The sequence below is a fragment of the Hylobates moloch genome, unplaced genomic scaffold, assembly GCF_009828535.3.
Source record: "Hylobates moloch isolate HMO894 unplaced genomic scaffold, HMol_V3 SCAFFOLD_11, whole genome shotgun sequence".
Taxonomy (NCBI): domain Eukaryota; kingdom Metazoa; phylum Chordata; class Mammalia; order Primates; family Hylobatidae; genus Hylobates; species Hylobates moloch.
The window spans coordinates 103272930-103345018 of record NW_026652286.1 but is presented as its reverse complement, the minus strand read 5'-3'; positions in this window follow the sequence as shown (position 1 = coordinate 103345018).

The window sequence follows — 72089 nt, the reverse complement described above, 5'->3', positions numbered from 1 at the left end:
ATGACTGCTTGATATAAACACTGTAAAGATAATCCTTATGTTAAGAGGCAGGTTTAACTGGATGGTACCTAAGTTCTTTATAGATTTATATTCTCAACCTTATGGACTAATGGAGAGGTGTCTCTTCTTACTCATAAAGCAGTTCCTAGAGTAGGAAGCAACATTTTCAAAATGGCAGCCCTAGGAAAACAAAGTTTCTTGGGATCATAAGTTGGTGTAGGGTGGACAGAGAGAGAGAAAGACTGACGCAGAGTCAGATGGCTTAGTTAGAGTTCACCCCGCTATTGGGATGGGTCGTGCAAAGCCCATCCTGACTACCAATAGGAGAGAGAAGAGGATACACTGGTGGGGGTTGGGGGGGAGGAAATCACAAGGCATGCAGATGGAATGCAGTTCCCAAGAGTTTGGGGAGTTTTGATGGCCTGGAAAGGGACTTTGTGAGAAAACATCCTCCAATAAAATGAAAAGACAAACCTCATGGGAGAATTTATTGCTCATAAACCAAAGCCTGGGAACCTAACCATGGAAAGTAGGGATCAGCCGGGCATGGTGGCTCACCCCTGTAATCCCAGCACTTTGGGAGGCCAAGGCGGGCAGATCACGAGGTCAGGAGTTCGAGATCACCCTGGCCAACATAGTGAAATCCCGTCTCTACTAAAAATACAAAAAATGAGCCAGGCATGATGACGGGCGCCTGTAATCCCAGCTACTTGGGAGGCTGAGGCAGGAGAATCCCTTGAGCCCAGGAGGCAGAGGTTGCAGTCAGCCAAGATCACACCATTGCACTCCAGCCTGGGTGACAGAGTGAGACTCCATCTCAAAAAAAAAAAAAAAAAAGAAAGAAAGTAGGGATCAACCTAAACGCCCCTCAGACCTGCTACCCCAAGTCATTGGGCATAGTCATGCCTTTGAATGACAGACAGAGAGATGGAGTGATCCCCCTAAAACACCCTTCAGCTCCACCTCTATAAGGACTCCCTTTTTACCTTACCTTCTCTGTTTATTTTTTCTGTGCCCAGCGACAACATAAGAACTCAGGAGTTGACCACCGTAGAAAACCAAGACTCTGAGGACAGCCATTGCAGCTTGCCGATTAAGAACAACACAGAAGATGGAGTCTGAACCCTGTGCCTGGGCTTTGCACAACCCATCCCAATAGCTGGGTCAACTTAACTAAGCCATCTGACTCACCAAAAGCCATCTGACTCACCTCCTGCAAAACCACAATATGGTTCAAGAATTAGTCCTACCTCCATTTACAATAAACCACTCCTGCTTTTTTTCTTTTTTTTCTTTTTTTTTTTTTTTGACAAAGTCTCACTCTATCACCCAGGCTAGAATGCTGCTTCAGCCTCAACCTCCAAGGTTCAACATCTCAGCCTCCTGAGGAGCTGGGACTACAGGCATGTGCGACCATGCCCAGGTAATTTTTGTAATTTTTGTAGAGACAGGGTTTCACCACGTTACTCAGGCTGGTCTCAAAACTCCTGGGCTCAAGCCATCAGCCCACCTCCACCTCCCAAAGTGCAAGGATTACAGGCATGAGCCACCACACCCAGCCCACTCCCTACTCTTACCCTACTTCTTACTCTGTAGTTTTGGGAGACACACACACAACATGCTCAATTCATGAATTCACGTCTTTGAATCATAAAACAACAGGCAGTAATGTATAGTATCTAAAGGAGTGCCGGGAACACGGCCTGGGTTTGAAATCCGTCTCTGTCATCTGCTAACTGTTGTCCTTGAGCAAGTTACTTAACTTTTCTGTGCCTCTGTCTCATCACCTATAAAAGGAAAATAATACCATACTATCTATAAGACTGTTATGAAAATTAAATTATATAATATCAACATAACACTTGACATATGGAAAGTACTACAAATGCATTAGCTAGGCTGGACACCGTGACTCACACCTCTACTCCCAGCGCTTTGAGAGGTCGAGGCAGGAGGATTACTTGAGGCCCAAAGTTTGAGACCAGCCTGGACAACATAATGAGACCCTGTCTCTACAAAAAATAAAAATTAAAAAAATTAACCAGGCATGGTGGCATGTACCTGTAGTATCAGCTACTTGGGATGCTGAGGTGGGAGGATTGCTTGAGCCCAGGAGTTGGAGGCTGCAGTGAGCTATGATCATGCCATTGCACTCCAGCCTGAGCAACAGAGTCTTATACAGCCTGTCTCCAAAAAAAAAAAAGAAAATAAATAATTTTTAAAATGTTAACTACTATCACATCATTTAGAATTTGAGAAACAAAAAGCACATAAACTAAAACTGCACATGATACATTATTGCAGACCGAGATGGTTCATCTCTTCTTTAGTTAAATTAAAGGCTTTTGGCTGGATGTCGTGGTTCACACCTGTGAACCCCCCAGCACTTTGGGAGACCAAGGTGGGAGGATTGCTTGAGCCCAGGAATTCCAGACGAGCCTGAGCAACATAGACAGAGTCCCAACTCTACAAAAATTTTAAAGTTAGCCAGGCATAATGGTGCATGTCTGTGGTTGCAGCTACTTGGGAGGCTGAGGTGGGAGGATCACTTGGGTCTGGGAGGTCGAGGCTGCAGTGAGCCATGATCATGGCTCTGCACTCCAGGCTGGGCGACAAAGGAAGACTCTGTGTCAACAAAAAGGAACAGACCAAGTTAAAAGCTTTTCTTTTGTGCCATTTTTCTGGCCTTGTGTAAGCCTTAGTTTTCGGCAGAGTAAAATCTCTGTATTATTATTATGACCTTCTTGATTTTTAAGATCACTTCACCTTCATTTCATATTGATTTTATTCAGTAATAATTATAAGAAAGACTTTAGCTTTAATGTTTCTTTCCCCTTATCTTCTCCATCAAGTATGTGGAAAAAGAAAAATTCAAAGGCTAGAAATGAAACTTTGAACTTCTACAGAAGTCAGGTGACATGGCTAAAGACATTTGCTAAATGACAAAGTAGGATAAAAAATAAGTCTAGTCCTTCTTACATTATTCCAATACATTTATTAAAGGCATCCTTAAAGGTATGTAAGCAATTATAAATGAATGCATGCTTCTCCCGTACACAAATTTCGTTAATGACACACGTATGAAACCGTACATAAATACGTGTGTACTGCTGACTAAGCGAGATACCTAGCTAACTCTGAACACTCCCACAAAGCACCTCACAGTAATCCCCGGCCGACTTTATCAACCACACCGCTTAGAGACAGGACTGAACCCACAGGCCTTCCCCTCCAGTAGGTCAGAACAAGTCTGCCGGTAACTGCAGCATCTGCGGCTCCAGAAATACCTCTTCCCTCTTTGGCTTAGCTCCAGACCACGCGGTAGGAGCCAAGGAAGGGGACATGCCCTAGCCTTGTACACAGCTGTGCAGACGGCCTGAGGACCTGAGGCTCAACTTTCCTGTCCAATAGAAGGACCCTGTTTCAAGTGGCAAATCTGGCTGTCCCACCTAGGATCTGTACCTTTTCTTAAGCCTTAGCTCCCCCTAAATTACCAAGGAGTCTCAGACGAGTTGTTGAGGTTTTAATCATTCATTTATTAAACAAGTCTTCACAGAGAGCTTACTAGGTTCCAGGCACTAGGTATACTCTGCGGACCAAAACTAAACCAGGTCAGAGAAGGGAGCCATCAGGAGTATGCAGAGACAGCCCTGGGTAAAATCAGGAAAAGCAGAAATAGCTTAGTTACCATTCTTCAGCCCTCCCCATGCCCCTCCTTCCTGTGGACTGTGAAGAGCTCCCTCAGGCTTCTCTTTGCTCTTTGTTTCTTTCCTCTTCAGAACCTGATTCCTGGGAAGATAACTTGATTGTTTATTCATTTACTCAACAAATACATGTTGAGCACCTACTGCATATCAGATACTGCAATAGGTGAAATATCAGTCCCTTTATAACTTCTCTTGGGGGTATTTGCATCTCAAGTCTATTTTGTTTTTTTCTAATTCTTTTTAAATTGAGCTATAATTCAATTTACCCTTAACCCTTAAATTTTACCATAACATTTACACTTTTAAAGTGTAACATTCAATGGTTTTCACTGTATTCACAAAGTTGTACAACCATCCCCGCTATCTAATTCTAGAATATTTTCCTCACTTCAAAAAAGAAGCCCTGTACCATTAGCAGGGATTTCCCAATTCCTGCTTCCCCCAACCCCTGAAAACCAAGTATTTACTCTGTCTCTATGAATTTACCTGTTCTGACCATTTCAGAGAAGTGGAATCATATAATATGTGACCTTGCGGGTCTGGCTTCCTTCATTAGCACATTTTCAAGGTTACATATGTTGTATCATGTATCAGTACTTCATCCTATGTCATGGCTGAATAATGTTTTATTATATGGTTATACTACATTTTCTTTATCCATTCATTAATTTACAAACATTTGGGTTTGTTTCACTTTTTGGCTATTATGAATAATGCTGCTAGGAACATTTACGTACACATTTTTGTGTAGATACTTGTCTTCAACTATCTTTGGTACATACCTTGGAGTGGAATTGCAGGTCATATGGTAACTGTATATTTCGCTTTTTAAGGAACTTTGCCAAACTGTTCTCCAAAGTGGCTGTACCCATTTACATCCCCATCAGGAAGATATGAGGGTTCCCATTTCTCTACACCCTCACTCACACTTATGATTGTCTGACTTTTTAGCTATCCAAGTGGAATGAAGTGATGTCTCACTGTGGCTTTGATTTACACTTCCCTAATAACTAAGGATGTTGTGCATCTTTTTTGTGCTTATTGGCTATTTGTATGTCCAATTTGAGAAGTGTCTATTCAAATCCTTTGCTCGTTTTTAATTGGGCTACTTGCCTTTTTATTATTAAGTTGTAAGAGTTCTTTTTTTATATTTTGGATACTAGATCCTTATCCAACATAAGATTTGCAAATATATGCTCCCATTCTGTGGGTCGTTTTTTCACTTTTTTGATAATGTCTTTTGAAACATGAAAGGTTGTATTTTGATGAAGTCCAATTTTTGTCTTTACTTGCTTATGCTTTTGGTGCCATATCTAAGGAACCATGGTCTAATACAAGGTCATAAAAATGTCTGTGTTTTCTCTAAGAATTTTATCGTTTTGGCTCTTACATCTAGGCCTATGATCCCTTTTGAGTCAATTTTTGTATAAAGTATAAGTTACGGATCCAAATTCATTCTTTCACATGTGGATATCACGTTGCCTCAGCACCATTTGTTGAAAAGACTATTCACTCCCCATTGATTGTCCTAGCATCCTTACTGAAAATCAACTGGCCATAAATGTAAAAGTTTCTTTCTGGACTCTGAAGTCTATTCCTTTGATCTACATATCTATTCTTATGCCAGTATCACACAGTCTTGATCAATGTACCTTTGTAGCAGGTTTTAAAGTTTAGAAGTGTCAATCCTACACCTTTGTCCTTTTTTTTCCCTTGCATTTCCATGTGAATCTTAGGAACAGCTTGTTGATTTCTGCAAAAGAGGGAAAGAAAAGGCAGCTAGAATTTTGATAGGGATTGCATTGAATCTGTAGACCGCTTTGGGGGGTATTGCCGTCTTAGCAATATTAGGCTTTCCAATTCAGGAATACAAGCTGTCTTTCCGTTTATTTAGAGTATTGTTTAATTGCAACAATTTTTTGTAGTTTTTAATGTGCAAATCTTATTTTGTTAAATTTATTCCTAAGTATGTTTTTTTCTTCTTGATGCTGTTGCAGATATAATCGTTTTCTTAATTTCATTTTGGATCATTCATTGCTAGTGTATAAAAATATAATGGATTTTTATATTTTGATCTTGCATCCGGCAACCTTGCTGAACTCAATTATGAGTTTTAATGGTTTTGGTACATACCTTATGATTATCAGTATACTAGATCACGTCATCTGCAAGTAGATTTGGTTTTACTTTTTTCTTTTTAGCATGGATACCTTTTTAAATCTTATTGCTTATTGTTCAATTGCAACATTTTATTCCTCTATGAACTAATTTCAAGCATCAAGAACATGAGCTCTATGAGAGCAGGAACTTTATTTTGTTTCCTGTTCTAGGCCTGGTATCTAGACTAGTTCCTAGCACATAACAAGTGTTCAATGAATATTTGTTGAGTGAATGAATACATGAGACAAGAAGTAGATGGGAACAGTTCAGAGCTTTTCCCCATACCCGTAATCACACTAGCAAGGTGTGGCTTATTCTACCCACTTATAATGCCTGCCCAGAGTCTGGCAATTAATTGGCGCTCAGTAAATGTTCTCTTAATGTGTAAATGAAGAAATAAATAATGTAAGACCTGGCATATGGGAGTGTGTGAGTCAAACCACGTGGTCACATTTGTTGCAGGAAGCACCATCTGTTGAACAGCTCATTTTGCCATCAATTCCATCTCAGTATGATAAATAATGTTCTCTAAGATCACAGTCACAGTAAAACTGTCACTAAGATGCCAACAATTCTACAGAGGTTGTTAAACCTTGTTGCCACAAAAACGATACCATTACATAATTATTCTTATGTACATCACTTCAATGGCAACACAGTGAGCTGGCTGGGCAAGGCAAGCGTTGGAAAACCACCTAGGCCGGCCTGCCGTGACCCAGTTGACTGGCCCTGAGTACTTTGCCTCTTCTTCTGTGACTCTCACCCAGGAAATACTTTAGGTACATCTGGAAATGCAGTGAAAATACTTGGCGTGAACACCATGTGAAAAATCAACGGAAACACCCAAGGCCCAGGCGGGACTGGGGCTCTGGTGGGAGGGGGTGAGCCTTGCTGACTTTCCTCATGCTCCTATTCACTCTCCCTTTATTTAAAGAGACCTTCATTGTTCCCATTGTCCCGTCCCACAATCCCAGGCTCTCTATGTAAGGGATACAGATTGAAATTCATACTCTCCAAATATTCATTTAATTCTATTTCACTCCAGCAATTATGATATAAATAATTGCACTGTTATTGGAAACATATTTTAAAATTTGAATGACCAAGAAGGAGATTTATGGCTATTACAGACTTGCTAATCTTCAATAAATATGTTTTTAATCAGGTTAGCATTTTATATACAATAACTGTCCAATTAACTCTGAGGTAGACTTTGTAGCCTTGATGGAAAGCGCAGCAGTTGATTCGTTTTCTCTGGGGCTCTTTAAGTTACACTTTAAGATTGGAGATTAAAACAGGGGAACTTTCCAACCTTCAGAAAATCAGACCCAAGAATAAGATTGAGTACAGCAGTGACGAGAAGGGGCCAGCAGCTTGGAGGGGAAAGTCTGGACTAAGAATCAGGAGACCAAGATCTAAGTCTGCATCTCCTAATTAGCTCTGTGGCTCTGGCCAAGCCACTTAACCTTTCTTAGCCACAGTTTCCTTGCTTGTCAAAAGGGGATAATCATACCTAGCCTGACCTGACATTTTTGTGGTGGGGAATACGATACGCAAGTGTATGAGGGAATACTGTAAAAATCACACCGTGAGGCAGCGTGGGGTCGAGGGAATCCAGCCGCAGCTCTGCACTTGGAATCTTCATGGACACATTATTTAACCCTCTCGCCCTCGGTTTCCTCATCTGTAGAATGTAAATAGTCATGATGATGATGATCATGGTCAATGCATATCTGTGAAGCTTTAATAAATTTAAATGATGTTCAGGAGGCTTCACGGTGCCTAGCACCTAGGAAGCATAAAAACTACTCTGTTACCACTTTCCATCCATTAGGAATCTACATACTTTCCATCCATTAGGAATCTACATACTTTCCTAAGATAAAATCCAAGACATGGGGAGTCTTCAGACTCACAGTCATTCTGTTTTCTGATAGAGGCGAACAGGCCTGCACCACTCATGTTTTCCTGAATTGCAAGGCCTGGTCCCCTACTTTTGTACCCATTCCATTGCGCCTCAATCAAGAGTTCCAGTGAAAATGTTTAGCTCGATAGGCTGGTGGAGAGGGCTGCCGTTAGGCTGAGGAATAAAGAAGGATGCTGTGTCTGGGCTGGTTACAGTTCTTCCTGGAGAACGGCAGTAGGGAGCTGGTGATTCCAGTCAGCAGACAATTCCATAGTAGTCAGTGTCTCCCAAGGAAGAAAGAGGCAGCCTGGGAATAACTTTCATTCCTGAGCACGTAGCTACTTACTAACTGCTTTGGATAAAATGAGACTCTTCTGGACACAAGGAGGCCCACAGATGACCAAACCCTGGAATCGTGTCTCTCCACACCTTTCAAAGTGTCTTCAAATCTCACGACAAACCTTGAGAAAAACCTGCTTGCCAAGTTCCCCAGACTGAGCAAGAAAACACAGAGCATATACACAGAAACCCAGAGCCAGGAATAGACAGACAGAGCAGGCGGTCCACACTGTATTATACTTTTAGTTCTCTTCACCAAACAGGGCCCCTGCTGCAGCCACCTACCCCTTGCTCACCCCTCAACACACACACACACACACACACACACACACGCACATTCCTCCAGGGACAAACAGAAGAGAGATTAACTACATAAACCAGGCAGGCTTGTAAAACAGCTGAAGAATTAAACACTCAAGAATGTTTTGGCCAAGCTGCTGACCCATTTTCTGCCCTGCAAAGCCCAGGGAAGAAGAAGGGGATAGAAAGAAAAATAAAGAACCAAAGGGAAACAAAACCAAATTATTAAGTTCTTTTCATTAAATAAATAAACGCCATCTGACAGGCCCTCCCCTGGAGTCCTGGGGTAACATCAGTCCTGGGAAATGACTTGAGAGAAAAAAAAAACCAACAACAAAGCCTCCTTGGTCTTGACTGGAGTGAGAGAAATCATTTAGTTCATCACCTCCACTCCACTGAGCATCCAGTGAGAACTGGAAGCCAGCTAGAGGAAGCGCAGGGAGCAGCATGTTGGTATGGAGTATAACATGCGTCTAGGAATCAGTGATGTCACGTGGGGTTCCAGCCTGGACACATCTACTTCTGGTGTGATTGCACAGACCTCAATATCCAGAGTCCAGTCTCCAGCACCTGCTGCCTCTCTCCCCCTGGAAGGACTGTGACCAACTGGGACATAGCATCTCCCCTCCATTCTCCACTCATATCTGCACCTCCCTCTGCAGCCCTTCTCACCTGATGCCATCAGGCTAAAAATGTCAGTCATCCTCTCTTCCTTCTCTCTCGTCCCCTAAAACCAATTGGTTGCCAACTCCTGTGCATTCTACTCATGCGTTCCTTCCAAATCAGATCCCCCTCCTGCAAATCCATTACCATCAAATAATGCAGGACTCCATCAGGATTTGAGTATTGATCATTTTTTCTCTCGCTACCATTCGCCTTTTATACTCCATGGCGTCTGCCACAACACCATAGATGTTATTGTATCTACTAAGGGAAAAAATTAAATCAGGTCACTTCCTGACTAAAGACCTCCCCCAACTAATGGTTGCCTTAGCAGGGGACACCTCAACCTTCACAATCTGACCCCTACCTTCCTCTGTGGCCTTACCTCCTATCCCTCCCAGTCAAGGACCCGCAGACCACGATGTGCTTCTGACGTCTATGATTCTTGGCTTGCTTTGTTCTTCTCCCTGCCTGGAACACCTTCGCTTCGTGTCGACCTGGTTGACCTCTTACTCATCTTTTAAGACCCGTGTCAAAAGAGATGTGCTCTGTGAGGTCTTCCCTGGCTCCTCAAGACAAAGTTACCTCCTTCCTCCTCGCTTTGCTCTTGTCAGGATTCTAGCACTGACTATGGGTTCATCTCTAAGTCTCTTGCACTAGCATGTGTGTTCCTCAAGTCCATTCCTCATGCATTATTCATATTTGCTTCAGCATGTGGCCTTTACAGACACTTCTTAAATGTTTTACTAAATGAATGGACAAATGGGCAGGCGCATGATAAATCAGCGAGTCAGCAACGTGGACTTGAGCAAATGACAACCCTCTGGGGGTCTCTGTTTCATTCTCCCTGCAGTGAAGGGGTTGGGTGGCTGAGCTTCCAAAGTCCCTCCCAGCTCTGATGCTATATGGTTTTATGAGATGTAGCTAAGAGATGCTGGCTGACTGGAATTTGATTGTGAGAACTGAAGCTGAGATTTGTAAATACGTAAAGCAGTCAAGAGTCTTCTGTAAACACGGTGGTTCGGGGCACTCGAGAGCGGACAGGTTTATGCAGAGGTAAGCCAGATGCTTTCATTAAGAAAGCAGCAAGGTACAGTATCCAAACATTATATTATAACCTGCAATTCGATATGCCTGCAGAAATCCAGCCCTAATCCTTAAGGAGCAGAAAATTGATGAAAGGGGCCAGGAAGAAATAGAAACTAGTTAAACACAGGTGAGAAAGTGAGCAATAGGAGTGAGTGGGGGTGAGCAACCTGGAGCTTCTCCAGCACAAAAGCCTGCCTTTCCCACCTCATCTTCTGGGATATCTCAACGCACAAACCTTCCACTTCAGCCAAGCTGTCCTCCTCGCTGCCCCAGGACTTGTGTTACACAACCCTTGTCTGGACTCCTGTTCATTCTATTTCTCCCCTGTGGCCCTCTCCACCCATATAACAAAATGCTACATGTTCTTCATGTCCACCTGACAGTCCTCCTCCTTAGCCACTCCCACCCAAAACGATCTCTTTCCTCCTTTTCTGACATCTTATATAACAGTTTGGCCATCTGGCATGGCCATCCTGGTTACTGCTGTCTATCTTCAAACAGCGTCTGACGAATAGAAGTCACTCAATAAAGGTTTTTCTGGATCAATGACTGAGTATATTAAAAGCTAAGTAAAACCTATAGAGATGAAATTCTCTACCCTCAAGGAGAACTCAATAATACAGTACAGGAATCAGGTGAATGAGGGAATAGCTATAAGAGAATATACACAGGAATACACCAAACTGTATGGCTGTTGGTTTTGGGTTTGGTTTTGGTTTGTTTTAGGGCTTAAGGGGAAGCTATCCTATGCACCTATGTCCTCTCCCTGAACATCCTATGAGTTCTTGTGTCCTCTCCCTGAACACCCTGCCAGAAAATCAATACATATGCACTTGTGTTTACAAGCAAGGCACTGTGGTGGGTATGTTGGGGGTATCTTGGTTTCTCCACGAATACCCACCACAGTGCCTTGCTCCTAAACACAAGTGCGTATTTATTGATTTTTATATACAATCAGAGTCACTTAGAAAAACTGGCCATGCGCAGCGGCTCACGCCTGTAATCCCAGCACTTTGGGAGGCCGAGGTGGGCGGATCACGAGGTCAGAAGATCGAGACCATCCTGGCTAACACGGTGAAACCCTGTCTCTACTAAAAATACAGAAAATAAGCCGGGCATAGTGGCAGGCGCCTGTAGTCCCAGCCACTCAGGAGGCTGAGGCAGGAGAATGGTGTGAACCCGGGAGGCAGAGTTTGCAGTGAGCCGAGATCACGCCACTGCACTCCAGCCTGGGGGACAGAGCAAGACTCCATCTCAAAAAAAAAAAGAAAAAAAAAAAAAAGAAAGAAAAACTGCAGAAAAAGTGAATGGAAAAACAATGTGTCTTAGGAGAGGCTTCACCTGAACTAGGACAACTTGGGAGATTGGCTAAGACAAACTGTTAGTCTGCAAGGAAAAAAAAAAGGAAGAAAGAAGCTGAGAGGAAGGAGGCAAATAGAAGAGCATGGCAAGTGGGAGGGGGAGTTGGGGAGGAGGAATAATAGTTTTAAATAAGCACTGGAGTCTAGTTAAGGATGGAAACAATTAGCATGGAGGGTGTCAGGTCACATTGTGCTAGACATGTAACGCATGTGGTTTCAGACAGAGTCATTTTTCTACGTGTAGAAGACGGTAATGGAAACCAATGTGAGTTTTGTCAGAAAACATTCATTTGGTCAGTAGAATAGGGGGAAGTCTTCAGAAGAAGCTAATCTTATTATTTTCTCCTTTTAATGTTGTAAAAGCTGATGTTGATATAGATGATATATAATAGATACAGATATATGCCCAGAAATCTTTGAGAATGAAAATGAGACTAACTGAAACAAGTAACTTAATTCCTATTGCTTGGTCCAGAAATGTTACAAAGAGAGGTAAGGAAAGTGGGAGGAAAAGAGGAAGGAGGAAAGCAGGGAGTGAGGAAGGTCTACCTTCCAGTCTGGTTGCAAGGTTCAGTGATCATGCCCTCTGTTTCTCCTAACTTCCTTCCCAAGCTCTGCTCTTCATAGGCGCCCGGCAAAGATGGTACCAATTTACCATATTGACGTCTATGAAAATCAGAATTACGTGAAGTATTAAACCTAAAGGAAGAATCTCAAAATCTTAAGAACTATCGAGTTAATGCTTTTCCTGTAATTTTCTTCACACCATGAAAAACAATATGCCTTGTTTTAATGAGATTACCTTGTCATATTTCCTGACAGATCTGGCACTAGTAGAGGTACCATATCACCAGCGTGGATTAATGCTCCCTTCCTGTAAAACGTATGAACTGTTTTTCTTTAGATTGAAAACAATACTATTCTATCTTCAACACTTGTCTGGAATATAAGGATGAGGAGTGAGGCAAACAATAGGGTCCAAGGTTTTCTTTCTGCCAAAACTTTTAAATCCAGGATGATTGATTCAAGTGAACATCAAAAGCAGACTTGAGAGGGGAAGGAAGTCAGAAAAGCTTTAGAATTATGTATGGATGAAGGAAGAGAGTAACCTTTTGCTTCAATAATGGTAGAAGTATTGTTCCTGGCCAATAGTGGATGCTTATTTTATATCTGTTAGATGGGTTGATAGATGGATGGTTGGATGGATGGATGGCTGGATGGATAGATGGATGGAGGATGGATGAATGGATGGATGGATAGATGGAGGGTGGATGGGTGGGTGAATGAGTTAGTGGGTGAATACATATGCAGGTGAGTGGATCCAATTGTTGGGTAGATGGATGGATGATTGAATGGATGTATGGGTAAATGAACGAATGATTGAATGGATGGATGGACAGATGGATGAATGAATAGATGAGGGGGTAGATATGGAGAAATGGATACTCTGATGGATAATCTGTGGAAATTATACCTTTATGTTCTAATGGGGTCACCTTCCTAAATCACTTCCCAACCAACTGTCATAGGGATAAATCCTGAAGAAATTATTTCAAATAATTGCTTACTCTACAAGACAAGGAAGTATAGCACTTCAACTGTTTTTAGATTTTTTTAATGGGATGTATATCAAGTGCCATAAAATGTTTATTACCTTTGACCCAGTAATCCCACTTTTAAGAATTTATTCTAATTTTTTTATCATAAGAAAAAAAGAAGCTGTTTGCATAATGATGGTTTTGAAGCACAATCTATGAAATTTAACAATTATTGCAACCTATAAATATTAAAGTAATTTATTTCAATTTGACAGACTACTAAATAGTCATAAAATAACAGATACTGTGAAACATGTTTATGGTAGGAGAAATTGACATTATATGTATGTTTTTCTCAACAGGAAACATATGTAAATTCTGTAATAACAGAATATAAGTACCAATTATAGTTTTATATATATATATATATATATATAACTGCAATTACAGCTGCTATGGAGAGGTATGTTTGCATATCAAGAGGCTGGAAAGATGTTAAGATGATAGAAATTTGAAGGAAGTTTTCAACTTATAAAGTTATTTTTCAAATGGACTTGAGGTAGTTAATTTCCCTTAAGGTAAATATTTTCAAAGGAAATATAAATGAAAAATAAAAATAACTTAAAACACATTTCTAAATGATTTTTTACTGTTGCCACAACCAACCCCAAGGTGGCTTAGCATTTCTTATGGAGTCATTGAGAATAGAAAGCAGCTTGATTCTCTTCTCTCCATCTTCTCTCCTGCCTTCTCCACAACCTTACCCGGACCACACAGCAGTGCCCCGTCCCAACATTTTTCTCCCACAGCCTCCAACATTTTAGCCTAAAAAAAATACTGAGCATATTAGTTTTCTCTTGCTGTGTAACAAATTGCCACAAGCCTACCAGCATAAAGCAACAAACTTGTATTATCTGGCCTTTTCAGTGTGTCAGGGGTTCAGGTATGGCTTAACTGGGGCCTTGCTCAGGTCTCACAGGCTGTAATCAAGGCATCAGCTGGGCTGCATTCTCATCTGGAGGCTCGGCTGAGGAGGAATCCTCTTCCAAGCTCATTCAGGCTGCTGTCAGAGTTCACTTCCTTGCAGCCATGTGATAATTGTCTTCACTTGTTCCTGGCTGCCAGCCAGAGGCTACCTGTAGTGCCCTGACACATAGCTGTCTCCAGAGGTGGTCCATGGCTATTTGCTTCTTCAAGATCAGCATCACAGTCTTACTCTAGTCTGCTAAGACAAGTCTTATAGAAAGGGACAAAATCATAGGAATGACTTCTCATCACCTTTGCCATATTCTATCAGCTAGAAACAAGTCATAGGTTCCACCCACGCTAAAGGGGAGGGGAGTGTGCAAGGTATGACACTAGGGCATGACATCATGGGTCTCTCTTAGAATTCTGCCTCCAAAACTGAGTCTCCATTTTCGTAACCACAGTCTTACGTAGACCTTTACTGCCTCAAGCCACTCACATCTCTGTCTTGGTTTTACTGACAAACTTTTAAAAGAAGCCACTCTCTCCCATTCATGAAGCCACAAGTATCTTCTTTTAGGACCTTCCCTTGTCAAGTCCCTTTTCATCTCAAGGCCTTCCGCTCTGCCCCCTCCTCCTGTTCCCTCAACTCCTCTGCCCCTCTTTCCCCTGGTTAGTTATTTCCTACTTGGTCTCAGTTTCAATGTCACTTCTTCAAAGGAGACTTTTCCGATCCCCAGACTAAGATATCATGATGTAATAAATAATCCTTTAGTAATTATGGGTTTAATGCCTGTTTCATCTATTAAGAAAGAAACATCTCCATCTTGTTCCCTGTTGTATCTCTAGTGCTTTCTTAGTTCAGTGCCCAGAACACAGTAGGTGTTCAGTAGATACAGTAGACCCCCCTTATATGTGGGGGATACGTTCCAAGACCCCCAGTGGATGCCTGAAACCACAGATAGCACTGAACCCTACAAACACTATGTTTTTTCCTACACCTACATACTTATGGCAAGGTTTAACTTATACAAAATGTACAGAAAGAGATTAACAACAATACATAATAATAAAATAAAATGATCATAACAATATACTGTAATAAAAGTTATGTGAATGTGGTCTCTCTGTCTCTCTCAATACATATATCTCACTGTTCTGCTCTTCCCCTTCTTGCAATGATATGAAATGACACATGCCTACGTGATGACACCAAGTAGGAGAATGATGTAGGCATCGTGACGTAACATTGGGCTACTATCGGCCTTCTCACCATACGTCTGAAGGAGGATTATCTGCTTTGCATGATCCTGGGTCATTGAGCCATGAGGATGCTGATGATTGGATGTCAGGAACAGATGATGTTGATAGTTAAGGATCCCCAATAGTCGAAGGCAGTTTTTTTGCCAAAAGCTTCTGGAAAAACATTGTAATCAAAAGTTATCGTCTCTTTCTCTTTAACCATCAAGTGTTGCTGCAGAGGTTGCAATCCTTTGGTGATCATATAGGTGACTTTAATGCTGCATTCCATCTGAGGATTATATTCTACAATTTTGTCTTTTGATGTCTGTGCAATTTGAATCATTTCAGCCTATTTCAGTAATGTTCACACTGCTGGTTTTGCTTCAATTTCTTCTTCATCTTCCTCTTCTGCTGTAATGACTCAACAGGTTTCTTCCAATTCCTCATTTGCTAACACTTCTCAATGGCCTTCAATATGTTCTTTTTCTTCATCAAGGATATGGACAAATCTTTCTCCACCAATTTTTCTTGCTGAGTGAATGATTTTCCTAAGTTCTCCATTGGTCCTCAGAAGCCTTTATAACCATTTACAACTTCACTCCATAATTCCTCCAGCAGGCATTTACAGTTTCTGGTTTTAATTCTTCCATTGCAGCTTTGATGCAAGTTATTGCATCAGCAATAGTGAATGATTTCCAGCATCGTATTACGTCCAGATTAGGGTCTGCATCAATTGCTGATTGAATGTGATATCAGGTGGGTGTATGTGGCCTTGAAAAACCAAATGATGTCCTGGTCAAGGAACTGAAGAAGTAAGATTTCATTTGGAGGTTGAAATACAGCCTCAACATTTTCATTTTCACAGTAAATGGATTCAGGGTAGCAGGCGCATTGTCTATTATTAAAAGAACTTTAAATTCCAACTCTTCTTCCTCCAAGTATTTTTTCACTTCTAGGATGAAACATTGATGAAGCTTTCCACAAGCAAGATAACTATCACTGAAGTTTTCTCATTATGTTGCCAAAACACTGGCAAATAGTTTTCATTTTGTTTTTGAGAGCATGTGGGTTTTTGCTCCATACACTATGTCTGACTTTCTCATATGCCTTGCAATGTAGCCACAAAGCACCAGAGATAATCTGTCCTTCCATGTTCTATGCCCTGGGGCCTCCTTTGCACTTTTATGAATGTAGATTCTACTGTGCATCTTCTTCCAGAAGAGCCTAGTTTCATCACAAATAAAGATTCGCTTTGGATGGTATCCTTTCTTCCTAACCAATTGCTTCAACTCTGCCAGAAATGAGGAAGCTGCTCCTTCAATGGCAGACATAGACTCTCCTCTAACTTTTTTATTTTTCAGTCCAAACCTATTCCTGAACATGTGTAACCATCCCTTACTTGCAGAAGATGCCTTGATGTTACTCATTTTAGGGACTCCCTTGCTAAAATCTTTGTATAGGTTCGATGCTTTCTGGCACAACACATTGCTGCCAACCAGAACACGTTTCTCTTCGTGTCTTCTACCCACAAACTTAATGCCTTTTCCATCTTCACTAAGCATTTATCACACACACTGTGGCCATAGCTTTTGCAGTTTGAGGTGTGACAGCAAAATCAGCACAAATTTCCTTTTCCTTCACAATCTCACAAATAGGAGATGTATTCTTACCACAGATCTTAGTAACCTCAGCAAACAATTTGTTTTTCTTTCCTTGCTAGGTCAAGAACTTTCACCTTTTCACTTAAAGGAAGAAATTTAGGCTTCTCTTTAGCATATCCAAGTTGCCAAAATCACTACTTTTGCACGTTGGGGCCAATTATGAAGTCAAATAAGGGCGACTTGAACTCACATGCTGCAGTACCATGACAGTTGCTGTGATAATGAGATAGCTTCTAAGTGACTACCAGGTGGCGTGAAGATGCTGGACCAAGAGATGATTCACGTCCCTGGCACAATGGAGGTGGATGGTGTGAGATTTTATAGCACTACTCAGAACAGAGTGCAATTTAAAATTATGAACTGTTTATTTCTAGAACTTGTCTTCTAATATTTTTGGACCTCAGTTGACTGTAGTTAACTGAAACCATGGAAAACAAAACCACAGTTAAGAGAGGACTACTACATGTTGAATGAATTTGTAAGTGAATAAATTGTAGGCAACATTTCTGAACCTTCCACCCATGCCTCTATGTGGTAACTTCTGAGGCTACTACCCTGTTGAATCTTCTCTCTTCAATGTCTTCCTAATTGTAACATCTAGTCGTCTCTCTCAGTCTCTCACCCTCTCTCACCTGTCTGCAGCTTCTAGCCGACTACTCCCTTGAGCAAATGCTGTCCCCCTTGGCTTTGAAGCCCTAAGCTCTCCTGATTTTCTTCCTCATTCTTTTTTTTTTTTATACTTTAGGTTTTAGGGTACATGTGCACAATGTGCAGGTTTGTTATATATGTATCCATGTGCCATGTTGTTTTGCTGCACCCATTAACTCGTCATTTAACATTAGGTATATCTCCTAATGCTATCCCTCCCCCCTCCCCCCACCCCACAACAGTCCCCGGTGTGTGATGTTCCCCTTCCTGTGTCCATGAGTTCTCATTGTTCAATTCCCACCTATGAGTGATAACATGCGGTGTTTGGTTTTTTGTCCTTGCGATAGTTTACTGAGAATGATGTTTTCCAGTTTCATCCATGTCCCTACAAAGGACATGAACTCATCATTTTTTATGGCAAAACCATTCAGGACACAGGCGTGGGCAAGGACTTCATGTCTAAAACACCAAAAGCAATGGCAACAAAAGCCAAAATTGACAAATGGGATCTAATTAAACTAAAGAGCTTCTGCACAGCAAAAGAAACTACCATCAGAGTGAAGAGGCAACCTACAGAATGGGAGAAAATTTTTGCAACCTACTCATCTGACAAAGGGCTAATATCCAGAATCTACAATGAACTCAAACAAATTTACAAGAAAAAAACAAACAACCCCATCAAAAAGTGGGCGAAGGACATGAACAGACACTCCTCAAAAGAAGACATTTATGCAGCCAAAAAACACATGAAAAAATGCTCATCATCACTGGCCATCAGAGAAATGCAAATCAAAACCACAATGAGATACCATCTCACACCAGTTAGAATGGCCATCATTAAAAAGTCAGGAAACAACAGGTGCTGGAGAGGATGTGGAGAAATGGGAACACTTTTACACTGTTGGTGGGACTGTAAACTAGTTCAACCATTGTGGAAGTCAGTGTGGCCGTTCCTCAGGGATCTCGAACTAGAAATACCATTTGACCCAGCCATCCCATTACTGGGTATATACCCAAAGGACTATAAATCATGCTGCTATAAAGACACATGCACACATATGTTTATTGTGGCACTATTCACAATAGCAAAGACTTGGAACCAACCCAAATGTCCAACAACGATAGACTGGATTAAGAAAATGTGGCACATATACACCATGGAATACTATGCAGCCATAAAAAATGATGAGTTCTTCCTCATTCTAATCACTCCCTTTGTGCTGTCTTCTAAGAATGTCTTCCTCTTTTGGAATTTCTCCTTTTCTTCTGTCCAGAGGAGTCTAAAACCCATCCCCTGATCCTGGGCTCTCTTTCTAACCATACTCACATTTCTGGCTGTAGTTAAATCTTTTCAATCTAATATCTCACCCCCACCTTAAACTGAACTTGTCAAAAATTCTGTTTCTCAACATGCATGAAGAATCCTCCTTGGTTCCTTGGTCATTGCGTTACTATCCTCCAAATCACCCAGGTTCAGAGCCTCGGTCACTCTCAATTACTCCTCGCCTCTCCCTGACTTGTCTTTTGCACTCAATTTCTCCTTTCCATTCCCACTGAACTTAGCGCTTCCCAAGTGTGCTCCCAAACAAAATGATCCCCTGCCTCCACATTCTAATGTCTACTCACCAGTTACCTTTCTAGAACTCAGTTCTGAATATATCCCTCTAATACACGATAATCTTCAGTGACCATCATTTTCCTGAAAAACAGTCTCAACTTCTACATGACCGTAGGTGCCCCACACCCCGTGATCTGGCTTTCAAGTGACTTTGCAACCCTATTCTTGGGTCTCCCAATTTCTCTTCTCTGGTCTAACCAGTAGAGTCATTGTTTTCACAACTGATCACTTGTAGGTCTTTCTTCGCAGGGTTATCCAGTGCTTGTAATGCCCTTCCTCTCATTCTTGCTTGTAAAAAGAACAAAAATAAGAAATAAAAATACCTTCCTACCCCTCAATGCAAATCTGACTTCCTCCATGAAGACTTTGCAGATCCAGAGTCTGCTATTTCCTTTGCATACCAGCCACAGCCTGTACCACTCTTGGAGTGCTGAGCACAGCTTTTACAATAATACTATGGGCATGTCTAATTCCCACTACTGGATTGCACACTCCTGGGGGTATTGGTAATCTTCATTTGCTGTGTCTCCCATGCTGAGCAGAGTCCCTGGACCATAACCATGCACCATAAAAAGTTCTCATTTGGAAGGACCAAGTTTGTCCCAGTTAGAGGTTCCCTTTGCCTGGGTTCTTCAAACTGTTCCTGTTAGGTTGGAATAAATCCGGCTTGCCTCTACCAAGACTTTTTACCTCCAAAACTGCAAACAGGAAATCCATAGGGAGGAAAATCTGTGGTTAATAGAAAAGCAACCTCTCAGTCCAAACCACCAGCTGCCTTGTTAAAATTAACAAGCAGCAAAGTGAAACATGTGGCTTAGGAGCTGGGTTTCTTGTTATTATTCTACACATACACACACACTGAGAGATACACAGTATAGCCTCCCAAGGAATAAGCTGGCTTTAATGAGTAGCTGGATGGACAAATGGAAGATAAGGGGCAGGAGGAAGACTGAGGTCAGGAGCACTGAATTAGCGAATGTTCTCTGAAGTCCAAGTGATCAGGATGGATTGGGATAGTGTGACACAGTTGTTCCCAGAGGCTTTCAAAATCCCCCAAAAGTAAAATGACGCCTTACAGCAGGGGGATTCAGAGACAGCACAGCTTAAATGAAGCTCATTAGAAAAAGCCTGTTGTATCTTCCTCTTTTCTCTCCTTGATCTTTGTAACACTGAAAAATGGGGGCTCTGGATTCAGGAAGGCCTTCGGTTGTGTCCTGGGTCTTCACTTCCAGTGAGCAACTCTCTGAATCTCAGGGGCCTCTTTTTTTTTTTTTTTTTTTTTAATGGGAGTGAATAACAGTAGTCGATTCACAGAGTTCTTAGTCTTAAATGAGGTAATATAGGTAAAGCAATTTGTCACAGCATACCTAAACCTTCAATTAACCTTAGGATTTGGGTTTTGGGTTGTTTGTTTGTTTGTTTGTTTTTTAACGTGCCCACTATGTACCAAGGTTTGTGCCAAATAAAGTTTAAATTACTATATGTGTATTAACTATTGAAATTGGCTTCAAGTGCTAAAAGGGGAAAGGAAAGGTCAGCTGTGGGAAAAGAAGAAGTGAGGGTGGCTGAGTGCAACAGTATGACTGTCCGGGGCTCAGATCTGCTATAGCCCAGGGCTGTCCCATCCCTCACTCCACCTATGCTTCCTGGGAAGCCCAGTTGCCTCAGCCCCAAGGCAATCCCTGTCTCTCAAGGCAAGGTTGGCCCCAGAAAGAATTGTTGGCAAATTCCTGCGCTACAGTACTAAAAACTAAAAATAGCCATTCTTAACAGCCTGGGCCTGGGAACACTTTCCACAATGCATTCAGCAAGCAAAATTCCATTTCCCCATGATCTTTGCATAGGTCCAGATGCATTCCCCAGGATTTCTTCCTATCCTCTTCCTCACCATCCTCTGTTTTATTTCTTGTGGATACCTTTGGCTTTCAGTCAAAATCAGTGGTGTGCTAGAAATATGTAACAACCAGCTCTTGGGGTGGAGGGATGAGGCGGGAAGCCTGAGTTTGTAGCATATGCCATTTGCTGTGGTGTAAATGTCCTCACCTGTGAGTTAGAAAAAGCTCTGCTCGGTCAGGTCTCATGAGCTAGTACGAGTGGCTCTAGGTGGACACCACTGACACCCCTGCTCTCCTGGGATAGGACCTCCTGCAGTCCTGTCTCCAGAGGAGATATTTTAGTTGCCTTTGATCATTCTACTTCCTTCATTTCTTTCAGGCCATTTGAAAATGAATCATCCTTTGGAAGGTGAGTCGTCATGTCAAGGAATCTAAATTATTCTCGAAGCTAGGAGCATCCAGGGCTGCCACATAGAGCCACCCAGGCTATGCAGTGCACAACTTCAATAGGCCCATTCACATAGATATGTGCAAAATGAGGGGCTTGGGAGTGTCTTCACTGTAGTGACAAGGCCCTCCTGGGTTAAGGCAGAGCAGAAATGGTGAGGTTTCCGAATACCCCCATCCCCATACGAACTCTTGGGCTCAGCAACATCTCTAGCTGCTGAAAACTGCAAGCACTTGCTAAGCAAAATCCTCAGATATGGTGCTGCCTGAGGGCTGGAGCAGGTGGTATTTATACTCTCTTCTCCAAAGAAGCAGTTAGAGATGTACCCTGTGGGCTGCCTCCCTTCCCACCTATCGAACTAGTTCATTTCTTAATTTATCCATAAATACTTCGTGAGAATCTCCTAGGTTCAAGGCATTGGGCTGGACACTAAACAAAACAAGACATTTTGTCACAAGAAGTGACACAGACACAGCAAGTCTGATATTTCCTATTTTGTTTACAAAGATTTGTGCACATCCAGAAAGAAGCATCACTGTAGGTAAACGTACATGTGCTGACCGCTACCATGGATTGAGCATTTACTATGGGCCAGACCTCTACCAAGCATTTCCTCTATGCTACTTTATTAATGATTATGGCAACCTTATGAGGAGATATTATCAGCTCCCATTTATAGATGAGGATTTAGAGACAGGGAAAATAAAAGAACTTGTCTGAGGTCACATAGCTGGGAAGAGCAGAGGTGGGTCTGACTGCAAGGCTCTTACCGTTAACCTCTGGGCTACACCAGATCCTTAAATCTCTTAGCACTCAGCAGTGGTGGCTGATCCCTGGTTCGGTTAAGGGCCAAATCTTTCTTTGCATCCTCCAGGGGCTGCTCAGCTAACAAACTAGCCAGATGGGACCCAGAGAAAGAGACAGGCCAAGCTTCCCAAGGAGCATGTGGTCCCATACGTGGGGCAGAGCAATCTCCCAGGCCACTGCAGGGCACCCCGCCCCCTGGAGCCCACCCCAGATGCTTCCTTGGAAATTCTGACTTCAAGGTCTTAAATAGTATTGGGGCACTATTTCTGGAAGCACATATGACAACCAGAAGAGGTTCTGGTTTTTTATTCTTAATATAAGGGCCTTGTTTTTAAAATGGAAGACCCAGAGAACTCAGTGGGTCATGGAGTAGAAACAAGGTTCAAAGGTTGGAGGAAAAGGGCAAAAAAGGAAGCGAAAATGTCAATCCTAGAAAACTGTTCAGGGGTGCCAAGCCAGACCCTCCAAGATGAAGGAAAAAGATGGAATTTGGGGACAGCATACCCTCTGGAAGGTCTCAAGGGACCTTACCTGTACTAGTTCCAGAGCCAGTTAACAGCCCATCACCCCGGCCAGCCCTGGATCTTTCTCTTAATCCCAGTTTGGCCTTTTGGAGCCCTGCAGAAATCAGGCCCACCCGTCTCTCTTGCTGCATATATAGCAATCTTGGAGATGGCAGCCAGTCTCATTCCCTTAGGGAACTTCTAGAAGGGGTTTCAAAAAACAGAGAGGATCTCTTTACTTCTCCCTGAGGTCAGGAAACATGCCCCTGTCTGTGATGGGTTTAGGAAAATAATAGCACTAACTCCCCTGTGCCTTAGCTTCCAGAGCCAATCTAAAGAAATCCAGGCAAAGGATCCAGGGCCTGAAGTAAACCCACACCCAAAAAATTTTCATTAAGAAGAGTTTGCATGTCATAGCAATTGGAAAACCCAGGACATAAAAGCATTTCTTCAATGTCTGTCTGACTACATGAAGGTAACAAAGTCCCCCTTGAATTTTGGGGGGTTCAGGCTCAGATTCTGCTCCTTCATTCCTCTACTGACCTCTGAATTGCAGGTGTCCTGGAAATCCTGTCCCACTTCAAACACCAAGTGGGCCTAAGAGAGTTGATTTTCTGAGCCCAGAGAGATGAAAAATAAATGTCAGTGACTAAGAAAATGTGGCAGGTCAAGACAAAATTCAAGGGGGACAACAGCACACGTGCCACAGCATCTGACCGTTTCTGTGGTCCACAGGCCATGGCTCCCTGGATACAGTCCTCGGGGCCCTGAGCCAGCCCGAACTTGGAAGAGAGTCCTTCCTGGCAGTAGGCTGCCGTCTCTGAGCTCTGCAGTCAAAAGCCACATGGGGTCATGGCAAATCCAAGCCACTTGACCCCTACCTAGAAGGCTCAGCTCCCATCTGGGACTCAAGGAAGATGGCCACTCTCTCTAGCCAGCTCTCTAGCCAGCTCAGATCTCTGTTGCTGGCGGGTACCCAAAGAAGGTCTCAGGTTTGCAGATAAAGGACTTTGTTTGGGTCTCAGGAGTCTCTTAAAGGGTGTTCCCTCAGGTCAAATAACATAACAGATTTTTTTCAGGGAAAGGGGTGTCACCCTGAGCCCAGGGCAGCACACAGCACCCCCATTCCTATTGCCTCCCACTCCTGGGCTAGCACAGGCTGCCTTGCCCAGTCTCTGCTGGGACACCCGCCTGGCTGGGCTATCCTCCCTCTGACCCCGTGTGTCTTATTTTCTCCAAAGAGCCTTGGACAAGGAAGAGAGATGGTTAGAAATCACTTTTTTCCCAAGCTTGGAAGCTGATGAGGGTAGAGACGATAGAAGGAGGAGGAGAAGTATTTGCATCTCTTCCCTTTACCTCAATTAATCTCTAAATCCAGTTGCGAAAGATGTTCTGAGACGACGTCCCGGTTGTTCTGAGCCTCTTTCACTAGCCCTGAGCCTGAGCTCCGCCCATGAGCCCTACATCAGGAGCCAGCACAAGTCTAGAGCCATCTACTTTCTCAGTGGGAGGAGTCTGGGGACAGAGGAGTCTCTATCCCTCACAAGAGGCTTATTTGATGCTCTTAGATGATTTTTCTCACGGGAAGAACATCTTTCTCCTTTTAGCACCCAGGGGCCCCGGCCCCGGCTCTGCCCTCCCTATACTTCCGTATGCTATTCCCATTTATTTTTAATTTCATCTCAATCTTCTTTTTTTTCCCATCAACTACAATTTGAAATTCATTTTGAGATCAACCCCTGGCGCCAGAGCTAGGAATCAAGTGGTGCTGCTAGACAGTGACCTAGGGACTTGGGTCCCATCAAAGGTGGTGGCTTATTTCTTAAGCTGGTTCCCCTCTAGGATTAGCACAGAGGTGTCTAGGGCAGGCTTCCCAAGACTTTCAAACTAGAAATTTGCAGGTGAGACTGACAAGACAATATGGGTGATCCAGAACTATCACCGAGCCCCAGGAGCATTGGTAGAAAGCCTGCTCCAGCAACTACAAACCGGGTTTAAGGCATGTGAGACCAGAGTGAGCCATCTCTTGCTCTGTCATTAACTGCTTACGCAACTCAGCCACTCACCTCTTGGGATCTCAGTTTCTTCATCTGTACAGAAGAGATTGGATTGGACTAGACTATCTTTAACACCTCTTGCAGCTCTGAATTCAATGCCTCTGACCCATCCATAGGGCCTTTTCATTTATTCATTGGCCCCCATCAGAGCCCTCTGTTCCAAATGAAGAGCTACCAAGAGCAGGAGTTCCATCTTTATCATGCACTATGCAAACGTGCTACATGCAAATGTATGTTAATGCGTGCTTGCGGGATGCCTCACCCCCACAGGGAATTGCTGCACACCTGCTCACAGGGCCTGTGCTAGGCGTGTGAAGGAGGCACAGCGTGAGAGAGCGAGAATCTCTCCTTCAGGGAGCTCAATCTGTCGGGAGAGGCAGGGCCATTCCTGAGCCACTGACAGGAGACAGAGGGGCCTTGGTGCTGTAAGTGAGGGATGAGGAAAGGACAGGGAAACCAGAGAGCTCTCAGAGGAGTTTCAGGAAGGAATTAGGGCGGAAGTAGAGTGTGATCCATGGGTGTGGTTGGACATGAGGAAAGGGCCATCATGGCAGAGGCGGCAGTGTGAGCAAAGGCCCCTGTGGTGCCAGGTGTGGGGGATGGTGGATCTGAGTGAGGACTGGGGAACGACAAGAGAATGAGTGTGAAGGAGAAGGCAAGCAGAGCAGCTGAGTGCCAACCTGGGACAATAAACTGTTTCCAAGTGATAGTGATGTGGGTCTTTGTGACCCACCCTTAAGGAAGCTGCTCATTGCCTTCCTCTGCATCCCACTCCTGATAGCATCCCAAACCATCCAGGTCCCCGGGCGAAAGGGGCCCAGCTTTCCAGCCCCAGGGCAGCCAGGTCCACTCAGAGCAGGCCACAGAGCACACCTGTCTTCTCACCCAAGACACCCGGACGGTGGCAGGCTGGCAGAAATGACACTCCAGGACCCTCCTCCCGGGGAACTAATAGCCCAATAATCCCACAAGAGTCACTACTGTAGAAGAGCAAAAAGCCAGCGAAACTGAAAAACAAACAGGGATGCTCCGGCGAGAGCTGAGCTGCTCTTTGGGCCCTCAGATCTGGGGTGTGCCTGGACATCGTCTCCTGACTTACTCATTTTGGCACATCACAGAGCACACAGCATTGAGGCCCTCTACCCCACAACGATCCCCACCCACCACCTTCATGTGACAGTTCGGTTTCCTATTCAAACTACTGAGGCAGCTCCAGCGCAGACCAGAAGGAAGCCGACAACAGACGAGGCTGGTTAGAAGCGCCTTCCACCCAGTCCCGCCCCACCTGCCCTGAGCACCGCTATCTCTCTGAGTGATTAGGAAGTCAAACGGCTCCCTTCCCCATTGCTGCAAACCAGCCCACGTGGGCTGTGAGACACCCCAGATCCAGGAAGCCCCAGGGCTCAGCTGACAGCTCAATTATCGTGGAGCGTCTCCCCCCCTCCCCCGCCCTCCACCTCCTCCTCAGCCTTTTATTGCTTTTGGCAGCCGAGCAATGGGGGAGCCTAAAGTCAAACTTGTTGAAAGTGCAAGGGAGAGAAAATTGTTCTCATCTGAATAAATAGAGTCAGCTGTTGCCAGAGGGTGAAATCTCCCCAGGGTGAGTTCACCTAGACCAGGCAACCCTGTGTTGGGCTTAGATGGGCACTTGAACACAGGCCAGCGATATCTGGGTGACGCTGGAGAGAGCTGCCACGTGGATGCTGCGTGGCTTTGGAATGCCCCAGTGGGAGGTAAGAGGGCAGGGTTTAGAAGGATTGGATCAGGAAGGAACACCATAGGTCAGCACACACTGGTCCTTCCACATCAGCAAGGGACGGGGAGGGGACAGTGGGCCCCAGCCACCGCAGAACCCAGTTCACAGGTTATGTCTCTGACCCCTTAGGCATGGGGCCCATGGGTGGAGTCTCTGACTCTTGCATCTGGATCTGAGAAGAGGCCCATGCAGTGAGCTGGTGCCCAGGCTGCTTCCTGACATCCGGAGAACATAGCCAAACTGCTTTGGGACGGTCACTCCACCCTATGAAACAGTAAGCCTGCCCCAGAAACTCAGAAAGCTTTTCCATCCTGAGAGTTACACCAAAAGGGCTCAGGAAAGGGAAGCAAAGAGCAGAGGTGAAGGGAGGTGTGGGGAGTGATGGGGAATGTGTGGGAAGAAGAAGGAAGAACAGGGATGCTTGTGGTATTCCAGAAAGAGCACTAGAACCAAGTCCAGAGACCGGATTCTAGTTCCTGTTCCTTTCTAAGTGGACTGGATGGCTTCAGCCAGGCCCTAACTCTCAGGCCTAAGAGAGCAGCTGAGCTAGATGTTATCTGAGATCTTGTCAAACTTTCAACTAATATGTGGAAATCAAAAACCCGAACGATATGAAGTAACTCCAATCCTGTTCAGTGCCCTTTCCCTTGGACCCACCTCTAATATGGCCATGAAGGAAAATGACACAGCAACCACCACTTCCTGGCATCTGCTCCCAACGCAGCCTCCCTGGTCCTCTCTGCTCCAGAGACGGAGAGCAAACCCTTGTCATCTAAAGACCTAGAGATGCTGCTGCACATGCGTACTGAGATAAGCCAAATCATATGGGAAATGCTTTTCTTTCTGCTCTAGTGGAAAAGCATCCAAAGAAATGAAGTGTTGGACAGCAGTGTTTCTCCCTCCAAAAGGCAGGCAAAACCCAACAGGACAGGCCATTGACAAATGGCAACAGAAACATCCCTTGTACTGAAACATCTTCACATAAGAAGGGGCTACCTGACATGTTCTAATAGTTTTCCCATCCGAGCCAGCTTTATGCCTTGTGTTTATGTGGTGTTTGACAGTTTACAAGGTACAGCATATAGATGACTTCACTTCATCCTCGCAACCTCCAAGTAAGGGAGGTGGCATTAGCCTCCCTGTGCAGATGAGAAACCGAGGCCGAGAGATGCTGGGATGTTCTGCGTTTCCCCCATTGCACGCTGTCATCTCCCAGAAGGATCATCTTTTGGGGGTGGGGTAAAGGACAGATAAAAAAAGTGGGTAGGGTAGGGATGAGTGCAAAAGACCAGGGAAAAGGAGTCCCAGGTTCCGTTTCAGGGTACACCACATATCCCTGTTTCTCGATACCCCTCCGTCTTCCTCGACCATCTCAACATACGTCAAAAATGTCAGTGCTTCCTTGCCAGGATCTGCAGCTACAGGGTAACAAAAATAATTTCATAAAACTGCGAGGAGACACCTTAGGGATTGCCTAATCTACCCTGTCATTTTACCGTGAGGACATTGAAGCCCAGGTTGGTGAAATGAGTTGCCTGGGGTCACCCAGCTGGCAAGCAGCAGGGCCTGGATTAGAACCTGATGTCCTGACCCCAGACCACATGGGGACAAGCGAGGATGCCTGGGCCAATGGGAGGAACTGAGAAGGACCTGAGAAGCTCCAAACACAGCCTACCCCTCTGCATCGCCCCCACCCCCCCTGGAGTCGCACCCCCAGGCCCATATACTCCCCACCAAAGTTGGGGACTGAGCCAAGAAGCCTTCCTCTTGCTCATATGGAAGGACTCTGATACTCACGTCTGAGGCACTAACTCCAACTGGGAACCTCCTGCCAATCCAAACACAGCGGGCTGGTCAGAAAGCTTTGGGTTTTTTCCTGTTGTTTATTGAGCCACACTCTGGAGGCCTGAGTCCGTCTAACAGAACCACAGGGCTGGTGCAGTAGAAGAGCTTCCACCTGGGGCTGCGAGAAAGCCGCCTGCGGCCAGGGAGTTCTCTCTTAATTGCAGTCTCTTCCACTTCTCCTTTGTTCACTCAACACTCACTGGATATGCTATTTGCCAGGCCACATGCTAGGAACAAGACCCACAAACCTGTATTAAACAGAAACACCACCTTCAAAGAGTCCTCATTCTTGCGAGAAGCAAATCACATCAACTTTTTCTGGACAAACTCCATGAATCCAAGGGGATTGACTTCATTACTTGAGAAACCAAAGCAATGGAATTCCAGCCTGGCAGGTCAACTAGACCTGGAAGCTCCCACTCAGTGACCCAAGGCTATAAATTTATTAAGGACAAGAACTTGTCCTCTCCTCTTCATAACCTTCTTTCCCCCTCAGAGCCTAAGACAGTGCTTGGCACACAATAATCACACACGTTTGTTAGATGAAACAAACAGACTGCATGAATATCCCATGTCCTTCTCCACTCTCAATTTTCTCTTTCCTCTTTTTAGAAAAACCAAACATTCTTCTCTCTCGTAAGTCTCTTGGAATTGCAGTTGATCCTATCCTAAGAGCTGAGAGAGTGAGAGTGATTGATAGAGAAAGGGGGAGAGAGAGAAGAAATTCAGCCTTAGAGAGAGTTGGCGCTGTAAGTCACCCAGTTCACCTGTTTCGGCAGCTGGCTCCTCCTACAGTGAAAGTCAAGTCACCTCACCTGTTTATGATGCACTGATGTGCCCAGAAGCATGTTTTTATTATAAGGGGTGGGGGGGAAGGACATTTAAGACAACATTGCCTTTAAAAGCTTACAATCTACCTTGGATGACAGATTTGGTATGCATGAAATAATCAAAGACAAACAACACGTGACAAAGTATCTCATCAGAGGGTTCATACAGGGAAACATTTATGGAAGAGGCAGGTGTCAAAGAGATCTCAAAAAATAAATGGAGCCTAGAGCCTTATGGGGCAAGGGTGGAGGAATGAAATCAGTATCGGGGTACTCATTACATTACCACTATACTCAACAAGCTATACGCATCGCCTCGTTTAATCGGCCCCACCATCATGCGAAGTAGCTACTATTATCCCCATTTTATAGATGAGGAAACAGGCCCAATGAAATTAATTATTCATGATTACGGTTCAGATCCAGGCCTGTGTGACTCCAAAGCTCATGATATTTGCACTGCACTGTGTCCACAGAGGAGCTGAGAAGAGACTCTGGTGCTGATTATCATAAAACTATATAAAAAAGCAAAAGCCAGCCAAGTTGTGGAACGTACACAGAGCCTTAGCTGTTTCAAGCAGTCGCCTGCTCGCAGTATTTTTCAATGACTGTGAAGCCCTGCCTGTCTTATCCTCACCACCATCATCCTGAGTCTCCATATAACGAACAATAACCATGTGGGAGGTGCTGGGCTAAGTTATGGCTCCATTTCATCCTCCCAACAATCCAGGGAGTGTAAGTGTGCTATCATCCCCACATTACAGGTGAGAAAACGGGTACAAGAAAAAAACTTACCCAAATCATACAACTGTTAATTGGCAGAGCTGAGATATCAGCGTGGGCAGCCTGATCCAGGCCCCAAGGTCCCAAACACAGGGCTCATTCTTTGAGATTCTATCTGCAGGGAAGTGGGGTGTGACCTTGCAGGTGTCACAGACAGAACAAAAGACTAAATGTGCAAATAGGAAAATGATTGGTTTGATTAGGCCACTTAAGGCTCTGAAGCAGCAATCGTGGAGGGAGAGGATATCCTAAGCGGGCTGGCCTGAGATGGTTTACGGAGGGAATGGGCCTTCAGGGGCTGCCAGATGGTGGAAGGGCAAGGCCTCAGGGCTTTGGGAAGCCAGGTATGGCGGACCCTATGGACAGCAAAGGGAAAGGAGGTGCCACCTCAAGGCCATGACTCCTGCAGAGGTAGCCCTCGGCTTGATCGGGGCCTATCCCCACACCTGCCACGTACCCCAAAGGCAGCCAGAGTCCCTCCAGTTCCTCTGTCCCTAACAAGTGATGGATGCCAGATGCCGTATCCTTCATGGGAGGAAATGTATCTTGGAATATGATCTCTCGTTAGAGTACATGTTGCTGCTTTTATAGGTTGTGAGTGGAATCCCACAGACTCCTGCTTGCCTTCCCTCCCCTCACTGCTCCTCCACTCCCAGCTCGGTGTTCCTTCATAAATCACCAGCCCAACAGAGCCAAGTTCTGCTTCCCACTTTTTAAGTCTGAGGGCATTTATTCCTGCTGATAAACCAGATTTAGACAGCTTCGCAAACCCCCGACTGTGGCCAAGACTATGAAGGTGAAATATTCATTGAGCTCTGGCCTGTCAAGGAGAAGAATGTACAGAACAGGCTAAACTGGCATGGTTCCTGCACATTACTGTCCAAAGGAGAATTACTTTTGTCAAGGACTGGAGCTGTGTTTGGGGTTTGGCTAGAGATATAAATCAGGATTATTACATTGGTGCTTCCCACCAAATTCCCAGAAAGGGAAGGCAACACGGCAGGCCTTGATTTTAACCTGTGGATTCACCGTAACAAACAAGGCCCCCTGTGCAAACCCAACTGTCATTGTGGCCAGTACATAACTAGACCAGAAGCATAGAAGCAGCCACGCTCCTCACCCTCTGCACTGACTCTAGCACCCTCCAGCATCCCTCATGCCTGTTTACAGAAGTGGGCAGGCCCAGGGGTCAGGTCAGAGCCAGGCCATATTGCAGATTCTGGTATTTCTTTAGTTTTGCAAGATCCTGGCCAAATCTTCCCAGAGAGTCACTCCATCGTGTCAGACACCAGGAAATGATGCTCATTAGTGGGGTGTGCAAGATTGAAAAACATAACTGGTGTGTTTCTGGGGTGTGGGGGCAGGAGCGCGAGCAAGGCCATTAACCCCTTCTTCTCCTCAGAAGCTGCCTGCTGTGTATGAATACCCAGCAAAGCCAGGCGATGAGCACAGGGGCCTGCCCAGCACCATTCCCAGAGCAGCAGAGCAAGCACGCAGGCAGTTTCCTTCCCCAGAGTCTGAGCTCGGGGAGATTTCCCTCTCAAATGTGGCCCACTGCCCTGCGTTACTCTCGTGCACACCGAAGGCCTCCATGATTGATGGAAGGCAGGTGACCGGAGCGAGAGGAGCCAAGTGCCTCCCAATGTCACGCTATGTACCTTGGCATCCACTGCACATTCGTCGCAGTGGCATGGCCAACGTCACAGGACGATGGGAGAAATATCAAGCCCCAAATCAAGATGCATGTGGGAAAGTCCTCCTGACAGCCAACAATTGTGGGGAGACACGCAGATTCCCCGCAAGAGCACTGGCTTTACAAACGGCGGGCGTGGAGGCACACCCCGTCTGCGCCGCGTTCCAGCTATATGGCCTTTAGCAGATTCTATTTCCTCGCCTGGAAAATGGGGATATAACATCTGTGCGTCAGTGTCATTGTGAGGATTGACGGACACAACGTTATCAACATGGTCACAGCACGTGAGTGCCCATCAGTGGGTCCCCACTCTCATTATTCTCAACGATGAGCGGAGCAGAAAGGAAGACAAGCCTCTGTCCCCCTCCCCACCCCCCAGGCTAGTCTGCTTGGCTATGGCCTTGCTGACCATCACAGCATTTGATTTTACTTCCTTTTTGTAAGACTTTGATCACGTCACTCCCCAAAACATTTAACGAGTCCTCTGAAATTAACAAACAAACTCCAGGCTGAGCCTGGCCATCCTGTGCTCGTGCTCGGCAGGGAGCCCAGCTTTCCCATCTCCTGCCCCTCCTCCTCTCTGATTTCATGCTGTGGTCACCCGCTGTTGTCCCTGGATACCCCACAGGCCCTCCCACTGAGCTCCGCCCTACCGTCCACTTAGGAAATGGGAGAGGAAGGAATGTCCTTGTCTACCTCACAGAGAGTCTTTTCAATAGGAAAAGTAACAAATTACTATATGCAGACTATCAAATTCAGAGTACGAGAATTTATTATACTATATACATTGTCTGGTATGCCTTATAATTACTTTTCAGATGGTACATATGTTTTATACACTCTTCTAGATATATGATACATTTCACAATTATGTAAAATGTTTTAACAGTTTGCCTCCCACTCCAAGCCCTCAATCTACTTCCCCTGCAGCCACCACTGTGAGCAGGTTCTCGTGTATCCTTCCGATATGGTTTGCATCTGTATCCCTGCCCAAATCCCATGTCAAATTGTAATCCCCAGTGTTAGAGGTGAGACCTGATGGCAGGTAATTGGATCACGGGGGTGGCTTCTCATGAGTGGTTTAGCACCATCCCCCTAGTGCTGTTCTCCTGATAGTTCTCAGGAGATCCGGTTGTTTTAAAAATGTGTGGCACTTTCCCCCGCCCCCTTCCTCCTGCTCTGGCCATGTAAGACCTGCCTGCTTCTCTTTTGCCTTCCACCATGTCTGTAAGTTTCCTGAGGCCTCCCCAGAAGCAGAAGCTGCTATGCTTCCTGTACAGCCTGCAGAACCGTGAGCCCATTTGACCTCTTTTCTTTACAAATTTCTTAATCTCAGGTATTTCTTTATAGCAGTGTGAGAACAGATTAATACAACTTCTGAAAATTTTCTGTTCAAATATAAAAGCATACACAGCCAATTGTCACTCAAAAGAAAGTTAGCCGTACACATCATTCTTTGCCTTGTTTTATTTTTTACTCAACATGGTGTCTTGGAGATTTCATTTCATAGCAACACACAGTTACCGTATTCTTTGTAGTGGCTGCACAGTTTCCATTGCTTGGATAACTTGTAATTCTTTAACTGATGCCTACTGATGAACACTTATGTTGTTTTCAGTCTTTTGCTGCTAATAACTTTGTTATAGTGGGTATCTTGTCCTTGTATATCTGCCCATATGTATCAGTATGTTTGTAGCATAAATTCCTAGAATTTTGAATTCTGAGTGTCAAACTGCTTCCCACATTAAGTTTAATTCATTTATACTCTCAACACTAGCAGTGGATTAGCACTTTTTCTCGCCCTTGCCAACATTTGCTACCATAATACCGTGTCTCAAACTAATGTATGCAAAAGTGTTGTAAACTAAAGCTCCATCTATATGCAAAATAGCACGTTGATGGTCACCTCTTCTGTGAAGCCCTTCCTGATTGCTCACTCTCCAGCCCAAGGTGACTGTTTCCCTCCTCCCATCCGCACAGCACTAGTCTGTTCATTTCTTGCCACTTCTGTGTCCCTCCAGATACTGTAGCTCCATATGCACTGCTTCTGTCCTATCAGACAAGCTGAACTGCCTTGCTCAGTGTCTACCCGCTGCAGCTCATTGTACAGTCCTTGCACAAAATTAAGACTTGCAGGGTTAAACTCAGCTCCTACCCGGGCAGTTTCTTGGTTTCTGACTGAGCTCTGGCTGTACTGGCCAGAGGATGGTCTGAGGACACTTGCCATCACACCCTTGCAGTGTGTTATTGGTGTCTGGTTGTGTCTCCAATTTCCCTGTGCATCTCAGGACAGCAGGCCATCTCCGATGTTTTTAAATGGACCCAGGGTGTGCTTCCTGGATATGTAAGCCCCAGCAGGAGTGACATGTTTCATTGTGGGCTTGTGCTTAGCAGGTGGCGGCTTCACTCCAGGGAGGGTTTAAACAAAGAGGGTGGATGCTTTTCTTCCTTCATTTCATGATGCCCCACAGGTAATGTGGACAGACTTTTAAAGGAAGTGAGAAGCCAAGTCCTGCCCACCCCTTTGGCCCCAGCCATCAAAGGCCTGGGACTAACTGGCCCTAAACCTTCAGGAGAGTAGCTGCTATTACACCACAGTGGGCAGAGCACCAGCTCTGGAGTCTCACGGGCCGTCTTTGAGCTGCTCCTGCACGGGGCTCCTCTTCTGTAATACAGCGACACATTCCTTATTGGCTCCTGGTGAGGACGGCGATAGTAATATAAAGCTTTACAGGCTTTAGAAAAGGTTTTCCCAAACAATTTTTACTGATGAAAATTTAATGTTTTTTCTGAGACAAGGTCTCAGAGCGTTGCCTGGCTGGAGCACACTGGTGCAGTCGCGGCTCACTGCAGCCTCTGACTGCTGGGTACAAGCCATCCTCCTGCCTCAGCCTCCCGAGTAGCTGGGACCACAGGCACACGCCACCACTCCAGGATAATTTATTTTATTTTTAGGAGAGATGGAGTCTCACCATGTTGCCCAGGCTGGTCTCGAACTTCTGAGTTCAAACGATCCACCCTCCTCGGCCTCCCAAAGTGCTGGATTACATACGTGAGCCACCGCGCCCAGCCCACTGATTAAAATTTAAAAACAGAACAGAAAACACGACCACTCCCCGGCCTAGGTGGACCCCGGCCTGTCGCCTGCATGCCCCACCCGTGTCAGTCTTGCCTGGGATCTCCCCACTCCTCACCCACGCGCATCCTGCGCATGCGCGCCGCTCTCCCATCCATCCCCGGGCACCCAGGGGACCAGCCCCGCAAGGCGTCCCACAGGCGGGCACATGGCAGCCGCAGGGCCCAGCAGGGAGGCCTTCAGCTCCCGTCAGACTTGCTGACAATAAAGTCAGGGCGACTGCCAAATTGCAGCCCTCAGCAGCTCTGTCCAGGTCCAATCCACCCAGCACCCATCTTCCTGGAGCCATGGGGGCTCCTGGGGCTTTCAGGGCTGGGCCTCCGGATCCTGTCAGTGCAGACTGAGAATTCCCACAGCCCTCCTGGTCCAACCACCTCCCTAACCCCGACCCCCACCAAGTTTCCCAGTCTGGTGGCCCAGCAGCAGAAGCAATGTGGGACCCAGAGCCCAGAGCGCCATACCTTACAGATGCTGCTGCTTGCTCCAGCCCTCCCTGGCATGTCCCCACTCTCCCTTCCCCTACTCTCTCAACTCTTCACTTTTCCTCCTCTCTGTCCATACTCCCTGCTGCTCCCTCTCTTCTATGATACATTCAGTTTCTCAGTGCCTCTTCCTCCTCCTCTCTGTCTCCCATACACACTCCCTCCCACCGCCTCTCCCTTTCTCTTTCTCCACAATGTTCTACCTCTTTTCTCCTGGTCACTTTCTGAGCTTCTGAGCATTGGAAATAACTGTTCTGGAGCCAAAGCAAGACCTGGGAAACCCTCATGGGGGAAGCTCAACCTCTTGCAGAGGACTTGCCACGTCTTCAAAGGGTAGTTGGATGAATGTGTCTCACTCATCTGTCCCAGGAGACGCAGCGCACACCACCAGCAGCAGGCATCTGAGTGGCTCCTCCTTGATGGCTTTCCACCATCCCCTGCCTCCCTCTGTTCTTTCTGCACAGGGAAATGCCACATATCCTTTCTTCCTTATTCACCAGGCACACATTCTTGACCTGCAAACCCTACTCCCAATTCTCTAACTCTTATTTATTCTAGAGCATAGTGAATCAGGGAAAGTGGTGATGGTAACATGGTGCAAGGAAGGACATGTTGGCAGACCTGCCCAAGGAGGGAAATCTACATCTCCGAATAGAGTGAGTTCACCATCACTGAGTGTGTGCAGCCAGAGGGTAGAAGGCAAATTGAGTTGTCAAAGGCAAACAAGCATCAGACAGAGAGAGAAGGTGGGAGCAGGTGAGGGTTGATCTAGGTAGCCTTTTATCCATTACACTCCCCAGGCTTCAGGATCAGAAGTTGCAAGGAGCTCAGCTTGGTGTGGCTATAGACTCTCAGAGATCTTGATTTCAGATTCCCCATCATTCCTAATTAATCTGGCCCCTAGTAGAAGGGCTACTTCTAAATTAGAAATTTCCATTCCTTACCCCCTTACTTGCAAACACCTCTACTTTTTCTGGCCAATCCACCTGTCTTTACTTCTGTTAAATGCCCACTGGGCATGGGCCATGAGTACAGACAGTGCTCTGTTGTTGTTATTGGTGGTGGTGGTGTCTCTATCTATCTATCTATCTATCTATATCTATCTTCTAGCACTGTCACATCCATTATCTCTTTCTTCTCAAGAAACTGTGTAATTTGAAGGTGAGAAGCTTCCAACCCAGAAATGAGGACAAATCCCTCAGAGATGGAGCTAGAAAGTTGACTGCAAGAGATGCTCAGCTGGGCAGTTGACACAGCCTGAGTGAGGTAGGGATTGTGGAGCAGAGAGGAAGAAAATGTAGAACGAATTGCCCCCGCAGGGTGGCTGGGGGTTTTCTCCTTGGGTTGCTATATACAGATGGCCTGAGACCCCAAATAAAACTTCAGAAAGGGACTCCCTTGGCCTTTAATTAATTGGAAAATAAATCGCTCACCACCCCTCCTCGTGTGACCCCTTGCCCATCTTGCAATGCAGAGCCTCCTTGAGCAGCATTTAGTGGAAGGGCCAAGAGGAAAAGGGGCATCTGGCCGGGGCAACTCTCTCCCTTTCCATTGTCACTGGTGCTTCGTCAACACAGAGTCATGGAAGCGAGTACTCTTGGCAAGCTTAGTAACCAAGCCTCAGCAGGCTGCTATACTTCCTAACAGAGACGCAATGTTAGGCTAAAGCAAAACATCCCAATGCTGTTCACTCCTCCTGAGAGTCATCTACAGTCAGATTCTTGTGAATTAGCAGTTTCTTTGATTCCATTGGATCATAATGGACTTCTTGGGCAGTAGGGACGTCTCTGTTTTAATGGAAGAGTAAATAGAGGCAGAATTCAACCAAAAAGGCAGTATTGCTAAGGATAGGAGTACTGGCTTTAGAGTCAGATAAGTCCAAGTTCTAATCTCTTTGACTTTCCTGTGAGATGTGGGACATATTCTTCTACATCCGGAAGAGATTATGACTATGGTAATAACGATGCCAGTCTCATAGCATCGTGATGAAGATTCGATACGGTACTGCATTTAAAGCACTGACCACAGCACTTGGCACAGCCAGGCAGGTCTGTGGTCCATAAGTGATAATGCTAAAAAGGAGAGAGAAACTGTATACAAGAAAGCAAGCTCTTGTCTGCCTGTTCCTGGGACCAAAGACTGCGTAGAGTTCGAGGGTTGTAGAGGGATTCACCTGGAGTCCTAAGGGAATACGTGCAGATATTCGATAGGAACACATGCTTCTCAAGGCATATAAAGTGCAGACCATCCCTTTACCTACAGTATTAGACAATTCATAGAGACTTAAAGAGTAGTTGAAAGTAACCTCACAAGTGTTTTCAAAAATTACCCTCTGGTTTCAGGAAAATTTAAATTTCTTCTACTTCAAAAATCTTTGAAAATGTAATTGACCTCCACACCGTAAAATGAAAACACAGTTTGCAACCATGATAGTAACTAAGAAGTAATCTTGATAGATAGTAAGGGTGAAGAGAGTATTGTTCAGATATATGAACAGTCATGTGTCACCTAATGACAGGGATACGTCCTGAGAACTCCATAATTAGGAATATCATCGTTGTGCTAACACCAAGAGGTATATTAAAACAAAACTATATGGTACAGCCTACTGCAGACCTATAAGCTAGATGGTATAGCCTGTTGCTCCTAGGCTACAAACCTGTACAGCATGTTACTGTATGAATATTGTAAGCAATTATAACACAGTAATGTTACAATTATCATTGGTAATGGTAATTGCTGTAGGCAATTGTAACACAATGGCTTTCAGCTTGGCCACATGACTTGTTTTCACCAGTGGAATGTTACCAAATACGAAGTGACCAAAGGCTTAGGACATACTTATGGGATTCGCCTTCTCTCATCATCTTGAAAAGAACCATCAAGCTGTCCTGCTGGTCCCCTGAGAAAAATGAGACACACCAGGAGCAGAGGTACCTTCTCTGGGTGCTGCCTGAACCTGCTAACCCCAGGAAGGCATGAGTTAAATAAATGCTTTGCGTTTTATCAGATCTTGTGATTATTTGTTATGCACTATTACTAAAACAATAATTAAATGACTCAGAAATTGATACTACTTGCAGGGAAATTAGGTTTTGCTACAATAGAAAGCTCAACTATATGGCATTGGGCTTTGAAACAGGACAGTAGGTAGAAGCTAAAAAAAGGCCAAGGAAATTATTATAGAGGTCAGAAAAAAATATATCACCTTGTGTTATATGGTGGTGAAATATTTGGTAAAATTATACTCAGCAGTAACTTGGAAGATGTATCTAATGAACTTGTAAACTTGGACAATGTTGAAAACCTGAGTTGACTTCTTTCAGCTATATATGCTAGTATAAAAAGAGAGAGAGAGAGAGAGAGAAACTTGGGAAAGAACTGATCCATCTGAACACAGAATTCAGAAGAAATATAAATAAAACAATTCTTATCTTCAGTCTCTTCACCCAGTAAAAATTCTCAAATATAGCCTAGACCAAATTAAATTATAGCACAGACCAAATACAGGGAGTTGCCAATAAAGCATGCGGACCCCAGGAGGAAGACCAAGTTAAGGGTGTACCCTTCTGTTAGGGCCTCTAGGAGAATTAAGGTGGTGCTAGTAGAGGCTCTGATCTGGACAAAACATGTTCTAGGAATCTTAACGGCATGATTTCTCTGGAAACCATGGAAATGGACATCCCATGTCTCCAGCTGTACAAGACTGACAACCCCAACTACTGCACTCTGAACTCAGGCCACGCACACTTGCCACAGCTGTTCCAGGCTAAGGACCAAGCATACCAGGATCCTAGGTAGTCCTGTACCCAGAAGACTTGGAGCACCTTGACAAGCTACTTTGCCTTGATCACTCCCCTGCAGCCTTGCGGGGCATTGTTAGAACTTTAATGTAGACTAGGAGCCTTCGACCCGAACTTCCTTCCTTTCCTCTTACCTTCAGTGGAGGATAGACCTATAGTACAGGCTGATGGCTCTCCCAGCCCTTCCTACCTCCTTCCTCATTTTCTCTAACCCCATCTTGGCTTCTGCTTCTCAGAGAGGACTGCCAGCACAAGTGGTCCAGCAGTGGTCCAAGAAAAAAGAGGAAGTTATATAGGGATTTAAGATTTGAGCTGGCTCATCCAGCCATCCTTGCTGGCAGATGAAGCTCAGGTAGTCTCTGGTACAAGGTGGTGGCTCAAATTCCTAAAGATTTCAGCAGTGGTACCATAGGAAATGTTGCAGCTGAGGGGAATGCTGTAGGGTTTTTTTAAAATATGGAAAGATCAATACCTATAAAGACAACAGAGTTGGCTAATTATTGCTAAATTATATAAAGGCCGTTTATAAATTTATAAATTATAAAGAATGATAAAGACTGAGGGCCATTAACCAATGGTGGCTGTGTGAGAGCCACAGGGCCTCTTTGGGAGCTGTTGGTGAGGCCTTTGTCTCTGGCAGTAGATGAACAGACACAGCTTAATGGCAGGCCAAATGTCTAACTCTCAGAGTCACAGAGCTCCAGAAACATTTAAGTACTTAGCGAATATGGATTTCTTATGCAAAAGTCACAGCCCTGGTGGGTAAAACCTGGTCTCTGAATATAGTACAGGAACTTCCTGATGGAAGATGTTAATGCTGAAAGCATCCCCTCCTCCACAGACCCTCTGGGCTTGCAGAGATGGCTCACCCCTTACTAGTAAGAGCTAGCACTTTGGTGATGGAAGATGCTGCAGGGGCATCTCCCCAACAAGGCAACAGGTGCCCCCTCAGAAGCTGACCCTATTACCTTTCCTGGTTGCTTGGCCAAAACTTAGAGCATAGTCCAGTAAATCCCACGATAACTTAGCTGGGCACGCACTGTAACTACTAGGGGAGGAAAGAAACTGTACACTGAAAGACTTTCAAAAATTAGCCTCCATGTGCCAGCAGGAGCAAGGAGTGCTCCTGGGATTGCATGTTGAAGGCACTTGATGGCCAGAATGAAAGACTTAGTCAGCAAATGTTAATTGACTTCAGGACATTCTCTGATTAATGGATTTCACACTGTTGGCAAAACCTCAGGTGATGGCACAAACAGCTGCTGGGATGGCTTTTAAAACCCTGGAAAAATCATGTTCACTCATCAAGTCAGACAAGTCCGAGTTGCCCTGGCAGGCAGTAGAGGAAGGCGTGAAGAGGCTGAGAGAAGTGGTCCTGCTGGGGTGGATGGATTATGTGATGCTGGAAGACCCACCAGAGGACTGTGTTCCATAGGAGGGCCCCAAAGGCCCACTCTTTACCTGGGCCACTAATCAAAAGAAGGTTGATGGGGATGACAGTTGCCAGATTCAGCAAATAAAAATACAGGATTCCAGTTAACTTTGAATTTCAGATAAACAATATTGTTTGTATAAGTGTATTCTACGAAGATTTTGAATTATACTTTTGAAAATGCCATTGTCTATCTGCAATTCAAAGTTAAACGGCCATCTTGCATTTTATCTGGCAACCTTCATGGTGGCTTTCCTCTGCATGACTCATGGTAGGAAAGACAGGAGCAAAGCTGGGCTTGTTAATATCCACCAGAATGAAAGGGCTCCAGAGAAAGAGAGGCAACCAGAGTGCTGCTTAGACATCCAAACTGGAAGAGGGGAAGTCTTATTGCCCCTCTTTGCTGATATTATGATCTTTTATCTACCTAAACCTAAAGACTACACCAAAAAAATACCTCTTAGATTTGATAAATTCAGTACAGTTGCAGCATACAAAGTCAACATACAAAACACAGCAGTGTTTCTATACACCAATAAGGATCTCGCCAAGAAAGAAATCAAGAAGACAATCCCATTTACAATAACTACAAAAATATATAAAATGCCTAGGAATAAATTTAACAAAGGAAGTGAAAGATTTCTACAAGGAAAACTAAAAAACACTGATTAAAGAAATTGATTGTTAAAAAAAATTCCATGCTTATAGTTCAGAAGAATTAATATAGTTAAAATGGCCATATTGCCCAAAGAACTCTACAGATTCAATGCAAACGCTATCAAAATACGAAGGTCATTCTTCACAAAATTAGAAAAAAAAATTCCTAAAATTACTATAGAACCAAAAGAAATCTCAAATAGTCAGAGCAATCCTGAGCAAAAAGAACAAAGCTGGTGGCATCACATTACCTGGCTTCAAAAATATGACAAGGCTATAGTAACCAAAGCAGCATGATATCGCTATAAAATAGACACATAGATCAATGGAACAGAACAGAGACGCAGTAATAAAGCCAACTGATATTCACAGCCAACTGATCTTCAACAAAGCTGACAAGAATTTACATCGGAGAAAGGACACTCTGTTTAAAAAATGGTGCTGGGAAATTTGTTTTGTTTTTTATTTTAATTTATTTATTTATTTTGAGATGGAGTCTCACTGTCACTCAGGCTGGAGCACAGTGGTATAATCTCAGCTCACCGCAACTTCCACCTCCTGGGTTCAAGCGAGTATCCCACCTCAGCCTCCTGTGTAGCACAGACTACAGGCCCACACCACTAAGCCCAGCTAATTTTTGTATTTTTAGTAGAGATGGGGTTTTACCAGGTTGGCCAGGCTGGTCTCGAACTCCTGACCTCAAGTGATCCTCCCGCCTCTGCCTCTCAAAGTTCTGGGATTACAGGTGTAAGCCACCCCACCCAGCCAGTGCTGGGAAATTTGGATAGCCACATGCAGAAAAATGAAACTGGACCTGTGTCTCTCACCATATACAAAAATCAACTCAAAATGGATTAAAGACTTACACAGAAGACCTAAAACTATAAAAGTATTAGAAAAAAACTTAGGGAAAACTCTCCTGGACATTGGTCTAGGTAAAGAATGTATGACTAAGACTTCAAAAGCACAGGCAATAAAAACAAAAATAGACAAATGGGACTTAATTAAACTAAAAAGCTCTGCACAGCAAAATAAACAGTCAACAAAGTGAAGAGACAACCTGTTGAATAGGAGAAAATATTTGCAAACTATTCATTTTACATGTAACTAATATCCCGAATATACAAGGAACTCAAACAACTCAACAGGAAAAAAAAAAAAACAATAATCTCATTAAAAAGTAGGCAAAGGACATGAACAGACATTTCGCAAAAGAAGACATACAAATGGCCAACAGGTATATTAAAAAATGTTCAACATCACTAACCATCAGAGAAATGCAAATCACAACCATAATGAGACAGCATCTTACCCCAGTCAGAATAGCTATTATTAAAAAGACAAAAAGTAACAGATGTTGGCAAAGATGAGGAGAAAAGGGAACTCTTACACACCGCTGGTGGGAATGTAAACTAGTATAGTCACTATGAAAAATAGTATGGAGATTTCTCAAAAAAACTAAAAATAGAACCATATGATCGAGGAATTTCACTACTATTTATCCAAAGGAAGATAATATATCAAATGGATACTTGCACTCTATTGTTTATTGCACCAATATTCACAATAGGAAAGATATAGAATTGACCTCATGTACATCAACAGATGAATGGATAAAGAAAATGTGGTATATACACACAATGGAATACTATTCAGTCATTTTAAAAGAATGAAATCATGTTGTTTGCAGCAACATGGACAGGCCTGAAAGTCATTATCTTAAATGAAACAAGCCAGGCACAAAAAAACAAGTATCACGTGTTCTCACCTATATATGGAAGCTAAAAACTTTAATCACACAGAGGTAGAGCATGGACAGATAGATAACAAAGACTGGGGAAGGTGAGTGGGAGGAGAGAGGAGGATGAGGAGAAGTGGGTTAAAGGATACAAACACACAGTAAAATAGAAGAAATAAATTCAATGTGTACCAGCAAAGAAAGGTATCTAGAGTTAAAAAAAGTGTACTGTCCTTGGGTGATGAATGCCCTAAATGACTTGTCCACTATACATTATATACACGTAACAAAATTTCTCATGTACCCCACAAATTGGACAAATCAAAGAAATTTTTAAGATTACTGCCTAATATTTATAATCCAAAAAAGGCAAAATTGGAGGAGCAGGAGGCTGAAGGCAGAAGAAGTTTATCCCAATCAAAATATTATCTCTTGCTCATTTCTCAGACCTGACTGAGACCCATTGACTGGAGACATTGCTAGATTAGTAAGAGGAAACACCTTGCCCATCATGGCAAATATCTCATGATAGATACCATGTGATTCCCAGAGGCTCCTACAGCCATCTTCTCATGTGACTGTATATCAGGGAAAGGGAATAACCAGAATTTTCCAGGACAATTGAATGTAGGCTCTAAGTTGACATTGACACCCAGAGACCCACAGCATGGGAATGGTCCATGATATAGTTTGGATTTGTGCCACTCCGCAAATCTCATGTTAAATTGTAATTCTCAGTGTTGGAGAAGGAGCCTGGTGAGAGGTGATTGGACTATGGGGGTAGATTTCCCACTTGCTCTTTTCATGATAGTGAGCGAGTTCTCATGAAATCTAGTTGTTTGAAAGTGTGTAACACTGCCCCTGCAAACTTCACTTTCTTCCTTCTTCTCTGGCCATGTAAGGTGTGACTCCTTCCTCTCACCTTTGTCATGATTGTAAGTTTCCTGAGGCCTCCTCAGCCATGCTTCCTGTACAGCCTGCCGAACTGAGTCAATTAAACCTCTTTTCTTTATAAATTACCCAGTCTCCAGTAGTTCTTTATAGCAATGAGAGAACAGAGTAATACAGCCCCTCTGTTAGAACTAAGACCTCTGAAGCCAGGTAATAAGTAAGTGTGGTCCTGGCTCACAACAGCTCTACATACAGTACAGCTCATGGTGGGCGTACAGGGTCCACAGATGCACACTATCCCCAAGCATATTATTGGAATTGTCCTGCTTGCCAGCTGGAGTAACCCTGATGGGTCCCTGGGTTATGGGATAGGAGCTATCATAGTAGGAAAGGTTAATTGGTAACTTCTGAATTGTTACCCCAACTCCCTCAGCCAGTGTCACATCCCTGCGGGGGATGGCATGGCAAGTGTTACCATTAACAATAAAATGCTGGACCTGTAGTCCCTATGATATCTCCCGTTAAGCTACCAGTCTGGCCCCTGCAGAAGCCAATGAACCACGGAGAATGACTATACACAACCACAGGCCTAAGCAAGTAGGAACTCCCATTGTAGCTAATGTATCCAAAAAGATTTTATTGCTAGAGTAGATGAATAAGGTATCAGAGTATGCGACCACTGATTTTGCAAATGTGTTTTTCCCATTCCAGTTAAAAAGAGAGAATCAACCGGGGATGGTGGCGTGCACCTGTATTCCCAGCTACTTGGGAGACTGAGGCAGGAGGATTGCTTGAGCCCAGGAGTTCAAGGTTGCAGTGAGCCATGACTGCACCTGTGACTAGCCACTGCACTCCAACTGAGGCAACAGAGTGAGACTTCATCTCTTAAAAAAAAATTTAACTAATTAAAAAATAAAATTAGAAAGAGTTTGCATTTTTGTGGGCCAGAAAATGATATTCCTTTACAGATTTTCCATGAGGCGACATGAACTCTCCCTCTCCCTGCCACAATAAAATCCAAAGATATCTGACTGCCTAGATCGCTCACAGAATATGGCACTGACCCATTATATCACAAGCTCATGTTGATTGGGAAGAATGGGCTTTGGGAAAACACATGCACTCCAGAGGTAGGTTATAAACCCTAGGAAGATTCAGGGATCAGCCACTTCAGTGAAGTTTTTAGGGGTTCGGTAGTAAGAGGCATACTAGGATATGCCCTCCAGAGTAAGAGACAAATTGCTGCATCTCACATCCACTACCACAAAGATGGAAGCACAGAGCCTGGCTGGCTTCTTTGGGTTTCCTAGGCCACACAGTCCTCATCTAGAAATATTGCTCTTCTCCATATACTGGATGACATGGGAGGCTGCCAGCCTTGAGAGGGGTCCAGATTAGGAAATGTCTCTGCAGTACGTCCAGACCGTGGTGCCAAAAGTCTTGACACTCAGGCCATGTAATCTGGCAGACTCTGGGGTGCTGGTAGTGTCCATGTTGGGGAAAGATGCAGCATGGAGATTTTGATGAGCCCCAGTGGAAAATCACGATATAGGCCTCTGTGATTCTGGTGTAAGGCCATCGGAGAAGAGTTCTTGGCATATTATTGAGCCCTGGTAGAGACAGAATGCTTGACCACAGGACACCAAGTGAGCACACACGTGGAACTGCCCATTATGAGGTGAGCCGTGCTCTATCAGATATAAGCCACAAAGCTGATGAGCCAACATAAAATGGAAGGTGTATTTCTGAGATTGAGCCTGAGCACGACGGGAGGGCATGAGTAAGCTGCATGAGCAGACAACCCCAACCCAAGCCACTAAGCTTGTGGCAATTTGTTACAGCAGCAAAACTCTTCTTACTGGCGCACGGATCCTGATCGCCATGTTGTGAGGCAGCCCAGGCCATGTGGGGAGGCTATGGGTAAGGGCTGTAGCTGACAGCCCCAGCTAAACATCCATGTCAATTATGCAAGTGAGCCTTCAGGTGATTCCAGCCCCCACACTTCCAGTCTTCCAGAGGAAGCAAGCCCCAGACATTAGGGAGCAGAGACAAGCCACCCAGATGTACCCTGTCCAAATTCCCAACCCACAGAAACTAGATTACATTGCTATTGTTGTTATGAGTTACATAATATTTATTTAGCTTGGGAATGATTTTTTATACAGCAGTATATAGCTAATACATTATGATCAAAATTTTATCTTAAGTCAATAGGGTAAAAGCAGACAAGACCTTGGAAACTAGCCAAATGTCCAGGCATAAAATGGTGGCTGAATGAATTTTGATACTCCATATTATGAAACATTATGCAGCCAGTAATAGCACATTTTTGATAAATGATTCATAAGACAATTCCCATTTTAGTACTATCTTGAAAAAATAGATATGTACTGACTTTTTTAAAAGCCAAGAATGTAAAGGAGTGTTTATTTCCCTATATGCTCGCTAACCCAAATCTTTTACTTTTGCCATTTTAGTTGTTACTTCATTTTTAATTTTATTTTATATTTTTATCGCTGAGTTTTTTTTTTTTTGAGTGGATCTCCTTTCCCCAGGCGAGTGCAGTGCACAATCGGCACGTTCACGCCATTCTCCTGCCTCAGTCTCTCCGAGTAGCTGGGAGTACAGGCGCCCGCCACCACGCCCGGCTATTTTTTTGTATTTTTAGTAGAGACGGGGTTTCACCGTGGTCTCGATCTCCTGACCTCGTGATCTGCCCGCCTCGGCCTCCCAAAGTGCTGGGATTACAAGCGTGAGCCACCGCGCCCGGCGGTTAAAGACTTTTTCAAATACATATGAGCTTTTTGTGTTTCTTTTGTGAATTGACTGTCCATGATTTTTCCCATTTCTACCACAACATTCATTGCTTTTCTTACTAATACACAAAGTTTTTTCTATGTTCAAAGTATCATCCCTCTGTATATGTTGCAAATTTTTTCCAGTTTTGCCATTTGCTTTTTCATTTTGTTTCTGGTTGTTTTTCTTGCCCTTTAATTAGACTCAAACGTGAGGAACACATAGGGTTTGCTGTGTGCTATGAGGATTGTAAAGAAAGCAGAATGTCTTCACCACTGACTCACTTAGGATGTAACTGAGGGATGCCAGTCACACATACATGGATTACCAAGTGAGAAAGCCTCTAAGCCAGCATGTAACATATTCTCAAAGTCAGATTTCATGATCAAACTGATTTAGGATCTATTAGGATAAACAAAGTTCAAAACATGTCTCTATCATAGGACAGCATAGAATCTTTCATATGCTAAACTATATTATGGCTTTTCGAGGTATATGGGGGTAGGAGAGGGTAATGACTGTGTGTGCCATGTGAGGCAGGGATGGGCTTCCCAGAGGAGGTAAAGGAGGAACTGGACTGCAAAGGCCATGTAGGTTTCGGCTTCACAAAATGGGAAGATATGATAGAGAAGGAGGCAAGAGAAGGTGGAACAAGCCAGGACTAATAGATAACACTGCTCCCCAAAACCAATTAGAACAGGCCATGGGAAGACAGCACAGGGCTATTCTTTCATTTTGTCCTCACTGCCTGTCTTTCCTTACACATTCTGCCCAAATTTCTTACAGGAGAAGTGATCTGGGCCTATTTCTCTGGCCCACGTGGTCTGCATCCTGGGATCAGTCATAGCCCTTAAGCCCTGTGCCAGAGGGAGATGCCCAGACAGACACCAATCCGTGAGGGAGAAGGCCCTGCCCCCGGTGGCTCTGAGCAAGATTTCTTGAAAGCCTTAGCTTTGCACTCCCTCCCTGCCCTTCCACCCAGGTTCAGTCATTGAGTTCTCTGGCATCGATGCCTCTTAAATATTTGCAGAATGCTCTCCCACGCCCCTCAGTTGGTGTTGAGGTCAGGCCAGCAAGTTCTGCTCATTTAGGTTTTACTCATAAATCATTCTGTCCCTTCCCTTTCAATGCTTTGGTGGTTCTTCCCTCCCATGCCTGTGGAGCCTCCTCAAATCTCAGTGCTGCTTCTAGTCTCCAGGGAAGAACCTGTTCCCACCGCTGGCCTCTGAGAAACCCCGGCTGCAAAGCCCGTCCTGCGGAGCACTGATACCACTTCTCTCTGTCCAAACCAGGGCAGCACCGTGAGCTCACCAATGACCTGGCATCACTCTCTTGGCTCCAGAGAGGTCCAGCCCCAGATATAGAGAGTGGCATGGGGCCTTATCAGTAGGCATGGGGTGGAGACTCAGGACACCTGGGCTGCATTCCCAGCTCAACTTGCAGTTTGCACAAGCCACTCACTCTTTCCTGCTTGGACATGACTTCACTAACTACCCACTCCTCGGCCCTCAGGCTTCCTGTCACAGAGTCTAAATGGGTGTGGTCATCGGTGTCCAGATACAAGGCAGCCTGATGAGGAAGCTGACCTCCAGGAGGAATTCACACATGACAGTCCCAGCATCTTTATCCCCATCGTCTTTACCCCGAGGATCACATTTGTTTGAAACTGAAATTCCTTGATTCCAGAATCCTACATAGGAAATAACTATGAGATAACAGAAAGAATTAGATACCAAGTCCTAAACTCTGAACTGGTCTAACCCGGAGCTAATTCCAATAATATTTTCCGTTTAGCACACACCTACCCTCTGACAGAGACTTGCTAAACCCTCCTACTAAAACTATGCAAAGCAGATATACCTATGAAGGACAAAATCCAGAGAAACTCACTAATTTACCCAAAGTCACACAATAGAAAGTGGCAGAGAAAGGGTTCCAGGGCACAGCTCTGCAGCCCAACCATCCTGACCTCAGGGGCACGGCAGGCAGCCAGAGGATGTTTCCAATAGTTATGCATTTTGGAAGGTGAATGAGAAGCTATTCAACTCAGAGTTTGTGACTATATTTGCCTGATCTATTTTGTGGACCTCCCTTCCGGCTATTTTTATTGGTATTATTAGGACATAGACGCAAAACTCACTGAAAGAATTTTGGAACTTCCTAGATGCCCAGAATCATTCTGCTTGGTCTAGAAGCGAGAGAAGATACATCTCAATATAGCTATAGCCTGTCTATCAGTTTTTCCATATGTTTTAACCTATTTGTCACATTTGTTCAAGAGTCCAGTTGGTAAGACTAAACCTTCAAAATAAAGATAGATGATGAGTCTCAATAGCCAAGAGAAAGACAAACCATAATTGTTAAAGGAACCCAGAGATCAATGTTTCTCTGGGAGGGAGTCACTGGGAGCTGGAATGATGGCAGGGAGCACGGCTCTGCCTTTCAGCCAGGCTTAGTCCTCCAAAGCTGTGGCCTCTGGGTCTCCCTCTACCATAAGAAACCCTCAGCATCTGCCCCCCTTCCAATGGCTGATATAAGGGCTCTTCCACTCTCCTGGGGGCAGTGGCCTGAGTCTAGATCCACTGGAGCAGGCCTCAGGGCAAAGGCTGCTCATCACCCCTCAGGCCCCTGACCGTGAATGCACAAAAGAGTCCCTTTGTTGCCGTTACACTGGGACTTTTCATTCTCCCCAAGGCCCAAGAGCTGCTGTGTGCGCAGAGCCCGCCTCCTGCCTTCCCAAGACACTTTGATCCTCCTCCCATTTGAAATCTTGCTGGCTTTTCAACACCCTCCCATACAATCATGTTCTTTTCTTTTCAGTAACCAAGCTGTTCTCCTTATTTCGCCTCAGTTCTCTCCAACAACTCTGACCAAGAAGAGTTCAAGGGGGCAGATCCCAAGAAAACAACAGAATCATCACGTTCAGTTAGTTACTGGCTGGGGTGAATACGGAACGCCTTGCATAGAGTTCAAAAAACATTTGTTGGATGAAAGAATGAATAAGTGAATGAAGTGCTGAGGGGAAGTGACAGCAAAAGCCAGGGAAAAAACATAAAACAGTTTCTAAGAAATCGTATCAGGTGGTCTCCTCCATAGACAACTGGTCAACTCTGAATTTCCAGAGTTGTCTTTGACTCCCCTCTGCCATAACTATGCCATGACTCTCCTGTACCCTTCGGTTACATCTGTGTCATATTCAACCTTTTCTCTCCATTTTCTCTTCCACCACCCTAGTTAGTATATTCTCATAGCTGGTCCAATTCTGGGGCCTCTTTAACTGGTCTCTCTGCTTCTCCTTTCTATCTTGTCCATTCATGCTACATACCATCGCTCAAAACTGGACCCAAGCTCCATCCTTGTGTAGTACCACTCTGAACATGTTTCACTTCCCAGTCCAAAAAGAGTCAAAGGTCTTCAGCACTTAATGTACAAATATCTTGAATCTGATGCAAGGTCCTCTGTGATCTTTCTGTCTCTGTCATCACTTCCCTAAGGTCAGCATATGTAGTGAAAAAGGATCTGGATGAGGGGTCATAGGAAGCAGTTCTAATCCACCCTACCATGCTTAGTCATAAAACCTCGGACAAGCCAGCTGAACTTTCTGGACCTAATATTCTCAACAGTAAAATGAGGAAATTGAGCTTGAAGATCTGTGACGTCTCTCCCAATTCTGACATTCTTTTCTTTTCGAAATGGAGTCTTGCTCTGTCACCCAGGCTGGAGTGCAATGACCCAATCATGGCTCACTGCAACCTCTGCTTCCCGGGTTCAAGCAATCCTCCTGCCTCAGCCTCCCATGTAGCTGGGACCACAGGCACGCACCACCACGCCCAGCTAATTTTTTGTATTTTTAGTAGAGACAGGGTTTCACCATGTTGGCCAGCATGGTCTCGATCTCTTGACCTTGTGATCTGCCCTCCTCCGCCTCCAAAAGTGCTGGGATTACAGGCATGAGCCACCGCACCTGGCTGAAAATTAACTCTTCTACCAAAATGTCACTGGCTCACAAATATTCTTCTTAGTTTCCTACCCTTGCTCTTCTGAAGATGTCTTTTACTTATTTAGATGGACTTTCTCTCCTCTCACCCAAATCACACACATCTTTCCTGACACCCCCTGAAACCCTATCTCTCAGTAAAGCTTGTCTGAGCTATCGCAAATTAAATGTCACCTTCTTCTGCCTCAGCTCCATCACAGGCACAGTACTCATCACATGTGACTCCAATTGTTATTACTTGATGTCTATGTGCCCTGCTTGTCTAACTACATAGTCAGCTTCATGCTGTAAGGTGGGAATACCCTTGTACACAGCAGGCAACCCACACACGGGTGACGACTGGTTTCAGATGGGAAGAGCACCAGACCAGCAGTGGGACACCTGGGTCCTAGTCTCTACTGACCTTAAGCGTCTCACCTCTCTCTGCCTCTTAGCTTTCTCATCTATAAAATCAGTGCTTTGAACTAAGTTACTAGCTCATCTCTGAGGTCCCTCCCAGAGCTGTGGTTTTCTGATAAAGAATGGTTTTCTGATAAAGAATGATATCAGAATGATTTTCTGATAAAAACTTCTTGGTGTTTCTGTTTTCGTTAGATTTTTTCAAATCCTTTTTTCTTATTCTTGGGGACTGAGCAATGGAAGTTGGAACTTTCAGATAAGGAATATCAGTCTCTCTCACCCAGCCCAGGCCATCTCTGGAATGCAATTGGGAGTTCAGCTGCAATGAAGACTGTGATGTGGATTTCCAGTTCATTTCAGCTAGCTGGATTATTCTTCAGGAGCAGACTGTTTACCCAGAAAAGATGGGCTGTTTGGCATGAAAGGTTTCTCACTGTATTCTTCACCCTTAAAACCACCTACTGTTAGCCACAACTCCAATGCCAGCATCCTAAGGACAGGAGTTTAATAAAGTTTTAGAATATTTCCCTTCACAGATGGACTAGAGACCAACTCGAGATCACAGGCTCTTACATAGAAACCAGCGTTCAGTTCCTGTTGGTGTTTCTAGAAACATAATTATTTCTGTAGTTACTGGTTTCAGTTAAGGCTGGGAAGATGCCTGAGACCTTTAAAAACATTTTCATCTTAATCCAGAAAATAGAAGAAAAACAGATCATCACAATGGCAAATTTCACCTCCAGGTAGGACTGTCACAATAATATAATTATTGCCTGCAATTACCAAAGAATTAATAAACTTATCCTTATTCTCCAATTTGGCACCACATATTCACACACACACACACACACACACACACACACACAGACACACACACCATTCCTCACCACATTCCATCAGTGGCTTCATTATTATATCATTTTAGGCAAGACACCACACTGTCGAGATTTTAAAGACATTAGCAAAATGTGTCATGGGGGAAAAGGCAATAGGATGAAACAAGAATTTCTTCTCTAAATGCCTAATTCTGTGCTGAGTCATCCGCCTTTACCCTTTCCCACCCTAGGGAATAATAACAGCTATCGTTTATTGAGTGCTTAAGAGACTCCAGTCTGAGAGACTGGGCTGAGAGCTTCAATGCACACATCTTTCAGTTAACCCTCATGGGAGGTAGGCACTGTTATTGTCCCCTTCTAGAGATGGGAACTGAGGTTTAAAGAGGGCTCAGAGCCCAGAATCACAGAATAAGTAGCACAGCCGGGCATCAGACCCAGATCTCTGTGGCTCCAGGGCCCATGGTGATAGCCACCTTGAAATACAGCCATATTCATATCTTTTTGGCCTTACAGGGTGTCCCAATTCATTTCATTTGCTTGGATAAGTACAGATGGCTAGGATCACCCTAAGCTTGTCTTAAGTAGTTTCTCAGCTATTCCTGGGAACTCAGTAAGAAATGATAGCCGAGGTTCCTCAAGGCCACGTAGGAATATGAAGTTTGAATCCTTTCTTGATTTGGAGGGAAAGATTACTTCCCAGCACTAATACCTGCCTATTGCCACTTCCCTGCCTGGTCCCCACCATGAAAAGGAAAGAGAGCACTGAGTATCTAGAGTGGGATGGGAAACTGGGCCCAAGCCAGCAGGTTTAAATACCTTCTGTCTGTACAGCATCCTGTGAAGTGATAAAGGGAGGCGTGGCTGGGAAGGGGGTGAATCATCTCACCAAATGTGCTTTTGTCTGCAGAATGAATGTGGCCATTAATGCTGCTCAGCCTTCCACTTCCAGAAAACAATGGAACTCGACTGAATCACTGACTCCCTTTCAGGCATCTCCTTTTGGCTGTCTGACCCAGCCCCATAATTGAGACTCAAGCTGTTGTCCCTGGCTCAGCAATTGGCACCCATGCCAGTCCAGAAAATGGATCTGGTCCCACAGCCTGTGGCTATCTACGGTGCTCTGAGCCAACCCTTTGATGAAGAAACCAGAAAACCAAGATTTCATGCTCTGGTAGAGCAACATCTCCTGGCATAGGACAGACAGTGCTACCTTTTAGGTACCCCAGCTTCCCACATTAATACCCGACACCCTGTGGGAACAGGGTAGTCCTGAATTGAGATTTAAAGCCCAAGCAGAAATCTTCATTTTGGCCTCCCAAGACAAGGCCTCTGAGTGTTTTGATCAGAGTTATCAGTGCTGACAGCCAAGTGATGCTTCTACTCCTATCCGACTACTGCTCCTTAGGTGGGTCCTGCCTCGGGAATCTTAGAAGGCTGGGTGGGAATGTGATCAGTGAGGCAGGCCTTGGGCTTTTCTGGGTCCCTCCCTTCCTGTGACCCCCATCAACATGTCATCACAGCCTTACCTAGCACCCGGGAGGACACTGTAGAGAAAACATGGGTTTTAATGACTAAGCCAAAAAGTAATTCAGAAAAGTAGGACTCCAAATGTGCGAAAGTTTTAGGAATACTTCATCCAAACTATTTTACTCAAAGTTTCCTTTCTTAGGCATGTACAATTTTTTAAAAACTTATGTCTAAGTAAGTCTAGAAGGGCATTTTAAAGACCTTTTTTTTAAAAAAAAAAAAAGTTAAGCAAGGAGAGGAAAAGATCTTAATTCATAGTTGCTAGGGTCTGAATGTTTTTGTACCCCCCAAAATTTATATGTTGAAACTTAGTCCCCAATGGGATAGTAGTAGAATGTAGAGCCTTTGGGAGGTGATTAGGTTTTGAGGGTGACACCCTCATTAATGGGATTAGTGCTTTATAAAAGAGACCCCAAAGTGCTGCTTCCATCATCTGAGGACATAGCTAGAGGGCTCCATATATGAGCCAGGAAGCCAGAGAGAAGGCACTGACTGTGAAGCAGAAAGCAAACCTCCACCACACACCCAACCCGCTGGCACCTGAGCTTGGACTTCCCACCCTCTAGAACTGTAAGAAATAAACTTCTTTGTTCATAAGTTATCCAGTGTAAGGCATTTTGTTATAGCAGCCTGAATGGACTAAGACAATATCTTAGCTTAAAATCACGCAGCCAGTCAATGACAGAGCCAAGACAGGAATCAAGGACCCGTCCCCAGTGCCAGGACCATTTTGCTGTGGCTCCAGTGCCCTGCAGGCTGGCATTGAGCCACATCAGGTGTCCCCTCAATGCTGCCATCTTCTTGGAGCTCTGCTGGAACCCTTCCACCCTCTGCCAGTGTGACCCACCCCCACACCCCAGCACAGGGGACAATGAATTTCTATGAAGACATCAAATACACTTCTACTTCCTTCTCAGGTGACCACTGAGGGTGCATGAAAAGAAGCCAGCCAGCTACCTGAACACAGCAAAGGAGCCTCAGCCACCTGGCCCAGCCATCAGAGCTTGAGGCCTCGGTTCCCATTCCCTTCCTAGGAAGGTGTGAGCCACAAGCCACATGGGGACTTGGCAGTGGAAGCAGATCTCACGGGGCAAACAGAAGAGAAGGCAGAGGAGAGTGGGAGGCAGAGGTGCTCATGTCTCCAACTGTTGGAGGGCCTCCTGGAGAGGGAAGGAGACCCAAAGATCTCAGCTGAAGCCAGGACTAGAAATTTGCAAGGCTGACCTTGGCGCCTGGACCCAAGGCTGTGGCTGTAACTCTTAGGCTTGCCCCGGACATGCTTCTATCATGAAAATCTTTGGAGATCTTCACCAGACTTTTTGGTGGCTTAAGAAAAATTAGGGGAAGGGGCCTAGGGAACAGATTATTGCTTTTGAGCCTGTGGTTGCTGGGAAATACTGGGTTTCTATTAAAAGTTTTGGTAGTCAGAGCGAAGATGTGAGGAGACTGGTTCATTGTTCAGAGACCCAGGAAATAAACCCTTGAAAACCATGGGATCTGGGATCGTGGAAGGATCGTGCATTTTGCAAACAATCTTAAAAATCTCGTCCCAGTTCCTCCATATATTTGCCATGTGGCCTCTCCTTCCACATTTGAATATGGGGATAAAAATAAGCACTTGGAAGGGGTGCTGGAGGACACACAAAGTACTTGGCTCATAGCAGGTGCCCCCCAAATATTTGTTCATTCTTCTAAGCCTTGAAGAGTCCACCAGTCAGTGTTATGTTTAAAAACATCTTTATAACAAAAGAAGCCTTTGTAAAATAGTCAGGAGTTTTCCCTCAGAAGCTGTGGGATTTGCAGCGTGCAATTGGATATCATTTTCATAACGGCATGAGCTGTGTGGTCCTACTGGTCAGGGAGAATATGGAAAGAAGATAGAATTGCATCAATGTCAAAGGTCACTGCAGCTAGATGGGAAAGAAATTAATACATCCTAGACAAAGGAAAGCAAAGTCAAATCATGTAGCAGCCTGGGTTGAAGGCAGAATTTCCTTGACTAGCCTGGGATGGGGCTTGGTGGTATAAAATGGAAGTAAGCAGAAAAGGATGGCCTATATTCTTAACACCCTGTATGGTGCAGGTCCCAGCAGACAAGGCAGATACCAGAGGTAAACAGCCTTGCACCCACGCCAGGGTGCACAGCCTTTCGGTACAGCTGACCACTCGTGATGTGTAGGCTACAAATAGGGCTGACGAGGATCCAGGCTAAAATCCCAGCTAAAATCTCTGAATTCTCTCAAATTGCTTGGGATAGCATCATTATGTCCTGAGTGGGTAAGCATTTTTAACTCTGGGAAGATTAGAACTAAGAATAGAGGCTGGGCACGGTGGCTCATGCCCGTAATCCCAGCAAGGTGGGGGGGGATCACCTGAGGTCAAGAGTTCAAGACCACCCTGGCCAACATGGTGAAACCCCGTCTCTACTAAAAATACAATAATTAGCTGGGCACGGTGGCGGGGGCCTGTAATCCCAGCTTCTCAGGAGGCTGAGGCAGGACAATCGCTTGAACCCGGGAGGTGGAGGATGCAGTGAGCCAAGATCACACCACTGCACTCCAGCCTGGGCAATAAGAGCGAAACTCAGTCTCAAAAAAAAAAAAGAAAAAAGAAAAAACAAGAATTAAGAATAGAAATGTTTAAGAGAACCAAACTTAGAGCATTAATATTTATGCATTAAGGAATCTGTATATACTTGGAAGTATCAGTATTTGTAATATTCAAGAGAACTTTGAGTACTAAAAAATATACCTGCATTGAACATTTCTATTTGAAATGTGTGATTTACTGATTTAGATCTGTGTATTTAAGTATAATCTTACTAAGTTTATACACTGTACTGGAACACTTAAGAGTACTTAATCATCACATATGTAAGTTTATTTTATTACATTTCTGAGTTACTTAAGAAGTTGGGAAGGTTTATTTTGTTAAGATATTGAAAGACTTCAAAATGAGATTAAAATATTCAATTTATAAATGCAGTTTAAAAGGCTTAGAGGCATTTAAATGGCTATAAAAGGCCCACTTAGTAATCAAGGATCCCTTTAAAAGTAATTGCCAACATTTACTAAACTTAGAATAATAAGAATTTTAAAGTATAACTTTAATAAATTTAATTTTCCAAAACCAAAGAAACTCTGTATAATATTTTCTATACATAAAGTCTCTTCCTAAGGGCAAAAAAATACAAATAAAAAAATTGTATTTGGAAAAACAATGAAATCTTAAGAAAAAAATATCAAAAATAAAGCAGACTATTCCAACCACACAGGAGTGGGCCTGAATCCAGCGTGCTGGTCTACCTCTTGGCTTATCTCTAAACCTAGACTGATGCAAATCCCACCACCACTCCCTCCTCGTCCACACCTGTCTCACTCTCTACCCATGGGGGAGACAAGCTGAGTAGCACCAGGGCATGTCAAGGAGGACGATACACCAGGTAATGAAAAGATCACCAGCTTTGAATTCATACAGACCTGGATTTGAATTACAATCTGTGAGAGATAAGAAAAGTTATCTAAATCCCCTGAGGATCAGTTTCCTAGTCTCTAAGTAGGCATTTTTTAAATGCCTACTCTGAGAGTTATTGAGAAAATTATATGTAATCACGTATTTTTTCAACTTTCGCCACTAGTCGCTGGGGAATATGACTGTAAACAAGACACAGCCCCGCCCAAGAATAGCTGCTGATGGCTGCACGCAGGATTAGTGCCCAACCAACGGCAACTGCACCTGCAGCCCCAGCAGTGTGGTAGAAATTGACATGACACTGACATCAGAAAGATCTGGGCTGGGGTCTAGTTCTGGCACTCACCAGCTATGGATCCATGGGCTCTGAGCCTCAGTTTCCTCTTCTGAGGATGATTGACTGCTATGAAGAGTAATTGAGGGGATGTGTGTGAAAATACCTGGCACAGGGCCCAGCATGTATAGGAGATTCTCTCCATGTCACATAGCCAATGTTCCTATGGAGGGTTCTTCCTGACCCTACTCTGCTGCACAAGGATTGACACCAGGTCAACATCTTCTCAACCTCTGAGGACAGGGAGAATTCTGGAATTGCTGCTGGACAGGAAGCCTGGCATTCTGTCCTTCACCCATGGTCCTGCCTGACCATGAGGACCCAGTCATTGGTCTGGAACAGATAAACCACCATCTGGTTGCATTCAACGCTTCTCTCTCCTTCACCTCCTCAGAAGTTTATATAAAATGCTGTGGCAATATTTGCCCACTGCTAACCCCAGCTCCTTTTCTCTTCTTTCACAATTTCCTAGTGCAGACATTGGCCTGTGACCCTCCAGTTCACACTTCATTTCTCTAGACACCTGCAGAATTCTTCACCTACCAAGTTTAAGAGTTTTCTTTTGGCCTAAAGGTGACAGATCTTTAGGGGTGGAGTGATGACTGGCAAGTCCAAAACTCACACCAAACCTCAGCAAGACACTCTTGGCATCAGTAAGGTCCTCTCCGGCAAAGATATTCCTTTCTTAGAGCTCCCATTCCTGGGCACAAGCTGCTCACCCAAGAAGCCACATTTTGAACCCTGAGACTCAAAATTCCCAGCAGTGCTTTGTTCCTGAAGTGCCTTGCCATTCTCCCTGAAGCGGGGCAAGACTCCAGATCACAGAGCTACTCAGACTATGGCTACCCTTAATCTTTCATCCTTCCTTCATCTCTCTTTCCCTTGTTGCACAAAATGAATGATCCAGTCCTATTGCTGGATCAGGCTTCCCTGATACCAAAACCGTCTAAGCCAGAAAGCTATTCCCCTGTCCAGAGAGAGAGATCTTACAATAGACATTCGCTTTGCCATCCACATCCATTCACCCTTCTAGTAATCAGCCCCTCTCCACTCTCAGACCAGGTGCTTGGGGTGAAACTGAGTCTACCCCAGCTGCCAGAGTGAGCCTTGCCAAGGAGAGCCTTGCACTTTCCTGGCCATGGCACCTAGTTCAGGAACAAATATGAACATGATGACAGGCAATGAGACCAAGCACCTGCTCCTTCTCTGCCAGACTGAAGCCTGGGAGGATAAGAAGTCCTGAGCTGGGGCAGGCATCTGACACCATGTAGAGGACAGAAAAGCCAAGAAAGAGAGAATAGGTCCTAATGACACATGACATGAAGCCAGACCTCTCCTACCCTTTTAAATGCATTAAATTTTATAACATAAAATAATCCCCCTTGGCTTAGACCAGTTTAGGCTAAGCTTTTATTACCTGCAACCAAAAAAGTCCTAATTTCTGCAAATCATACCAATTGTTAAAGGTTCAGGAATTACACAAGCCAGGTGCTATAAACAGCCATTATTAATAATCAAATTATGTAAACTTACAATCAAATGAAATATATTAAAAACAAACATAATTAGTACTCAAAACTCATCAAGTGTTTTTCAATGATTTGTGCTCTGAGGTTATTTACGTCTAGTGTATCTGCCTGGTGGAAACACTGTAAAATGGTGAGCTACTGTACCTCTCTTCCTAACTCTGTATTCAATGGCATCACGTCATTGGCTTGAAATTGGCCAGGGTGGGGGTATTTACACCACAGAAATTGGCAGATGCTGCAAATCAAGGCGTGGTGTACTGGTTTCTTGATTGCCTGGACTTAAGAAACGAATGAGGAAAGTGTTAATATGCAGATTAAATGTACTTAAAAGTGCATCGTATTCGTGGTCATTACTTTATGACCAGCACAAAACTTGCAGAAATAATTGAAAATTATTATTATTTGATTTAGCAAAGAATATTTGCAGCCATGCTATACCCTGGCACCACTGTGCTAGTCCTAAGAACTAAAATTGAAGAGGACACTTCAGAGCTCAGAGTGATTTGCTCAAGGCCAAGTTTTATTAGAAAATACAGCAGTAAAAGACATTGTCCTTGTCATTAAGAAGTGTATGGTTCTATTGGAAAGACAAGCCCAGCACATGTGAAATACAGTAGAGCATGTGAAGTCTCTGAGTCAGGGATGGCGAATATCTGCTATGCATGCCACCACCTCCCTGTCCACAGGTACATGAATAAGCACTAGTGCTCTGCCCTGGGCTGGGATATGGCTCCAGCATCCTGCCCCACAGAGCACCCCAGGCTGCCACTGCTGTGTTCTTCATAAATGCCATTACCCAAAAATACAACTGAAGGGACACTCCAGTTGGGGATCCCAGTGCAGAGGAGAGACAGCAGCTAGAACTACAGTGCTTGAAGAAGTCTTTATAAGAAAATGTGGGGCAACCCACTAGGGTCCCCTTCCACACTGTGGAAGCTTTGTTCTTTCACTCTTTGCAATAAATCTTGCTGCTGCTCACTCTTTGGGTCCACACTGCCTTTATGAGCTGTAACACTCACCGCCAAGGTCTGCGGCTTCACCATGAACCTGCAGCTTCACCGCGAACCCACCGGGAGGAACGAACAACTCCAGATGCGCTGCCTTAGGAGCTGTAACACTCACCGCGAAGGTCCGCGGCTTCACTCCTGAGCCAGCGAGACCACGAACCCCACCAGAAGGAAGAAACTCCGAACACATCCAAACACCAGAAAGAACAAACTCCTGACACACCGCCTTTAAGAGCTGTAACACTCACCGCGAGGGTCTGCGGCTTCATTCTTGAAGTCAGTGAGCCCAAGAACCCTCCAATTCTGGACACACAGGGACAACAACCCACCACTTGCCATGATGTAGGATTGAAGCCTATCACCCCTTCTGCAGCAGTGGCTCCAGTAAGTCTTTCAAACTTTGTAGTTTTGATGGAGACAATGAGACATCAATTCCCCCAATTTCCTTTGGGGGAAAAGAAGTTTCCTTTGTAAGTTTTCCTTCAAAAGCCAGCCACAGGGTCTGGTTTAAGGAATCTGCCTAAGAGGAGTTCTGCTTCACTGGCCACTTGTTACATAATCAAGCAATCAGAAGATAAGAAAAGACTGTGTGTGGGTGGGTCTTAAGAAGATAACACATGCCAGGTGTGGTGGCTCATGCCTGTAATCCCAGCACTTTGGGAGGCCGAGTTGGGCAGATCACTTGAGGCCAGGAGTTCAAGACTAGCCTGGCCAACATGGCAAACCCCCTAAAAATAAAAAAATTTGCTGTGTGTGGTGGTGCACACCTGTAGTCCCAGCTACTTGGGAGGCTGAGGCAGAAGAATTGCTTGAACCCAGGAGGTGGAGGTTGCAGTGAGCCGAGATCACACCACTGCACTCCAGCCTGGGTACAGAGCAAGGCTCTGTCTCAAAAAATAAAAATTAAAATTAAAAAAAGACAATAACACGTAATACTGCAGTATTCACCCTATTTAAATAATTTTGTGATTGTTATATTCAGTTCTGTCATAGAAGTTTGTAAATCTTTTGAAGTTTTCTCTAAATCTATTTTAAAACACATGTAAAATGGAATTACTGCTCTGTTATTCAACTATTATAATATGAACATATTACCACAAAATATGAAAATAAAATTCTTTCTGTCAAGAAAAAAAAAAGAAAATGTGGTGTATACATACAATGGAATATTACTCAGTCTTAAAAAAGAAGGAAAGCCTGCCATTTGCAACAATAGGGATGAACTTAGAGGACATTGTGCTAAGTGAAATAAGCCCGTCATGGAAGGACAAATGCAGTACTACATGATTCTACTTACGTAAGGCATCTATGATAGTCAAACTCATAAAAACAGAATAGATTGGTGGCTGCCAAGAGCTGGGGAAGGGGGAAATGCATCATTGATGCTCATTTGGTATAAAGTCTCTGTTTTACAATATTAAAAACTTCTAGAGGCCAGGCACAGTGGCTCACGCCTGTAATCCCAGCACTTTGGGAAGCCATGGCCAGTGGATCACCTGAGGTCAGAAGTTTGAGACCAGCCTGACTAACATGGTGAAACCCCACCTCTATTAAAAATACAAAAAATTAGCTGAGAGTGGTAGCAGGTGCCTATAATCGCAGCTCCTTTGGAGGCTGAGGCAGGAGAATTGCTTGAACCTGGGAGGCGGAGGATGCAGTGAGCCGAGATCACACCATTGCACTCTAGCCTAGGCAACAGAGCAAGACTGTCTCAAAAAAAAAAAAAAAAAAAAAAATTCTAGAGACCTGCTGTACAACATAGTGCCTATAGTTAATAATAAAATACCGTGCATTTTAAAGTATCTGAAGAGGATGGACCTCATGTGAAGTATTCTTACCAAAAAGAAAACTTTTGGAGATTTGTTTATTACCTTGGTTGTGAAGGTATCATGGCTGTATGCATAGGTCCAAAATCATCAAGATAAATACATTGAATGAGTGTGATTTTTTTGTGCGTATCAGTTATACCTCAAAAAAGCTAAGTTTTCTTGACTTTTAAATTTTTAATGAAAAAGAAGTCTTTATGGAAAAGAAATTTGAAAAGGAGCCTTGAAGCATGAGGAAATGCACATTCCCAGGCCCTACCCTAGATCTCCTGAATGAGGAAGTCTGGAGTGGCCCAGAACTCTGCTTTCCTCGATCTACACTGATGTGAAGACACTGGACTGTGTCCTGCTTCTTCCTAGGGCTTTCTTTCACACGGCACTCAAGTCGATCCTTAACAATTGCATTGTGCAGTAGGCAGCAAGCAACGACGTTTATCCTTCTCACACGGGTAAGATGAGCAATTCCAAGATATTACAGGGCTCACCAGGGCCACACCGGTGTGCACTGAGCCTGGGCTACAGCCAGGCCTCCAGGTGTCAGAGCAGTGCCATGTCCATCAGATCCCAGAAAAGAGAGAAGAGGGACGGCACCATTCCCTCCAGCTCTCAGCCTCCCAGTTTCCTCTTTCACCTTCCCAAGGAGTTGGCCAGCCTCCTGACAACAGGCTGTGAAGAAAAGGCCTGTGGGGGCGATGACAGCTGCCTGACAGAAGGAAGGTGACAGCGCTTGGTGCTGAGCCCCCACCACACCTTTCCAGCTTTTGCACTGGACCGGGAATGAGTTTTCACCTGCAAGGATGAAAACTCATTCCCAGTCCGATGCAAGAGCTGAAAAGTTAAATGCACCACAGCCAGCACCATGAGGCCAGGCACGCAGACCAAAAACACTCAGCTCATCAGATGCCACAGCCCAGAGCTGGCTGATGGCAAGAATGTGGAAACTCAGCCTCCAGTGACCCCCAGGAACGTAGCCACAGGAACTGGTCCAGGGTCCAACTCCTTTGCCAAGCCCTCTCAGGCAGAAACAACCAGGATTTAAAGAACTAGCTGCAATTCAAAGCCCAGAGCCTGACAGGTCAGCCTGCATTAGTGAAAAGGCCCAGGCTTTAGAGTCAGACACATCTGGGTTTGAAATCAATGCCACGGTGTATGTGCTTTGCAAACCAAGGAAGACATGGCCCTTACCTTCTCTGAGACGAGATTCTCCCTATCTGCAAAATGGGGATGAGAATACCCACAGTGTTGTGAGAATTAAGGGCATAGCATATGCAAAGGTCCTGGCAGAGCCCTGGGCCCTCAGTGTTGCTCAATAATGTTCATTTCCACCCTTCATTCTTCCCCTTGGGAGCCCTCTTTCTCCATCTCCATGGGTTCTAAGAAGGGCATGCCAACGTGGCCAAAGGGAAGTAACTCTGCCCAGGGCAGAAGACAACTTCTAAAAGTGTCTTCCAGTGTTAGATGATACATTTGTCTTATGCTGAAACTGTATTTGTGGGCTGTTAGCTCTGTTAGGAGTGTGTCTTACTGGCTTTATCCAGCATTCAGCACTCATCATGCATAATAATGAGCTGCTCTGTAATTTATGCAAAATTGAGCATGAAGAAATTAATCAGGAATTGTTCAGAATTCTGCCTTTCTCTGAAATTAATCAGTAATTCTTAGTAACCAGTAACCCTCTGCCAAACTCCACCCACAGGTCAAATCCAGCCCACCAATTATTTTTGTAAATAAAGTTTTATTGGAACACTGTGCTCATTCGTTCACACATTGACTATGGTTGCTTTCATGCTACAAAGACAGAATAGGACTGCAAGGCCTAAAATATTTACCCTGTGGCCCTTTGCAGAACAGTTTACACACCTCTGCTCCAAAAGAAAACATAGCTAGATCCAGCTGTTGCAGTTGGAGTTCTCCAAGAAGCAGACCCTGAGAAAGAGTTTAAGGTTCGGATTTTAAATAGGGAACACCTCCGAGACCCACACCTTTGGAAGGAAAAGGAAGAAGCTGGACTCAATGCAGGTCATGCAGCCTCACCAACTCCACAGGGAGCCAAAGCAAATGGCTCCTCAGATTGGGCTGCATTGGCCAAATAGCTCGGCTTTCATACTTCCACCTCAAGCAGTCACTGGCTGTAGGCCGCCCGCAGAATGGTGACCCTGGAGAGCTGGGCAAGGCAGCTCTCTCAGGGGCTGACTGCTAATGGCTGTCAGTGTCTACAAGACTCCCAGCACCTAGGGCCTGAATCCTCCTTCACTGCAGCACATCTCCACGCCCAAACACAACCACACTTCCATTAGGTTTTCCCTCACCAGCCCCTCTCCACGCCACCAAGCCAGTTGTCATCTGAATTATCTATTGGTGGGACGGGGTGGGTCAGGGGACACAAACGCGGAAGTGAATACAGAGTAACAACTAAGATATCGCCTTAAATATATTTCCAGTAATAGTCTTGAAAAATTTTATGTCCACAATCTGTACCGGAAATCACAAAAAGAGAAACGGTCTATGAACATACTTTCTATTTCTGTCAGAATTACACCCAATTTTCAGGTTGATTGGTACAATCTAAGATATGTAATGTAGATAAGATATAAATGTTTTATATAAAAGATATAAAATGAGATATAAGGTATAAAGTGTACCTTATGCGCCTTGGTTCCACTCCGTTTCCCTTTAAGATCATGTAGCATACAGACTTAATGTGATTTCTTCTTGTTTTTCAGTTGATAGATCTGTTCTCTCAATAAGTCGTGATCCAACACATTGTATATATATATATGTGTGTGTGTGTGTGTATATATATATTTCAGTCTGCTGTAGCCAAGGGAAAAGAGTGCCCAAGGGCCAGATAAGTCAGTGTTCCTCAGGCTCTGCCCACTTCTATTCAACCCTTCAAGATTGCCAGTTTCCATTAACAGTCCCCCACCATTAGTCATAACTAGCGGGGTTCGTAGGCAATGCTCTGACTTTCCCACATTCCCAGCCCTCTCGGCTACCATGAGGCTCCTGCCACCTGCTTCCTCAAACTCTGTGAAGGTGGCTTGGTTTGCCCATGGTTGTCTGCTGCAGTCCTGCTGGGCCAACGTCACCCATCTAGAGCAATGTCAGTAACACTGGACACCAAGTGTCAGAGAATCCCTTGCCTCACCTGCTACCAAAGCTGCACAGTGTGCTTCTCCCCAGGAACCTGGAGACTTTTCTGCAAATCGCTTTTTCCATTTCATTTCCTTCATTTTCTCTTTGACTCACGGTCCCCACTTCCCTCTCCTTACACTCAGAGACAGGTCTTGGGTTTGGAGGGACTGGCCTGCAGGGTTCTCTGGGTTTGAAATTCTAGCCAGTCCTAAGACCCAAGCTCCGCCCGGAGGAAGGGCATGGTCAGCAGCCAAGCTTGCTCACCTCATCCCCTGCTCCCCTCACAAGGACCCTGGGTTCCTGCTGTCAGATGCACCTCCCAAGCAAAAGCATGCGTGGTGCAACAGCACAGGCAGGCCCAGGGTCCCACAGGCACACACGATGCCCAAGGGCAATGGCCCAGACGCAGCACCGACTTCTGGGGCCTCTGCCTTTACCTAGACCTTCAGTCACTCAACAAGTATTTACTTAGCACCTACTACACATGCGACACTAAACCCTCTGTGGCAGAAGCTGAGTAGGACATAGCTGTTGCCCTCAGAGGGCTAAGAATCTAGTAGGAGATACAAGAAGTTCCCGAATAACCATAATACAAAGCAAAATACGATAAATATTACAAGAAAGGTATCAAGTGTTTCCAGTATTCAGGGAAAGACAAGTGCACTAACTAAGCACTTTCTATAACCCAGGCATTGAAAAAAATATATATATATATACACACACATATATATATACATATATATACATAGAGAGAGAGAGAAAATTGTGTGTGTACATACAAAACGTATTTTTACATGCACTATAGTATATCTATTTTTCATTTAAAGTTTAAATGATCCCTCAGAGAGGGATCCCTGCCAATGGGAAGATTGGAAAGTTTTAATAAAAGACATATTATTTCAGCTGGTTCTTAAAGGTTCGGTGGAATTTTAATTAATTAATATTTTTGTTTTAGTTACAACAGTGATACAGGTTCATTGTGGAAATTGAAAAATATATAGAAAAAAGGAAAGTTTTTTATAAAAGCCCATAAATCCCACCACCCTAATATTAAAAAATCATGAATGTTTTGGTGTATAGATTTATAGGCTTTTTTTCTACTAATCACCACATCAAAAACAAAGTGGACCACACTGTTTAGTCACCTGCATTTTTATAAGTGTTATTCCATTTAATCCTCACAACAGTCTTGCAAAGTAAAAAGTATTATCATCCCCATTTTATAAAAATAACTTGAGAAGCAGAAATGTGAGCTTGCCCCAGGCACAGGACAGAGCCAAGAAGCATGTCCAGAGCATCCTTATCTAGAGCTACACCTGCCCTTCCCACTGCCTCCCAGACGGGGATCCACCTTCTGCCTGGAGATGGCCATGCATGGAAAGGCCAGGGAGTGCCAGGAAGGATTGTTTTAAACGTGTGATTTGGTGACTGCTTCTGTGTAGGGCCTAGAGGAAACACAGAGACTTCTTAAAGTCTTCCTGTGGATAATGAAGAGTCCACAAATGACACTGATTTCATCATCTGTGCAATAATACATGCATTTTATACCAGGCAAAAAGTATTCTCTCAATTTAGACTCGCCTCTAACTCAGGTAGGGAGGGTTCTATGCATCGTGCAATCCAATGAGGTCTTGTCAAATCTGCAATCCAGCCACTTTGTACTAAGCAAACTCAGGCCTGCCTGAAAATGTCATGGGAACCAGCGTGGGGGTGCTGGAGCACCTCGTTTATCCAAGCCCCAGACCTGCCCACACTGCTTTCCCACGGGGGCTCCTCTGTCACCACTCAGTCTCTGCAACAGGCAGCAGGCCTGTTCGTTCAAGAATGGCCCCCTCCCACCTCCATACCAAGTGGAGTTTATTTCTGCCCTCGCAGGAATGGGAACAACACATTTTTGCCAAAAGAAAAAAAGAAATCAAAACATTGAATATGCTTCTTTCCTGGGCTGCGTGTTCCTGGCCTGACTTATATCATTTATACAACATAATGTGATTTATTAGAACAGGACAGAGAGTTTCAGGAAAAGCCAGAAATGCCAGCCTGGAATTTGGTCCCCCTGAGTTCCACACAGGAAGAAGAGGGGAGAGTCAGCATGTGTGGGTCAGGAGTGGCTTCCCATTCGGGCCTCCAGACCCAGGCCAACCCTGCTCCCACAGATAAGGAAATGTAGCCACATAGACAACAGCGTCAGAGGGGCCTTGAGACAAACAAGGAAAAGTGAGCACATTCTTCTAGGACCCTGGGGATCCTCAGACTCTTTGAAAGTCTGCCTCACAAATCCATCTTTGATGAGGTAAACGGTGATTCATTCGACAAATAGTCACAGTTCTACCATTGGCTGTATACACAGCACCCAATTCCAACACCCGCATGCCCCCACCCCCAAGCACAACATAATTTGCTGTGTTTCTTTTTGTCTCTCGGGTTTTATAACTTTGGCCACTTTCAAGAAATCCACCCTGTGGGAGCTAATTTTCACACGATGGCTCGTTGCTTCCGCTTTCCCTTTATCAATGCTGCCCTCTGTTTCCAATGGCATTTTGATGAGTTGCATCGGTGGCAAACTAGCCAGGCCCTCTTCAACCCTGGAAGCCTGACCACAAAGGCAAATTCCCTCCTGGTCTCTGTAGTGTGAAACTTCTTGTAATTCTTTTCCCAAAGTCACTCTTATGGTGCTCCAGAGAGAAGGCCGGGCCTTCCATGTGTCTTACAGAGAGCCTTCTTCAGGACTCTCTTCTCCTAAAATTCCCCACAATTTCCAATCCCCCTTTGCTGTTCCTTCTACAACTTATCACATTGAAGCCAACCACCGTGCCTCTACTAGGTATGGTGACAGATAAAATGCCCAACAAATATTCCACAAAGCGGCCATTGGGAATGAATCCCTTTCCCATCTTTTCCCTTTATCTTCTTTTTCTTTGCATTTTCTCATCACTGATCCCATACCCTATAGGCTTCCAGTTGAGATCTCTTCCCTTTCCCTGAGGTTTTGCAACTTATTACTTCCCTGTACCAGTGTCTGTCACCTCTTTTTATCAAAAAATTCTTAAACAGAACAAACTTCTTTGCATTCATAGCCATAAAAGCTCATTTATTTTTCTTTCATTCAATGGTAGATATTCATTGAGTCCCTGCTGTGGTCCAGGCATTGTTCTAACAAAACAGATAAAGTCCCGACTTCAGTGGAGTTCATGTTCCATTGGCAGGAGATCAACAATAAACAATTAGACCAATAAATAATCTGTTAAGAAGAAAATTAAAGTAGAGTCAGGGGAGAGTGATGGGGCCTCAGCTAGGCCTTTCCCAAGCCCATGGAAAGAGTCCCTTGCTATCTTCACATTTATTGAATGCCTGAGCCTCCCATGCTTTTGGCAGCAGAGTAGAGCTGATCCACGACATCTGCTTCTATCGATCAGCCTTTAAATGGGGACAGTACGAGTGTCCACCCCATGAGGACTGCACACGATGGGTAATCCACAGGGGGTGCTGAGTGCAGTGCCTGGTACACAGCACACTAAACAAAGGGCAGCCAGAAAAGAATGGGGAGCAGGGGGAGCCGCCATCAGCAAAGGCTGCCACGTTTGCTCTCTGTATCATTTGCGCTTTCTTCAGGCTGCTTCTAGCTTTACGAGCAATTGACCCTTGAACTGAGAAGCTGCTCCAGATAAAGACCTTAGCTGAAAGTGACATGGTCAACAAACAGCGGGGTTTGAGGGGAAGGCAGGCTTAACTTGACAGTAGCTGGTATCTCTCACTCTCTTCCCTGGGGCTTCTCTCCATCCAGATGGCTCACAGGCTTCTGACCTGGGGGCAAACCTGAAAAGGAGGAACTTAGGAGCCCACTCAGCAACACTTTTCAGTGGGCTCTGGAGCTGGTAGGTGAACACACTACTCTCCTGTACTGGAGGCAGTAAATTCTGAGGTGTGTTCAACAGTCTCTTTCCTTTTTTTTTTTTTTTTTTGATAGTATAATCTCTCTTTTTATTTATTTTTTATTATTATTATACTTTAAGTTCTAGGGTATATGTGCACAACGTGCAGGATTGTTACATATGTACACATGTGCCATGTTGGTGCACTGCACCCATTAACTCATTGTTTACATTAGGTATATCTCCTAATGCTATCCCTCACCCCTCCCCCCACCCCACAACAGTCCCTGGAGTGTGATGTTCCCCTTCCTGTGTCCATGTGTTCTCATTGTTCAGTCCCCACCTATGAGTGAGAACATGCGGTGTTTGATTTTCTGTCCTTGTGGTAGTTTGCTCAGAATGATGGTTTCCAGCTTCATCCATGTCCCTACAAAGGACATGAACTCATCCTTTTTTATGGCTGCATAGTATTCCATGGTGTATATGTGCCACATTTTCTTAATCCAGTCTATCGTTGATGGACATTTGGGTTGGTTCCAAGTCTTTTCTATTGTGAATAGTGCCACAATAAACATACGTGTGCATATGTCTTTATGACAGCATGATTTATAATCCTTTGGGTAGATACCCAGCAATGGGATGCCTGGGTCAAATGGTATTTCTAGTTCTAACAGCCTTTCCTAGCATGACTGGGTCCCAGTTGCCCACAGCAATGACCAGCTCAATGACACATCTTTGAATTTCCTACATTTCCCATTCGATCTCCCCATCCCAACTCCTGTGCACTGGAATCATTCCCTAAATAATTATCACCACAAGCCTTTATATCAGGCTGTGTTTGTTTGAAGAACCCAGGCTAACACCATCATACTATTACGTACTTGTCCTCCTTTCAGATTCTACCCCTCAATCGAATGTCATTTATTATATATGTGTGCATGTACATATAATAATCCATAATCTCTTCTCTTCTTTTTATCTTCTCCAAGTCTTCATCAGAAATCAATTATCACACAGTTTTTCTACCAAGGATCTCTTAGACTGCTTTTTCAGAGTATATTTGGCTCTAGCTTGGCCAAGTTGATCATTACTGTTTCTGTACATGCAAGTACAATCCAGGAATTACATTGCTTACTACAGAAATTCCTTTTAATCCAAGATGTTTACATTGACTCCTCTATATGTAATGGGCCACCTGGTAGAGATGAGATCTTAAATTTTTTCCAGTTTGAAAACTGTTGTTTGGAAGGTTGCAATCAACTTCTGCATTTTAGGGTACAGACTGTCCTTTAAGTTTGGAAGGCAATACATTGATAAACCTTTTAGTAATGCCAATGCTAAGGCACCTACCATGCCCTATTTCTTCATTACGTGTGTACATATGCATATGCTCTAGGCTAAGATGTTAAATATTCTGTTTGGACATGTAAATTGAGTATAACAACATAAATATTGCAACTTTCTTTTCCTAAATCTAGATGTAAGCTGTCTTACAACTACACTTTTTTATTTGTCCTTGGGAAGAAGCAGAAAGACAACAGCCTCAAAAAAACAACTGCCAGGTGGCAAGGAGCAGCCAGCAGACTGGAGCATTGTCCCAGAGCCAGAGGCCATATGAATTGTCCAGGTAGAATGGGGGGATTTAGGCAACAGCTTCCTTAAGGATTCCTGTCTTAGCCCATTTTGTGCTGCTATAACAGAATAATACAGACTGGTTCATTTATAGAGAACAGACATTTGGCTCATGGTCTGGAGGGTGGCATCTGGTGAGGGCTTTCTTGCTGCATCATAACCTGGCAGATGACATCACATGATGAGAAAGCACATGCCTGCATGTACACACAAGAGAAAGAGAGAGAGGAAGAAGGCCAAACTCATCCTTTTAACAGAAACCAACTCCTGTGATAACTAACCCACTCCCAAGATAAAGGCTTTAACTCATTCATGAGGGGATAGTCACCTCTGAAATGTCCCACTTCTTAATACAGTTACATTGGAGCTTAGGTTTCCAGCACATGAACTTTGAAGAATACATTCAAACCATAACAGTTTCCAAAAATTACTTGAGGAGGAAACCCTAATAAAATACTGAACTCCTTTATGGCAATAGAGATCTAGGCTTTTGTTATTTGGGCATGAATAACTTCGGATGGCTGGAGATATGGTGACATCTTAATTAGGTGTGATTCCCAACACTCCTGCACACCTATCTCCCCAACCCCTTCCTCTTCCCTTCCTCATGAGACAAAGAGAAATCAAGAATCTACTAACTTAGAGAATGTACCACTGTGTCTTATGCTTTATAGGTATTTGGTAAATATTTATTGAATGAATACCTGAAATAACCCAACCTCCATCAACAAACACAAAAACATATAAATAAGAAGATAAGAAAAGGTGAAAAAAGGATTTTTTTTAAACTACCACTCAGTTTCTTTCCTAGCATTTCTCAGTGGGCTCCGATAACCACTAGTTCCTTGGCACATAAATAAGTGATGAAATGGGAGGGGCTATGGGTAAACCTAAGTGTTAACTATACTTGGGAATACGGGTTAAATAAAGTTAATACTGTCATTTGGAAGGATGCAATTGACTTCTGTATTTTATGGTACAGACTGTTCTTTAATTTTGGAAAGCAACTCTTTGATGAACCTTTTAGTAATGTCAATCCTAAGGCACCTACCACACCCCACTCCTTTTATTGGTGTTTTTTGTCTGTTTGTTTTTGCTTTTTTTGGGTTAGGATTTTTTTTTAATTATAAGAATTCTCGGACTTTAATGTGTTAATTTATACCACATGTGTATACAGATTACCCTTGAACAACACAGGTTTGAACTGTGCAAGTCTACTTACATGTGGACTTTCTTCTTCTACCTCTGCCACCTCTGAAACAGCAAAACAAACCTCTCCTCTTTCTCCTCCTCAGCCTACTCAATGTGAAGACAAGGAGGAAGAAGACCTTTATAATGATCCACTTCTACCTAATGGATAGTAAATATATTTTCTCTTCCTTATAATTTTCTTGATAACATTTTCTTTTCTCTAGCTTACTTTATTGTAAGAATCCAATATTATTACATATAAGATACAAAATATGTGTTAATCAACTATTTATGTTATCCATAAGGCTTCCAGTCAACAGTAGGCTATTAGTAGGTAAGTTCCGGGGGAATCTAAAGTTATATGCAGGCTGGCCATGGTAGCTCACACTATAATCTCAGCACTTTGGGAGGCTGAATTGGGAGGATTGCTTGAGGCCAGGAGTTCGAGACCAGCCTGGACAACATAGTGAGACCTTGACTCTACAAAAAAAATTTTTTTTTTTAATTAACTGGACATGGTGGTGTGCTACTGTAGTCCCAGCTACTTGGGAGGCTAAGGTGGGAGGATGGCTCAAGCCTAGGAGATTGAGGTTGCAATGAGCTGTGATCACAACACTGCACTCCAGCCTGGGCAACAGAGACC